The 72089-nt window shown below is 36.7% G+C and overlaps 2 protein-coding genes, 1 long non-coding RNA gene and 1 other non-coding gene across 5 annotated transcripts; 1 reads left to right on the top strand and 3 right to left on the bottom strand.

Moving 5' to 3' along the window:
- Positions 1-17870: 17870 nt before the first annotated feature.
- On the bottom strand, positions 17871-17974 carry LOC122139710. The gene has a single exon (XR_006156486.1). It is a non-coding gene; the product is annotated as a U6 spliceosomal RNA (small nuclear RNA).
- An 18886-nt stretch (positions 17975-36860) lies between these two features.
- Positions 36861-44394, bottom strand: LOC122139612. Its single transcript, XR_006156420.1, has 3 exons — positions 44258-44394; positions 38787-38861; positions 36861-38678 (listed from the first exon to the last, which is right to left on the bottom strand). It is a non-coding gene; the product is annotated as an uncharacterized LOC122139612 (long non-coding RNA).
- Positions 44256-51461, top strand: LOC109056715 (polycomb group RING finger protein 1-like). 2 transcript variants are annotated; one of them, XM_019073915.2, is made up of 9 exons: positions 44256-44387; positions 47320-47425; positions 47577-47729; positions 47817-47888; positions 47972-48077; positions 49921-49963; positions 50095-50181; positions 50758-50838; positions 51263-51461. In XM_019073915.2, the coding sequence occupies exons 1-9, from the start codon at positions 44277-44279 to the stop codon at positions 51311-51313; spliced, it is 810 nt and encodes a 269-aa protein (XP_018929460.2). In that variant the 5' UTR covers positions 44256-44276; the 3' UTR covers positions 51314-51461. The 2 variants fall into 2 exon arrangements, with proteins under 2 accessions (XP_018929460.2, XP_042593930.1); XM_042737996.1 differs by lacking the exon at positions 44256-44387 and adding an exon at positions 44403-44535.
- A 2902-nt stretch (positions 51462-54363) lies between these two features.
- Positions 54364-57738, bottom strand: lbx2 (ladybird homeobox 2). The gene is made up of 2 exons (XM_042737998.1): positions 56971-57738; positions 54364-55488 (listed from the first exon to the last, which is right to left on the bottom strand). Exons 1-2 carry the CDS (start codon positions 57296-57298, stop codon positions 55043-55045), a joined length of 774 nt encoding a protein of 257 aa, XP_042593932.1. The 5' UTR covers positions 57299-57738; the 3' UTR covers positions 54364-55042.
- Between the last annotated feature and the right edge of the window lie 14351 nt (positions 57739-72089).

Here is a 72089-nt window from a genome sequence, read left to right as displayed (position 1 = left end):
AAGCAGGATTAGCCATGAATGATCACTAACACAACAACCAACATCAGGAGGCTGACAGAGGTACTGCACTGAGAGAAAACACACACACACACACACACACACACACACACACAAATAGAGCCACACAAAAGTGTACATGCACACAAACACACACTCTGATTGACAGATCACTACAGGAGGGAAATTCCCACACCCTGCGCAATTTGTAGAAAGGCCAGCATGAGCGTGTGCTCACACACACATACACACACATGAACGCATTGAAACAGAATTCACTGAGAATGAATTGTGCCTGCTGATAGTATTTATTTGCATGCAGGATTTGTATTGTTTAAGAACTCAATTGAGTAAAGGAATTATTCAAATGAGGCAATATTGCATACTCGCTTTGATTATTTTAGTTTTTTTTTATTATTATTGTTATAAAGCACTTTGGTAACCTTACATTACCGGTTAAAAGAATTTAAAAAAACAAATGCTCTCAGGTTGCATTTATTTGATTAAAAATACAGTAAAAACAGTAATATTGTCAAATATTATTGCATTATAAAATAACTTTTTTTTTCTATTTCAATATGTTTTACAATGTAATTTTTTTCCTGTGATGTAAAGCTGAATTCTCAGCATCATTACTTCAGTCTTTTGATCCTTCAGAAATCATTCTAATATGCTGACATTTGTAATTTTACATTTCTATTTCAGATAACTATTGTTCAGTGAAGCGTCTATTCATTCAGAAAAAAATATCACAATTTCCACAAAACTATTAAAAAGCTAAAACACTGAAAATAATTATAATAGCAATAAATGTTTCCTGAGCAGCAAATCAGCATTTTAGAATGATTTTTGAAGGGTCATGTGACACTGAAGACTAAAGTAACGGTGTTTAAAATTCAGCTTTGTAACAAGTGAATAAATTACATTTTAAAATATATTTTATATAATATTTTAAATCGTAATAGTATTTCACAGTATTTTTCACTGTACTGTATTTTGATAAAAAAAAAAAAAAAATGCAATCAATGCCAAAAAGACATCTTTTAAAAACATAAAAACTAGTAGTTATGTTTTTTTTTAATGGTGCTGTATAAATACATTTGACGTTGTTATTTCACATAATGAATTACTCATAATAAACTGAAAATGCATACAAAATCTCAGCTGGACAGAAAGGCAAGATCACATGAAGCAATTAATGATTACTTTTGTGAATAAACCTAATTTGAATAGCAAGGAAGCACGTTTGTGCTGAAATAAATAAGAATGATTCTGAATATTATAGTTATAAGAGTATAATATAAGAATGCACAATACTTGCACATTTACACTGTAAAGAATGATTTTTAAAACTTGTACATTTTATAAATAAGACTCCAAGTACATTTTACAAGAAAATACTAAAATTTCAGTCTTTGTACTTCAAAATGTAAAGTTTATTTCAATGTGTTTCTTGCAGTGTCTTTGTAATTATTTATCATGTAATTTCTGAGTGAAAACTGCTTCAAAGTAAATCCTGCACCGAATTGTTTTCAGTGTAGGATCTTTTGCTGGATTAAGGTGGTTAGTGAATGACTAAGGTGGTTAGTAATCATTTAGTGAACTGGCCCAATCATGCATCACCATATGGAGACTTGCTATCTCTTTTTGTCTTTTTGTGTCTGTAAGAAACCGAGCTTGACTTTGCTTTCAAGTCTTGATTTGAATGGAATCCTATGAGGTGAAGCATTCGCTTGCATTACAGTGAATCTCTTTTGGGTCTCCATTTGTCTTTCTACCCCCTTCGTCTTTTTACTTTTTCTCTCATCCGTCACTACGGATGGACAGCTTGCTAATGAAGGAACTGAATGGAGTGCGGAGGCATTATCCTGAACTTCTCATCCATTCAGAACGGCTTCTAGTTTAATGGCTTAGGCCACACAATGGCAGATGTAAATAAAGATCAAATGAAAGAGGCCATGACACACTCGAATAGCCAGGGAGAGATGCTATCTGCACAGGCTGATATTCAAAACCTCTTGGGAAGGCGATAAAGGACCTTTCCTTGTTGAAGAGTGTCTACCTTTTTGTTTTAAATGCTGGATTGGGTTACAGAAAAGACTGAACAGGTTATAGAGTTGACTGAGTGTGTGAGCGGGGAGGTTGAGAGAGAGACAGTTTGAGAGTGAAAACAGACTCTAAATTGTAGTAGGAACTCAAGCAGACAGACAGAAACATGGCAGACCACCCTTATAGTGGCTGTGGTCCGTACATTGAAGAAAAAAAAAAAAGTCTAGGATTTAATTTGAAACTATTTTCACTCAGAAATCGTTACTAAATTTCACAAATAATTACAAAGAAACAGCAAGTAACACAATGAATTAAATTTCAAATTTTGACATAGAAAGACTGAAATAGAATTTTATTGTAAAATATACTTCATTAATCTTTAACTTTTAACATTTAATTTTGAAAAAAATCATGAAGTACAGAAAACGTTTCCAAAGTTCCAAAAAATGGTTTGTTCAATGAACTTCTCCAAACAATGAATTTAAGTTGAAATTCTATTTGTTTAAAAAAAGTCTATTGAAACAAATAATAGTGTTGAACAAAATTAACTTAAGTTTAATTTTAAGTGTATGTCTATGTCAGCATACTAGATATGAAAAAAAAGTATGCAATGTATGACATCGGCAAGCGAAAAAAGACAGGGATGCAGCAAAAGCACAGTTATTTAGAGGTGAGGGGAAAATCGATAAAAGAAGTTAGCAGCATATATAAAAGTAGTAGTCATTTTAAAAACACATCTTTTTAGATACATGCTATAGGTACGCAGCTTTGCCAAAATATTTAAAAATGCTATGATGCAAAATTCATGTAAACACAGAGGATGGTAAACAGACAGGACAAAATATCTAATATTTCAAAATAAAAGTTACGTTAATGTGTACCTGTTGAATTCCTCTTGTGTTTCTTTGTGCCCCACTTCTTTTAAAGGGATAGTTCACCCCAAAATGAAAATTCTGTCATTAATTACTCATCCCCATGTCGTTCCAAACCCGTAAGATTTTCATTTATCTTCAGAACACAGATTAAGATATTTTGATATTATGCGAGAGCTTTCTGACCCTCCATAGACAGCAAAGCAACTGACAAGTTCAAGGCCCAGAAAGGTAGTAACGACATCAGTGGCTCATCTGTAATTTTATGAAGCTATGAGATGCATGGCAAAGAATGTCATGGGAGAGAAGAAACTGTTGAATAAAATTTTGTTTTCTTTGCACACAAAAAGTATTATCATAGCTTCATAACATAGTTGAACCACTGATGTCACATGGACTATTTTAACAAAGTCCTTACTAAATTTCTGGACCTTGAATGTGTCAGTTGCTTTGCTGTCTATGCAGGGTCAGAAAGCTCTCAGATTTCATCAGAAATATCTTACTTTGTGTTCTGAAGATGAATGAAGGTCTTACGGGTCTGGAACGACCTACAGGAAATAATGACAGAATTTTCATTTTTGGTGAACTATTCCTTTAAGCTAGTTATGCACTAAATAGCTAGTGTTTACGTAAGTTAGTGTTTGTTGTTCTAAACTGAACCCTAATGTATTAAAAGAACAACAAGCTATTAAAAGAATTACAAATATGGCGGCTAACCCTTACCCTAACCCTATCCCTAACCCTAGTTCACTAGTTGTCTTTTTCACTGTATGTTTAATTTTTTCCTGTCCATCCGGTGAGATTTTAAGAGATTTTGGTTCAAAGGACTTTGCAACAATGTAGGCTGAGATTTTACGTCACTTCCAGCCTTAGATGTATCTCTTTTAGCCACAACCCTATGAGACCGACGGTTAAGTTGTAAATAATATCTAACCTGACAAAAAATATTTATTTAATGTTATCTGTGTTATATTTCATCAATGTGAACTTTATGAGAAACACGATAGCAAAACAGATGCAGATTTACTGTTAAATGCATCATTTGCAAAAGCATGAGCAACAAAAATGATTCATGTAGCCTCAACACAAAAGGATAGAATTGAATGTCAAATTGAGCTGGACTTCAGCAGGTCCCGTGGAGACAGATAGCATTCAGGCTCTTTGTGCTGCTGAGGGCTTTATCTGTCCATCAGGGAACTTCAATCACATAGAAGCTTCACCTGAGCGCCGATAAAGCAGCCTTGAGCAGATATACACTAATCTCTGTCCTGTAAAAAACTCACATTGTGTGCCATCACTCAAACGCTCGACGTGAAGGTAGAGTAGCATTCTTGTGTTTTATAGTCTGGGGAAGTACCTACAGGTGTTGCTGTGCAAATATCATCCTACCACATGTTCTGAAATTATTAGAGCAGAGGTTTGCATGACAGCGCTTGGCCCTGGACCGGGAACAGTCAATTTCAGGATGAATCAGCTAAAACAATAACAAACAATGAAATTCCGATCGTTATCACTCATACTGCAGCGTTTCACAACGCCTGTCAGGATTATCGAGGTATCTTGCGTCTTAGTCGTGAAGTGAAATCTCTGATGGTATTTAGGAAGTCCCTCATCAGGAGGACTGAATAGAGTTCTAAGACATGCTTCCTAAAACAAGCTGAAAGTGGCATTTGTGTTTTGCAAAAAAAAAAATAATAATTGTATCTGCACATCCGATGTACATTTTAAAAATCCTACATACATATAATTCAGAAATAGTTTTTAGAAAGAACAAATGGATGTTCTCTTTAATTGACAGGATTACAAAAAACAAAACAAAAAACAAACAAAAAACGATATAGCCTATATTAACAATTTATTGTTATGTTTTTAATTTTTTGTCCTAACTTTTGCTACTCCTTTCTCAAATGTAATAATAATAGTAATAACAATAATAATTATTATTATACACATTAATATAAATGTGAACACAAAAAGTTGCAATAATTGATAAATATATATCACAGAACTAAAACAAAGATTTACACTTTCCCTACACAGGCACTTTGATGTTGCTATTTACAGAAAAAGTAGGCAAACAACCAAAATGTGACATCTTGTCAGTCAAGACTGAGAAAGGGCTTTTGGGTGGCATGCTAATAACTTCTGCATAAGAAGAAAAAAAAATCATGCAAGCTGTTCTTTTGATTTCTGATGAGCAGTGCGTACTAAACGCCTGCCCTCTTCCCGATGTTTGATAGGGACTTTCCACTCTCAGACACTCATTAATCAAAGCAAAACTCATCAAAAAGATGAATGTCATATTTAAGTGATTCATTCCAGTAAAAAAAAAAAAAAAAAAAAAAAAAAAAAAAATGCGCCCTGCCCTGAAACACTGATTTCACTATTTAGCAATTCAAAGCCAATTTGTAGGTGTTGCTTTGTCATGTAGCCGCACTGCAGTGATTGATGACAAACCTGTTTTCTTTAGCCTATTAAAGGCTGCAGGTTTTCCTGCTCATAAGTTAAACAATAGCAAAGATGTTCAAGACAGGAGTGGTAGAACTGACAAGAAAAACATCTGGGAATATATTTAATATCAATAGGAGATCAGAGGTATAACAGAATTATTAATGAGTTGAATAACAAAAGAAGCAGAAGGAGTCATCTGTGTTTGATGGCTCTTTTCTTGGCACGGAAAACAGCGTTAAATCGCAACCACGAACTCGGGATATTGATGCCTTTTCATTATGATGCACATTCCAAAACATTCACGCGCCTGTTGCAGACTCACTGAAGCTCGGATGACTCAGGAATGATCTCCTCATTGTTGAGAAATCTGCTGGATAAAGCTGGAAAAGTCGAAGGGTGGAAATCCATTTTCTGCCATTTCTTGGCTCGGGGCGTCAGTCTAACCATAACAATATAAAAGAGTATCACTTCACGGTGTCAGAGAAGTGTTGCAGATATGTCCTTCCTTCACTTAAGGAGTCTGTGGTTTGGGGCCAGATTCAATTTATGCCTTTGTCTCCTATCCCGGGTTAAGCTGTGTCATTTGTAACCAAGACATAACATGAAACTTGAGGCCTTTTGTTCCAAAGTGCTATTCGGTCCTCTCTCCTTCCCACTGAGTTCACAATTTAATAAAGTCTGGAATATATTCATGCACACTCCATAAACAAAAATGTACCATTTCTCAGCTGCGGTCTGAGGGCCATATCGTTCTGAACAATCTGTCTCTCTGTCTCAGACTGACCCTGTCCTTCGGTGAAAAAAGACAGTTTCATCTGCTTTTATTGTAAAGGAGACAAAATAAGTGAAAATTTGCTGGGTTCGCATATCATAGCGAGTCAAAATAAGGAAATATTACATGACAAAGAAAGAGTGAATCACCTTTCTGTGAGCTTCAAGCAGATTACTTTTGACCCAGTTACTGTGGGTTGGAGTACACACGCACACACACACACACACACACACACACACAAACAAAGAGTGAATCACCTACACATATATATATATATATATATATATATATATATCAGATATGACCAGTTCCGCATTAAGCCTTTCCAGGGCCCAGGGCTAAAGCAGCTTTGGGGGGCCCCCTAACCCATCTCAACCCCCCACCCCACGGCTTCCCTTACATGCCAAAAATGCAATCAAATACTGTATAAAGACGCACAATATACTCGTGAAATAATAATAATAATAATCTTACAAATCAGCAACAGCCCAGCAAATAAAATTAAATATCACTCACCACTAAAAGGGATTCTTCCTGCTCTTCTTATAATGTGCTAGAAGTTAGACATAAAATTTAGGGTATAATTTTGTTTCTCTATTTAACAACATTAACTTATAATAGTGAAAGACATCTTCCCTCAGGCATAAAATAAAAACCAGTAAAAAGAATAACATCAGTAAACTCAAAAGATAATTTAACACACGAAGATTACAAAGCCAATAAGAAAATAAGATTTCAATTCAGTTTTAAACTCATAGATAGAATTTGAATCTTTTACAGATAAAGGAAGGATAGTTATTCCCTAGCCTCTTTCCAACTATTGCAAATAGTAAAAGGTAGATAGTATGTTTTCTAGCTGGATGTTGTGCTTATGGTCAATAATCACATCTTTGCATTCAACCAAACTGATATGCAGAAATCAAAACATGAGTCCCACTTGCTGTGAAGTGGGAGCGACCAGTCGGCAGAGGATTCCACTTGGTCTTAAAGCCTTCCTTGAGCAGCTACATTCGCAACAATGCTTTGGAAAAATAATAGTTTATTTGTTATTTGTATGGTAGGTGGTCATACAGCGTATGCCTGTAAATACGGGAAAAACTGTTGCCTTAAATACGGGACGATTCAGTGTTATACCGAACGGTTGGCAATCCTATTTAATATGCAAAAGAGAATTGACTCGGGGCCCCCTAGTGTTCGGGCCCTGGGCTGCAGCCCATGTTGCCCATTAGGATAATGTGACCCTGGGTATGACAGGTAGTTCCAAGTCAGTTTAATCACAGTTCTATCTTCTTTTACCAGAACGCAGAAGTCTCGCCCAACTGGAATGATGGTTAAAATTTCAGGTCTACTGAGACCAGAACATGGGTTAAAGCTACAAGGGATACATATGGCACTACTGGGCATGCGCACATCAATACAGCATTTTTTTTCATTATTGTAAGGGGTAGGTTTAGGGTTGGGGTAGGTGTAGACATTAATAAAACACAATCTAATAGGTAGAAAATTAATTTCATTGTTTGTTTCCGGTTGGAGCTGTATCCCTTCTAGCCACAACCCAGAACACAAGAGAAAAAGGTAGATATAGACCAATTTGGCGTAGATGTCACCGTTACGTCACTTCCAGCTGTGCGCACATTGTGGTGGCAGAAAAGCACTGGTAACAAATGGAGGGAATCAGGTAAAATCCATGGAATAAGAGAAAAAATGTATTGTTGTGCCTTCGGATGTCAGAATCGGAATGCAAACCATTTATATAGCAGACTGTCATCAAAGATGCCATTTGAAACTAAACACAGACGTTTATTAGGAAAATTTTTAAAAAAATTTAAACGGACAAACTATACTTTTAATAAATGAATTTGATTTAAACAATAGGTCTACGTAATATTCACATATGCAGTTCATAGGAGACATATTGTATTAGCAGTTACAGTTACAGCATAAACTAATGTGAGATCACTCACACAGAGAGAGAAACGAGAGAGATCAGAGTTCACGCTGCATGCACACAGAAACTTTCAGGAGCACAGAAAACACTGCTCCATATTTATTTTAAATTGTTTTATATTTATTGAATTTAAGCTAGTGGATACTGGCTACAGATACTGGATCGTTATATTATATTCCTCAGTAATGAGGAGGTAAAATTGCTGTTCAAGTAAATAAACTCACAACATTATTGTTTGTAGAGAGAGACGCAAGATGTGCATGGCTAGCTGTGCATTAAATGATTTGAATGCACTATGTGGAGCCCTCCATGTCGTGCATTAAAATCGTTTAATGCACAGCTAACTGTGCATTGTCCTTTACATACACACACACATTCAGTCTAATACTAATGCAGAATATTACCAACATTACAGGAGAAATAGTGGTGATTGTATTTGCATATGTCGCTGGTATGATGCTCATGTGTTTTGCTATGCAGTTACTACATTGTTTTGAGTGGTTTTTATGGCAGTGCATGAGGTTTCTAGGGTGTTTTGGGTGGTTTCTCACCAGAAGTAAAAAGCTAAATGTCTACTGTAAACAAGCTACACTTCAGTTGCATGACTTCATGGTCATCACTGTGGCGCTTCTAACTCTAACTCTTTTAGTCTTCATTTATAAATTTTTTCCTTAATTTTGAGTTACGGTAGTTTGCAAGAGCTTGATTATAAATACAATGAGGTTGTGAAAGTGTTTACCTGTTCGGTTTGATGATTTTTAATGTCCCCAAAAACCTCTGAAGTCCCATTTAAACACTTATCAGCAACACTTGTTAGCAACCCCCTTTCAGACTCAAGACAAAAGCATTAAAAATGACAAGGGTGTGTTACTGTATTTATGTTGTGGAATAAAATGTAAAATATGTTGAGCTTGTGTTCACCACAGAACTTATTTCAGGCATTTAACCAAAAATCCATAAAAGAAAAATAAATAATAAAAATCATTGACTTCGGGACGATGGAACCAGAAGTGCTAAAATGCTAATTTCCAGGTTTTGGCCTACAAAAATATGTCATCCCTGCAGCACTCTATTGCAACAATTAAATATGTTGTCTATCTAGCATCTGTGGTTTGTGGGAGGAAATGGACATTGAAGTAAAATCCACTTCCCTTTTTTTCAAGCACACGAGAGCTTATAAAATGTGGACCACTGCCAGACCCAACTTATAGAAGTAGTGATGTAATGTTTATACAATATAGGGTTATTTCACTTCACTGTCAGGCTGGAACCTCACCTGTGATTATTCAATCCCTGAGGAATCTCCGCAGATTGAGCAGAGGGGCAGACAGTGATGGCTCTGTGACAGAAGAAGCTTTGCTGGGTATGCGGCCCAAACAAACAGGTTCGCACAAAGCCAAACTATGGCTGCACTGGCATCCGTTCAAGAATAGGGAAATTTCAGCACACAGATGGGTGGTGGAATGAAAGCATTTGGTTTGTGCTAGATGTGTGGTCATCTTACATGCCGCAGAGGTGTTTCCTCAGGAGAGAGACCCTGTGAGAAAATCTCTCTCCGTTAAGAGAGACCAGCTGCTCAAACATCCCAGATACACGTGCAGAACCTGTGCAGAGTGTAATACTGAATGAGTGTTAAAAACAAAAATGCCTGTTTCATCAAATTAGTTAATTCTTCTCATAAGTTGCACATTTTGATCAGTAGCATTTAAAGACATATGTAAGTAGAACTACATGAAATGACATACAACTCCTGTTTTACTTCGAAAATAATACATATTTAAGACAAAATTGTATAATAAATGAGAATCAATGTGTGGTGAGACAGTGTTCAAATTAGTTTATGTTTATTCTTTTCACACATTTTACACTTTGGTCAGCAGCATTTGAAAACACATAAAACTACAACTACATGAAATGGCATTCACAACATCTTTTACTTGTATAATGTTTCAGTCAAACAGGGTAATAAATGAACAATCACGGTGCAGTTGAATCCTGATGGATGAAGTTAAATGGTGGGATTTAGCTTTATCCATTGGGACTCAACTGGACCATGAAAAAGTGATCTTTGAGAAAAGGGCCTGAAAAATTAGAGTGGTCACATTGTCTAAAAAAGAAAAGCTGTACAAAGGCAGAGCAAGTTGAAGAGAGAGTTGAATATTTAGGGGGGAAAAATCCAGATATGCATAAAACTGATCTAAATGTGAAAAAAATTCTCAGTGCATCTTTAAGAACAAGTCTTTGTAATTGTAACTAAAAAAAAACAAATGGAGTATATAAAAAAGGGTGCATGATGAAAAATTATATTGTATTTATTAGGATAATGCATGTCATTTTACTGTAATTTTTTCTAAGTAAAAAAAAAAAATATATATATATATATAATTTAGAGTAAATATTTATAAAGTGCATCTTATTATTATTATATAGTGCATCTTTAAGAACATTGCAAAGACTTTTTTAATTGTAACTAACAAACAAAATCTAGTAAAATAAAGTAGTGTGCATGATGAAAAAATATTGTATTTATCAGGATAATGCATATAATTTAACTGTATTTTTGTGATGTAATTAAGAGTAAAATTTACATGATGACTATTAGTATATTTTAAAGCACAAAGCAGATTTTAGTTTTTAGTAAATTTAGGTTTATTTAACATTTATATCAGGAAATAAAATTATGAACTGTAAAATGCATAGGCCTAATACATACCAAAATAAAATCCTCTACTGCCAAAATATGGTCATTTTTAACTGTATGCTGTCAATCTTAACTGCACTTTATAATTAATCCCGCGACAGATATAAAAGACAGTGCTTAGACTAAATAACTAATAATAGCAATCGTGACAGCAACGCTGTAGTGATTTGTTTACATATCTGTGATGCACTAATACGTATTTGCTTACAAAGGTTTCCCAGAGAAAGAGACAGACAGGGAGGGAAAGAGGCAGACAGATAGACAGGTCAGAGGTTAAACATTGCTTAGTCACATTTCCTCCCAGCCCATTTTGGCTTGACTATGGCAAGTCAAAGGCTCGGGCTTTCAGTAATGTCACGCTTCAAGACAGAGTTCAGCCTGGCTCTCTACTCACTCAAGTACACTTTTGTTTAAAGCATCCAGCCCTTTAATCTGCAATGGGGAGAATATTTCAGGCAGCGATTTCAGAAGGAATCATTTGCCGTCAGGTAAACTCCAAAATACCCAAATGTTTTGACAGATTCCAAGGTTACTGAAGTATTTTGATGGAAGCTGGAACAAAATATTTTGATAAGGAGGCCTGAAAGATGAAATTTATGGCACATTGTAGAGGACCCGTCTTGATCTCAGGCAATATGTGAGCACGTGTAAAAAGATAAGGCTTAGAGCTGGTAATGTACCACTGGCTTTTAACAGCCCAACAAATGGTTTCGACCACAGCATGTTGAGTGCAGCCGAAAATGAGTGTCCATAAGTGTCTTGGGGAGCCGTAAACAAAACCACACATTCAACAGGACTAATCTCCTCCTATACAACATGAGCTTACACCTGATCTCCTTCTGGAACCATCTGGGTGAGATTGAAGGGATTTCTTCGAACATCGCTGCATCATTCAGTATGTTTACATACATGTTTATAATACGAAGCTGTTCTGATGACAGGCTGCTGAAAGTTTGGGTGTTCATGAATTCCACACTATCTGCCTGTAATTATAATCAAACCCAAGTAAATCGCAGCAACATTAGACGATTGCTCCAGTCTTAGGCGCATTATTTACAGGATGTTTAAGTACTTACTCAGCTCGTATTGCTCTGTGTTTGAGCCATACCTGTCAGGCCCATTTCGGTTGCTTCACTATAGATTTCATCCTCGCTGGTCATTGTTCTTGCACAAGCTGAAAAAATACAAATCTGTCAGAAAGTCAGAGGTTATATGCTACTGAGTATTTGTCAGTTATTCCAGATTTGCAGTGAGTTCCAGTGAGTTTGCAATTCATTTACTGTGCAAGTGTAGCAAATAAAAAGCACAACTTTATGTTATTAATCTAAGTTATAAATGTAATCGATTGACAGCCCTAATATTTATGCTTCCTAATTGCTATGAGTTAGAAAGCCAGTCATTACATGCAGAGTGAATTATCAACTGAACCAAAACGTATCTGTTGTTTTTAGTTTTGTCTTGTTTTCAAATAAAAATATTTAAACATTCTTAAAACAAGATTCATTTACTTCTGCCAAATGAAAAAGTCTTACATTTTAAAAAAATATATTTTCTTACACAGTATTTTTGTCTTATTTTGCAGTAAAATATAAACAAATTCTTAAATCATGATATGTTTATTTGAGAAGCAAAATGACACAAAGCATTAATTCTTATTTATTATTATTATTTAGTTAGTTAGTTTAATTTACTTACTTATTTTGAGTTTTCCTGCCAATGGGATAAGAACAATGATCTTGTTTTCAGTTTGAATTACATTTACTTTTCTAACCCCAATGGCTGACTTTTTTTCTTGTTTTAGCCATAAATGTACATATTTATTCTTTCTTTCAGAAAACAAGGCTTATCTCAAGTCCTTCTCAAGCTACACAAGACTGCTACAAGGAATCTAGCAGGTTACCAGGATTTATAAATCTTTCAATTAATCTTTAAATTTTCAATGAATCCAACCATCCTCTATTAACATGTAAATATAAGTCATGTAAACATTTAAAGCAAATGACTCTCAGACCAATGAATGACTTTAATTTCATTAGTCTGTGTGAAATTTATTCCAGCAGTTGATTTCCTTGATGTATGACTAACTCCCTGCCTTACACCATCGCCCAAAACTGACCTTACGAAATACTCATATCCAAACAGATCACATTGCTGTTGCATACATAACGTCTGAACTTTGAAGAATTCAGTAAGCTGCCCACTTGAATCCACCTCACTGTTTCCATAAGAGCATATAATAAGTAATAATAAGAACAAAATAATGGAAACAGACATGCTCTCTAATGTAGATTAGTTTGTTTCTTCATCAGAACAGATTTGGAGAAATTCTGCATTACATCGCTTGCTGAACAATGGGTCCTCTGCAGTGAATGGGTGCCGTCAAAATGAGAGTCCAAACAGCTGATAAAAGATAAAAACACCACAGTAATCCACAAGACTCCAGCCCATCAATGAACATCTTCTGAAGTGAAAAGTTTTTGTAAGAAATAAATTTATCATTAAGGCACTTTCAGCCAAAATACAAGACCATAATTTATTATAACACTTCCTCCAGTGAAAAAGTCCATCCTTTGTTGTGGTTTAGAGTGGTGCTTGATGTGTGCATATTTCTCCCCTAATTCAGACTAGACAACTATTACTAGACTTTATGATGGACTGGAGACATGTGGATTACTTGTGGATTATTGTCATGTTTTTATCAGATGTTTGGACTCTCATTCTGACGGCACCCATTCACTGCAGAGGTTCCACTGGTGAACAAGTGATGTATTGCTAAATTCCACCAAATCTGTTCTGATGAACAAACTAATGGCTTGAAGGTTAGTAATTTTTTACATAATTTATTGTACCAAATCAATCAACTATGAGACTCTGTGACCTTTAATATGTGGCCTTAAAAAGTAGCTGCCTATGTAGGTTGCTTATTGGGTTTTTGGAACAGAGCAATAAAGTGTCACAGAGTTCAACAGGTTTTTGTTTAGTGGTGAGCATAGATTGCACACTGAGCTTAGAAGTTATACTCATCCTGAGAAAAACCTCTTAAATGGTGTACCAGTGTATTTTAGAGAGCTTTACCTTCTGAGTGATGAGAAGATCTTCACCCTTCAAAGTGTGCAGCAAGTTTTGCGTGTCTAGTGTAAACACTGTCTGATTCTAATCTAAGATTACAAGAGAAATGTCTCTCTAAAAGCAACATAAAATTTCCAGTAAAAAATAGTTTCCAGCCCATATCAAAGGTTCCCAGGATGCACACAATTCATCCTTAATTTGCCATTTAAACAACTGTTTTGTAAGTCAGTAGTATTTTAACATTAATGCTGTCAAATATACATACATAATAAATATATTAAATACCTTCTACTTTTTAATGCTAATAATTATTTGTCATTTACTTGACACGATTTGACAAATGTAGAATATAATGTTCATTGTGCAAGTGAAACTAAGAAGCACTGAATAGAAAGAATGGTTACACAAATTTAGCTGTAATTAATAAATTAGTTAATCGATTGACATCCCTGATTTTTATGCATATTAATTGCCATTATAAATGAACCACTTAAAACCCAGATACTTTCTGACACCCCAAATAGCAACATAACAGCAATCCGAGGATGGCTGCAGTTATTAGTTTTATTCTTGAAAGCACAGAACAGCACAATAGTTTAAAGAGGGAGAAAAAGCCAGAAAGAAAGATGTCAAAAGAATCCACTAGCATACATTTAATTGTGTCTCTTTGATCTGCACTAAACACTCCTGCCTATAAAGGAGGAAAGGCATTTCTCATAGTCTTTAGTGGTGACTAAGTAGTTAGGTAGCTGCCCTTTGGAGCGTACTGTACAATGGGATGAGCAATGCTCTGAAGTGATCGGGTTTACATAACCATTCCTGGAGTGTCCCTCCAAAGGTGGATACTTGATCTAATAGGTCATGGATTTGCTGGCCATGGGCAGAGTTTGCTTTTAAGCTGTAGTTATTTTAGAGAGCTGTGCCTGCTGAAAAGACCAGCTCACGTAACAGACAAAAACAAAACAAAACAAAACAAAACAAGCAATGTACCAAACTGGGAGTTTTCATAGTGATGCCATAATAAAAACATTTTGGTTCATTAAATTAGAAAAAACTAAAGAACCTATTTACACTAGAAGAACCTTTTGTGCCAGGAAAGTTAAAGGTTCTTCATGGAACCATAAATGCCAATAAAGAACCTTTTTTTTTTTTTTAAGTGTAATGTAGAAAAAATGTTCACTCAGAAATTGCTAGTAAATTTCACAAATAATTAAGAAACAAAGAAATGGTACAAAGAAATGGCATGTAACATTGAATTAAACAAGAAAGACTTTTCTTATAAAACATACTCCAACAATCTTTGATTGATTAACAACTTCAATCCGACTAGCAATTTACTAGCATTTTTTCTACACCAAGTTTCTTCAGTGTAGAAAAACTGAAGCTGTTATTGTTCAGTATTACAGAATTTTCTTCACTGATTTATATTGAATTCTGAGGAACAGATATACACAAGGAACACACCCATTTGTTTTGCTTTACGCCACTCTGCAACTCCCTTTAGTACAATCTGTGTGTGTGTGTGTGTGTGTGTGTGTGTGTGTGTGTGTGTGTGTGTGTGTGTGTGTGTGTGTGTGTGTGTGTTTGCATCTGTGAGTGTGCACAATGTCACTGTCAGTGTAGGAACCCCTCTGAAACACCTCAAATCCATCGCTCCTGCAGTCTCATCGCTGGGAGTAAACCAGCTGATAGAATTATGATGTCACAATAAGATAAACCAGCCATCATAGTGTGATGATGTCATATCTTACACACAGATAGCAGTTAGGAGGGGTTCCTCATGACTAACCGAGTGTCCAGTGATGTGATCGTTCTGTCACTACTCCAGGGATTTCATGCAGAAAACATATTCACAATATCTGCATGCTATTAATATATGCAGATTGTTATGTAATAGAATACAAATTAGTCATATTAAGACTTAAAAACATCTCTTATCTTTGAAATAAACTTATGTAACAAGCTCCAAATGTACATCTCTTCTGGCATAATATCCATGTTTTGACGGAATAACAAAGTGTATGTGTGTGTATGTATATATTAATTTAGGCTTAAAACAAGAACAAATGCATAATTTATTATATCGAGTCTCGGGCCGGCAATACCACGACTGAGGTGCCCTTGAACAAGGCACAGAACCCCCAACTGCTCCCTGGGCGCCGCAGCATAAATGGCTGCCCACTGCTCCAGGTGTGTGTTCACGGTGTGTGTGCACTTTGGATGGGTTAAAAGCAGAGCACGAATTCTGAGTATGGGTCACCATACTTGGCTGTATGTCACTATACTTTATATTATATTATATTATATTATATTATATTATATTATATTATATTATATTATATTTAGTGCTGGGGAATGATTAATCGAATTCCAAAATAAAAGTTTTTGTGTACATAATATATGTGTGTGTACTGTTTATATTTATTATGTACATATAAATACACTCATGCATGTATATATTTAAGAAAATATGTTGTTTATATATTAAAAAATATTTTTATATAATAGAAATTATATTAATATATATATATATATACACATGTAAATATTTTCAAAATATATACTGTATGTGTGTCTTTATATATACATAATAAATATACACAGTACACAAACGCATATATCACATAAACAAAAAAGCAATTAATCGTTGCCCAGCACTAATTATTCTATTCTATTCTATTCTATTCTATTCTATTCTATTATTTTATTTTCTTTTATAAAAGATTTTTTTAATTATTAATATTTTGTTTATTGTGGGCTTTTGTTGAATATCATGCTCATCTTGGAAACATCATATTATGGAAGTAAAATGCACTGTGATTCTGTTTTAAAATATGGGGATGCGCATCTGAATATGACACAGAGATAGAAACCAAATGATCGACTAAATGTTTGGCAAGGAAAGAAATCCGTTACAATTTAATCAAACTGCATTGTCAAAATTCATGTTAATGCAATACTCATGTCCCCGCAGGATCCCATCCCATTTCTGTGTGAGAGTGTTACTTTCAGCAGTACAATCTCCAGCTCTCTAATCTTGACACTTCAGGGCCTTTCGATTGCTTAAGTTGAAAAGGCTAAGGAGTTGTCATACTGCTACCGCAGGCCTGGTGCTAATATCAGTAGCTATCTGCTGTCCGGCCCTCCCTGTCCACTGGTCCAGCCCTGCTCGCAGCTCATAACACTTCACTACTGTCTTCTGATTGATGGCTGGGAAATAGTGGTAATGTAGCCGGGTAGGAATGCCATTACTGCAAGATTCACACACCCCTACGAGATTCCAGTGCACCGGTGAGATGGAGCGTCAGAGCTCCAGAGTGAGAAAACGTCTGGAATTTACATTAATTCATGTTTAGAAGTACAGGGAGGGAAGGATTGCTCTGAGGAAGGCAGACACACTATCAACTGAGAACTCATTCTAAACACCTTCACAAATTAAGTAGCCTCTTTCTTCATCTGTTTTATTCTGTTTCACTCTTCAATTTGTGTAAGTTATGAAATCCAGCCACAGGGCGCATTAGTCATGGATCCGGCAGGTGGGGGAGGGGAAGGGATGGTAACATCTGAAGCATGATGCAACAAAACTACATCCGTCTCATTTCTAATGAATCTGTCTACATACATATAAACATTAATATAAAAATATAACACATTTACATATGTGTAAATGTTTGAGTTATATTTTACAAGGATACTGCAAAATATATGATAGAATTATAGAACTAGCATCACTGTTATTGAATTTAAAACTGTGAAATTATTAAAATAAGAAAAACATACCCACCCATAAAAATCATTATAATGATAGAACTGAACTGAAAACAGAGACACAGACATTAATCACTGATGTCAATCGCAATTTCACATCAGTATTTGCTTTGAAAATCACTTTTTGAAGAATTTACGAGATTATTAAACAATTTTGATCAAAACCTAATTATTCATATCCCTTTATGATTAACTGAATTAATGTTTTTAATATAAAAAAAAAACATTTATTATAATCACTGTATATTAACCCATATTTTCACGGATTTGCATGCCATCCTTTTCACAGATGCCATGCTAATCTTCTTTGTATCAATCCAATTTATTATTTGTACCACCTAAGCATATATTTTTTCAATCATATATACAACTCTTAGCATGCATTGGCTTCAAATGAAGCACTGGTGTGTCACTTCTTATTGCTTTCTTACTCTTGTCTATCGATCTAACCCAGCTCACCTCTCTCTCTCTCTCTCCCTCACTCTCCTGTTGCTCTCAGAGATCCATTTACAAGAACAGGGTAAACACTCCCTATTCCTCAATAAGCTTTTAAGGTCTTTCCCTCTCATAAACTTGATGAAACTTCACGGGCCAGTAGTCAACATTAGAGCAGGAAGGTTAAGTGGTGACCACACTGTCGTCACCTGTGGGGACGCATCATAGCCTGGGACCATTATGGATGATACTGTTTACTCGGCTACTAAATAAGCCCTGTTCCTTCATATATTAAGAATCTGAAATGCAGTTGAATACCATTTAAAGGGAAAGAGAATTCCTTACAATATCATTAACAGTAATCGAATCTGAAGCTGTGAACTGGGAACCAATCACATTTTACTGTAGCCAAGCTTGTGTTGCTATCCCACAACAGGAATGGAATTCGGTTGTAACTGAGCTTTGTTTGCACGGACACCCGTACGGTATCTTCAGTGTCTCTTAAAAGCCCCCATCAAACTTCCAGAACAGTGATTCATCAGATAGAATTCAGTGATTCATTTTGCGGCTCACTTAAATCTCACATAGACCATTACTGTCAACGAGGTGAGATGTTTTGGCATTTGTTATTAGTTATGAGTGCTGAGTTTATTCCTAATGGCGAGTAACTGCGATGAATCAGTTTGAGAGCGGCTCCGTTGGGATAAACTTTAATGACGACGATGGGTTTGGTGTTACTCAAGTGATCTTGACTACTGCTGTGGTCCTCACACTGCTGGCCTACATCAAAGTAGCAACTGCTAAATCTCTTTAGGGGAATTCACTAAGAAACAAAATGCATGCACTGCCTGCATCGATTATGTGCCTTTAAAATGCAGAATATGCACTAGTCAACACTGAATATATCTGTTACAATGCTTTTGATCATTATTTGATCTATAATTAAAGGGATACTCCACCCCAAAATGAAAATTTTGTCAATAATCACTTACCCTCATGTCATCCAAACCTGTAAAAGCTTAGTCCGTCTTTGGAACACAACTGAAAATATTTTGGATGAAAACCGGGAGGCTTGTGACTGTTCCACAGACTGCCAAGTAAATTACACTGTAATCATCAGAATAGTCCATCCTTGTGGCGCAGCTGACAGAGAAGAGCGTATGCTGCCTGCGTTCAGCTCATATTCTCCAAAATGGCGCTACGCTGATGTGGAGAGACACAGAGGAGACAATTTGTTGAATAAAGTTATTTTTGTTTTATTCGTGTACAAAAAGTATTGTCGTCGCTTCATAATGTTACGGTTGAACCACTGATGGCAGATGGACTATTCTGATGATGCTTTTCTGGACCTTGACAGTGTAATTTACTTGGCAGTCTTTGGGACAGTCCAAGCCTCCTGGTTTTCATCCAAAATATCTTAAATTGTGTTCTGAAGATGAACAAAGCTTTTATGGGTTTGGAGCAACATGGGGGTAAGTGATTAATGACAACATTTTAATTTTGGGGTAGAGTATCCCTTTAAGTTGCAGTGTAGAAAGGAGGCATGTTTGTGCTTGATGACAATGACTTTGTCAAGCTGCAGTGCTTTTTTTTTTAAAGACATTAATTCTTTAATTTGGCAAGGATGCATTAAATTGATTAAAATTGACAAATACATTTATGTTAAAAAAGGTTTCAATTTAAAATAAACCTTTTTTCTTTGACCTTTATTTTCATCATAAAATAAAAATACAATTTAAAAATCACAAAATTATCTTCTGCAAAAACATGAAACAGCACAACTGTTTTCAACATTGATAATAAATCAGAAATGTTTCTTGAGCAGCAAATCAGCACTGAGAATGATTTCTGAAGGATCATGTGACACCGAAGACTGGATTAATGATGCTAAAAATTCAGCATTGGATCACATGGATAAATTACATTTTAAATTCTATTACAATAGAAAACAGTTATTTTAAATTTGAATAATGTTTCACCATATTACTGTTTTTCTAATGAAATAAATGCAGCCTTGGTGAGCATATAAGACTTCTTTCAAAAACACAAAATAATATTAGCGATTGTTTATGTACAGTATAAATGCTTTTGCATGTAACAATGTTATTTTAGGCTGTACACTGAAGTCAGTCTGTTCACAACGAAACGAATAACAATGGTGCAAAAATTCCCAGAATATTAATTGCACTAGTACCCATTAATTGTCTGGGAATTGTTGACCTGGGCTCGAGTTTGGGGATATTTCTCCATGGAAATGGTTCTGTCATAGCATGTACAGCTGAAATCGTAGAGTGTTTGTCCTCTCCCCTCCCTGCTCAATCTGACTCTGATTAACGCCGCAGCCCATGGCGGGGTGGGAACTGACCTTCGCAGTGATGTCATCAAGACCGGAGTGCTCCAGGTTGACCATCACGTATGAGGCGGAGTGCTGAGTCATTCGTTGCATGCCCGGAGTGGTGAGTTTTCCTTCAGGAATAGCGCAGATCACGGGTGTTTGTCTCCCAGTGCTGGCTGAGGTCATGACGGGATTGAGTGGAACGTGTGCTGTATCTTTGGCTGGGCAAGAGGCGTACAGAGTCCACCCTCATACTGTTCCACTCACTGCTGGGCCTCCATTTCACCATGTGTTCGGGCGAACACACATACACACCTCTCCCCTGGAGAAATCTATTTCACCATATATCCTTAGGAATGGCTGGGCTGAACGATCACCACACACACACACACAATGCTTCTCCTTGACAGAGTCTTACTTTTCATGCACTGGGACCTGTCTCGTACAATACACGGCCCACCCAGGAGTGCAGCCTACCCGTGTTTGTGTGTGTGTGTAAGTGGGCAGGTGGGTGTGTATTTGCACATCTCATCTGTTTCTATAGGCGATTTGTTTTAAAATGAACTTATGCTTTGGGACGCAGTGTTGCATTCCATGTATGTACACATAGCGAACACAGCTGCTCCCGCTCACCTCGTATCACTGCAAATATCTGGCTCTCCCTTCACATTCTATTAGCGCTCACACAAATATCTGCCCCGGGTCTATTCTTCATACGTCTAAATTTCCAGCAGGCATCTCCGAGCTCAAGTCTGCCAGTTCGCCGCGCAAGTGTGTCAGATGCAGGCACTGACACGCGGAGGACAATCAATCTGCTTGCCAGTCAGTTGGTCTGACAGCCCACACGAAAAGCCCTGACAAATGGTTCATGGCAATCTAAAGCCAAATCAAGCTGTCATTGGGCTCCCAGACCAAACGAATGAGACATATCAGAGGACTTGCTCGGAACTCTTCGCTGTTTATTTAGGCCATTCATACCTGTCATAGACTAATGTACCCGATTCTTTGTGTGTCTTTGAATCTGTGCCAGCCTGAGTGAAAACTGAGTGAATGCAGACTGAGTTAGTGTAAAACAAGAATGCAAAAAGAAAGGATGGTTTGATGAAACACGCATTCTGAAACTACATTTCAACATTGGTATTTTGCAAAATTAAAGGCTGATAAGGTAGATTAAATAAAGTAAAGAATTGCTGTAAGATCTACTTTGAAACAAGAAATGTCTAGTAAATTTCACAAATAATTCCAAAGAAATGGCAAGTAATACTGAAATAGTATTTTCTTGTACTTTTTTAAATTCCAACTTAAAAAAAGAAAAGTCTTGGGGAAAAAAAAGAAAGAAAATTACTTGAAAAGTATTTTTTTTTTTTTAGAGTGAATTTAAGTCATAATTTAGACTAATGACCTGGTCCTTTTGCAAAGGGCTTGAACCAGCAACCTTCTGGTTACCAGCCCTGGGATTAGCCATGACACTACACAATCCCTCATATGTCTTTGCCAACATGAGTCAAAACCCAAACATGGCTGAAAAACATTTGATAGAGTTCACTAACATTAATTAATGTCAATAGGGAGAGACTGTTTTTCAGTTTGAAAAATAGAATTATTTGTTGAAATGTATTACGCAATACACAAGTAACTGCATTAGACAGACCTTACTCAGAGTAGACGTCAAAGGGATACTGAATTTTCAAAAAATGTAACTGTCATCAATTAAAGGGTAAGTTCACCCAAAAATGAAAATTCTGTCATTAATTACTCATCCTTGTGTCGTTGCAAACCTGTAAGACCTTTGTTTGTTTAAAACCACCACTGGCTCTGCACCCCTTTACCTAAATTATTTACTTCAGACTTATGTGCCCTCTAGAAGCTTGCATTCTGCAAGTGAACATTGCTTGATTGTGCCATCCCAAAGAAGCACAAAGTCACTTTTACGGACTTTTAAATTAAATGTTCCCTCCTGGTGGAATGACATGCCCAACTCAATCCGAGCAGCTGAGTCCTTAGCCATCTTCAAGAATCGGCTTAAAACACATCTCTTCCAACTTTATTTTACCCTCTAACTTTTTCACTCACTATTCTAATTCTATTTAAAAAAAAAAAAAAAAATCTAACTACCTTTCTAATCTTTTTGTATTCTATTTTTTTTTCTTTTCATGTATTATACAATTATAAAAAAAGACCTCTAACACTAGCTTGCTCTATTCTTTTCTATTCTATTCTGTTTTCTTTTTATTTATTATATTATTTAAAAGCCCTTGCTACGTATACCGCGTTTAGGCTAACTGAGACTTGTTACAGCACTTATATATCATTGCTCTTTTGTTGTTTTTGATTGCTTCCATTGTCCTCATTTGTAATTCGCTTTGTATAAAAGCGTCTGCTAAATGACTAAATGTAATGTAAATGTAAATGTTTATCTTCAGAACTCTAAGATATTTTTGATAAAATCCGAGAGTTTTCCGACCCTGCATAGACAGCAACGCAACTACCACGTTCAAGGCCCAGAAAGATAGTAAGGACATCATTAAAATAGTCCATGTGACATCAGTGGTTCAACCGTAATGCTACAAGAATACTTTTTGTGCGCAAAGAAAACAACTTTATTCAACAATTTCTTCTCAAAGTATTCTTGCAGCTTCATAAAATTATAGCAGAACCACTGATGTCATATTTTAATTATGACCTTATTACCTTTCTTGTATACATTTTTATCAATTCACGCATTTTCTAGGTTTTGAAACCATGACCTTGGCGGTGCTGGTGCCATGCTCATACATCATGAGGGTGAGTAAATGATTACATAATTTTTTATTTTTGGCTAACTATCCTTTTATTTGTCAGGAAATGGAAACAAGGATGTGTGTGGGACAGAAGTACAGTCTGTTCAACATGTACATTTTCAAAATGAAAAGATCAATGGTTTGTTTATACATAAAAATATGTTGAACAGACTGCGATTACATCCCTCACCATCTTGTTTTCAATATGCCACTGACTATCTAATCTGCTATATGAGACATCACTGTTATGTAAAGGCATAATGCGGACTCCCATTACCTGCATAACATCATCCCTTAGCACACTGAAAGTGAGTCTATCACCATAGCATCCATTGTCTAGCACGGATGTTACAGTAATTACACTCCTAATGAAGCGGTTTCCCTGACGACGCCCCACCTCTCGGCAGACAGCTGTAACCAGACTTCTCTGGCAGGAAGAGGCACAGATGCTTTCTGGTTTCAGGAAGGTAAAGACTATGTTTAATGTTAGTCTGGGAGGAGGACACTGCCTCTGGGATAAAGCAGCTGTTTGCTCCTGTAAAAAAGAAAGAACAAAAAAAGAAGCATTGCGAGAAATATGCTGAAGAATGCAGAGGCTCATCTGACCATACGAGACTCGTTGTTGGTAATTATAGTCCCAGAGATAATGGCATTATCAACAGCAGAAACATCTGCACCGCTCACACAAAACTGCACAGACATGTTTACAGTATGTGGCTGGAATCAACACATGTTTAAAGCGGTGCTTTGCCATCTAATGAATAACTGATTCTTTGTGGTATTCGAGCCTGGTTCTGAATTGTGTGTTACGTGTCGTTCAGTTTAATGGGCAGTGCATAAGAACTCTGTGGGAGTAAAACATGTCCAAGTCCAACGAATGAGTTTTTCCTAACCAATGAGCCTACAAAATGTTTTCATAACATTTTGAAATATTTTAGGAACAAACCACCCGGTACAGGTTAGTTCACTCATCTGAGTGTTTGGTGGTTGTCATTACAAACGTCTATGGAATGAGGATTCTACGACATCTTGCAATGAACATTCTTTTCTAAATAAACATACCATTGGGGAATTCAATAATGAATTGTGTCCAGTGATAGCATTGTTTATTTGCACTCACCGTCTGCTATGTTTTAGCACCTTGATTTATGCAAATCAGGTAACGGCATGAATGCGCTCCAAAAAAAATTTACTGCTGTGCTGAATGAAATATGCACAATGCAATTCCACTTCTTGTGAATGCGGCAGACTTATGTAAACTGGCTTGAGATTGTACAGCGTCACTCCAAAACAACAGTCCAGACACAACAGGATATATAGATATTTTAGACTACACCAGCTAGATATAGATATATATATATATATATATATATATATATATATATATATATATATATATATAGAGAGAGAGAGAGAGAGAGAGAGAGAGAGAGAGAGAGAGAGTTTGTCAATAATAAGCAATATTTTATAATAAGTATTTTTTTAATATAGTTGGTTTTGGTGTGCTAAAAATAATGCTATTTTTCAAAATGAGGAAAAACTTTTATACTGCTGGAAGAAATCACAGCTGTTAATAATGACTTAAGTGTCCATCAAGATAAAGAGTCTGTCATGAGATAAGATGTGATCCAAGAAGTGATCGGAAACTATTTCAAAGCCGTTTTTAAAAGTTTTTAACCATTCTGGCAAGCCTATGGTCTCAAATACACGGGAGAGAGAGAAATGGACTGACTGATAGACACACCGGGCCTTTTTCATGAAACGTGAGCAGAACGAATTTCTGTGTAAACCGTACGCAAAATCATTGAATTATGCAATAATCGATTTACGAGTGATTTGCACAGAAATTCATTTGGCTCATGTTTCTTGAATAAGGCCCATAGATTTAAAATGCATTTTTTGAGTCTTTTCACACATCAGTCAAATATGTTATCTTTCGGATTAAATATTTCTGCTCTTTTTTTTTATATGACAGATAATGTACGTCACACCGAAAAGAAAGAAAGAAGTAAAGAAAGCAATGAAGGAGAGTCAAAACAAGTTGACTGACAAGTCCTTAAGCAGGAATTTATCCTGAAAGGAGGGCAATTAGGTGTACTAACAACACCGCATCCGTTATCTATTACCTTTATCAGTGGTTCCTCACAGACTGAGACTGAACTCCACCACTGAGGAAAGCTATTTTAACAAGACCCTTGAAGGAGGAAAAAGATGATCATAAAATTAGAAGTGTGCATGGTGTCATGTTAAACTAATCTGTGGAATTTACGAGCTTCTTTCAAGTGCTGACCAGAGAGCAAAGTCTTGTGGGATTTGAAAGCTGCATGGTTTCTCCCAGGGTCTCGGAAAGGTGAGTTAATATCAGATTCAGCAAATAACCTGTGGTCACTCTGTTTAACCCCTTTTATTTTAAACATTCACAACTCATTATGAATGAACTGAGTTTTGTAAACATGTCAGAGACTTCAGAAGAAAGCCAGGATTACAGCACCGGTCAATTTACATCTGTCTCCACTTGTTATATTCATGTTTTACAGTTTTCTTTAGTTTTAGAGTTTCAACCAAAGTGAGGTCACCAGCATATTACCTTTTCAGACAAAGAAAAACCTGTTGCTAATAGTAACAGATGTGAAATATGAGCCCTCTTATTCCGGGTAATGTTTTTTTTTTTTTTTTTTTTTTTTTGCAAGTCTTTTTTGGATGGCAGTGGCAGGTCAGTGTGTGAGTTTGAAAAACCGCAACAAAAGCTGTTCACTGTAGCTATAGTGAGTCTTTATCCTCTTACTAAATAAACCCACTTGGGGAGATCTATGTGACTATGTCCCCATTTCTTTGGGATGCTCAGGCCTGAGCAAGCTGTGCTTCACATCTGTGCTGCAAAAATGCCAAAACTTGTGTCAGACTCGATTTAAGCTCACATGAACTAAACCAACCACCTAGTGCTAGTGCACCTGTAGCATGGAGTTTGAACTGTGAAATTCTTCTATTCCCTATGCATTCTCTCAAGCCCTTTGCTAAAAAAAAAAGAAATACACTCAGTATGAATCATAAAAAAAAAGACATACACTCACCCCTAACAAAAGAAGGTCAGGATTTCACTTCTGTGTGAGCATCTGGGGGTATTGCAGCAAGTAAGTATTGCACTCCACGTTAACCTGAAAAACCAATGTGAGAGTGTGAGAAAAGAGTAAATAGGAAAATGTGGAATTTACAACTGCTGCATGTGTCCATTTTTCATAAATCTGTGTCGATTCGTGAGGTCTGACAGAGATGTGCACGCGAGGAATATCTGCATCTGTGTGTATCCATCTGTGTGTGTGTGCATGGGGGTAATCTAACAGATTTATGGGCATATCTCCAAAATCAGTCCTCAGCTATGTCATCAGCCATGAAGAGGGTGCATTATCTGAACTGATGTACTGTGATACCTACAACATCCTGATGGGCAACTTTGGTCATTTAGTGTAAGAGAACACACGCATTTTCACAAAAAAAAAAAAAAAAAAAAAAAAAAAAAAACTACCTTTGAGAGAGGGGTGGGGTTGAAGCATGTAAGTAAAAGAAAGATATGTTGCGTACTCTGCTGTTTCCTCTGTCGTTGGAAAGTGTCCAATTTGCAGTGATAACATCATTGTTTGATATGGGCAATAAATGTGTGATGTTCCAAGTTACTGACCTTTAGTAAGCAGGTAAATTAAGCTTGAATAATACACTAGCTGCTCCCACTGCCACACTGTACACACACACACACACACACACACACACTTGCATTAGTGGTTTACGGGGACTCTCCATAGGCATAATGGTTTTTATACTGTACAAACTACACTGAACAAAATTATAAACGCAACACTTTTGTCTTTGCCTCCATTTTTCATGAGCTGAACTCAAATATCTAAGACTTTTTCTATGTACACAAAAGGTCTATTTCTCTCAGATATCGTTCACAAATCTGTCTACATCTGTGTTAGTAAGCACTTCTCCTTTGCCAAGATAATCCATTCACCTCACAGGTGTGGCATATCAATACACTAATTAGACAGCATGATTATTGCACAGGTGTGCCTTAGGCTGGCCACAATAAAAGGCCACTCTAAAATGTGCAGTTTTATCACACAGCACAATACCACAGATGTTGCAAGTTTTGAGGGAGCATGCAATTGGCATGCTGACTGCAGGAATGTCCACCAGAGCTGTTGCCCGTGAATTGAATGTTCATTTCTCTACCATAAGCCATCTCCAAAGGCATTTCAGAGAATTTGCCATTTCATCCAACCGGCCTTACAACCACAAACCATGTGTAACCACACCAGCCTAGAACCTCCACATCCAGCATCTTCACCTCCAAGATCGTCTGAGACCAGCCACCTGTACAGCTGCTGCAACAATCAGTTTGCACAACCAAAGAATTTTTGCACAAACTGTCTGAAACCGTCTCAGGGAAGCTCATCTGCATGCTCGTCGTCCTCATCAGGGTCTTGACCTGACTGCAGTTTGTCGTCGTAACTGACTTGAGTGGGCAAATGCTCACATTTGATGGCATCTGGCACTTCGGAGAAGTGTTCTCTTCACGGATGAATCCCGGTTTTCAATGTACAGGGCAGATGGCAGACAGCGTGTATGGCGTTGTGTGGGTGAGCAGTTTGCTGATGTCAGCGTTGTGGATTGAGTGGCCCATGGTGGTGGTGGGGTTATGGTATGGGTAGGCATATGTTATCGACAACGAACAAAGGTGCATTTTATTGATGGCATTTTGAATGCACAGAGATACCGTGACGAGATTCTGAGGCGCATTGTTGTGCCATTCATCCATGACCATCACCTCATGCTGCAGCATGATAATGCACAGCCCCATATTGCAAGGATCTGTACACAATTCCTGGAAGCTGAATACATGGCCAGCATACTCACCGGACATGTCACCATTGAGCATGTTTGGGATGCTCTGGATCGGCGTATACGACAGCGTGGTTCAGTTCCTGCCAATATCCAGCAACTTCGCACAGCCATTAAAAAGGAATGGACCAACATTCCACAGGCCCCAATCAACAACCTGATCAACTCTATGCAAAGGAGATGTGTTTCGAACCCCCCCCCGGACCCCCCAATACAGTTTATTAAACACATTTTAGAGTGGCCTTTTATTGTGGCCAGCCTAAGGCACACCTGTGCAATAATCATGCTGTCTAATCAGCATCTTGATATGCCACACCTGTGAGGTGGATGGATTATCTCGGCAAAGGAGAAGTGCTCACTAACACAGATTTAGACAGATTTGTGAACCATATTTGAGAGAAACAGCCCTTTTGTGTACATAGAAAAAGTCTTAAATCTTTGAGTTCAGCTCATGAAAAATGGGGGCAAAAACAAAAGTGTTGTTTATAATTTTGTTCAGTGTATATTTTCTATCACCCTACACCTAAACCTACTCCTTACAGAAAACTACTGTCAATTTTACAATTTCATAAAACACCATTTTGTATGTTTTTTAAACCTTTTGTTTTACGGGGACACATGAAGTGTCTTCATAAACCATATATATCTTGTTTAAAGTGAAAGTGAAATGATGTCACACACACACACACACACATTGACTTATTAGGTATTGAAATGGCAAACTGACATATAGGTTTTAAAATTATAATTACTGCAAACTAATCCAAAACATAAGCTCCCACTCAAAGAAACTGCTTGCATTTTTTAGAATACATTACATATTACATTTAGCATACTTTATGAAATATAATTACCTTTGAGGATGATATATTTGGTTTTGATGGATTTGAAGTCAAGTACACTAATACACAAATACAAACACAGCTGCAAGCCTGCAGTCCTCATTGTGTATTACTATTTTCCTTAGACTCTTAATTATAAAAATAAAGGTTCCACTGTTCCATTTTTGGTACCCCAAAGAATGATTAATTTGACATTTTTCTTCCTTGGATCTATTAAAATATTAAAATTCTAAATTCTAAAGAAACCTTTTTTTCCCATTACAAAGAAACCTGGAAATGTTCCCTGAATGCAAAAGGTTCTTCATAGAACAATCAATGCCAATAAAGAACCTTTCTTTTTAAGAGTGTTTAGGAGTGTTTACACTCTCAAATTCTAATCCTTCACTGCATTCAACAGTGCCACACTCAGTAAAAGTAATGGTCTTAGAGTCGAAAATCTATTGAGTGTTTTCACTCTTAAGTCACTCTGTTCTTTGAGCAGCCTACGATGGATGAACAGAGAACCAATAAGACAAGCTGGATGGCATCTGCTCTGCACTACCCCCTTCTGGTCTAGAAAAATAGTAACATTTCCCTTTCTGTTCACAGCCTGACAACCTTACCTTGAGGTCTTAAGAACACTCAGTTAATCATATTCTTGCTTTTTTTGTTCTTTCTATTTGCCCTAACTACACCTAGAAACTCTAGATTAAAATCAACTTAAATTTACTTATTTTGTGAAAAAAAATCAAGGTCAGTTTGAGTTGTGTAACACGGAGACAATACATAATAATGAAAAAAAATGCATAAATAAAATGGGATTATAAAACAATAGCATAGGCTATTAGATCACAGACGTTTAGTATCATCCTGGTGGGCTTAACGATTTCAAGGAACCCACTATGAGATCATTTCACATCTTAGAGGCGATTAACACTTACAGTAGAGGTAAAATATTGACACATAGATCAGGTGTTATCAAAGCTGAAGAACGTCCAACTCTATTGGCAAGCATAGCAGTTCTATCCCAGACGGTTTGGCTGCCCCCACCGGAGTAATTCAAAATTTAATTGCTGCTCAGACAATGATGTGTCCAGGAGGGTCTTCCCCCAGCTTCTCTCTAAAGACAATATCGCAACCCAAAGCAGACAAGAAGCTAAAATGGAAGCAACCATGCTGTTCTGAACTCCCCTCTCTTTTAAAACAATTCAAGAAAGTTTCAGCACTTTATGAATACAGAGTCCAGGGGTCAGAGGTCTAACAAAGCTTGGAACGTTATCGAACCCACATTTCTTTAGCACTCCGTTTACTTCATCTTTTAACTTAATGGGTTTACCTCGATAAACTCCACCCCTGCAATCTTGTGTTCCTCAGCAAGCGTTTGAACTGCTGGGTATATCTTGACCTGACTGAGCTCTTCACACATACCTGTAACTGATTGAACCAAACACACCAGCCAAATGGGAAATCAATGTCCTTTCAAACTCAGCTCAGAGACTGCAGTTCCCCCACTGTTATCAAAATCCTGTCTCACTCACGGACGCCATAAAGCACACTTAATCACTGACCATGAGGCATTTCTTATCCGATAAATACTATCCATTTGTTTATATAGAGTTGTGTGTTTTTTTTATACCAACTTCAGCTTTTACAGCATGCAAATGAGCTGGCCTTAGTCTGGGAAAAACAATACTACGAATCTTAGTGATAAATCTTTGAGTCATTCATTACAACAGGAACCTTTGCTTATTTTTTCTTTTTCCATCTTGAGATGACGTCCGAAATTGTTGGATGACTTATTTCCAACGCCCTATTCGTGGAAAAAAAGAACTTGTCAACACACGTCAAAGTTGCGTAAACACTTGAGAAAATATAGATATTAAAATAAAGTCAGGAGACCTGCAGACAAGTGAGATAAAGTGTGTTTTTTTAAGATGTGTCAAGTTTAGCAGCCACAACCTCACACCCGATTCAAAGCCGTCCTCCGTCTGACAGAGGGAAGCCAGCAGCGCATCTACTTTGCAATCAAAGCAAATGGTGACGCTCAAAGAAGTGTCCCAGCCCTGATGGGAGATAGCAGCCCTGGCTAACTATGTGGCCTTTGTTGTTTTGCCCTGCTGTAATTTTTCTGCTTGGTTGATGAGCAAATCAGAGTTAATTGTTGCAAGAAAAGACGAGGTCATCAGCCAGGGTAATTTAAAGGAAAATGAGGTTCCGCTAAAGATGACCTCACCACTGCGGTCAGAATCCCCTTTCCCGCCTCCTCAGGCAGGGATGAGGGTTCTTCTCTGGCCAAATCCTGCACATGTGGCTATATGGGAGGTAGACACTGAGATTAAAATAGGGGTCAATGACCAGGATAGACTGTTCAAAGTGCTTCATCAGTTCTATCCTGTTCAACTGACTGGCCAAGTTACATTCATCGATAGCTCAAGGGGCTCATAGATCATTCAACGGCCGTCTGTGTATATCTAGCTGTGTCGTTCATCACACGACTAAGAAATCTACTGGATTTCTAATGTGACCTTTAAACTCTTGATCATTAAATCATTTAGCCCCACATGGGGCTCCCCCGTTTCCCATGTGGTCCAGCGCTCTGCTGATTGCTGCCTGGATTAGAGCGATGCGAGGAAAGGGTTCCGTGTGCCGTTCGCCTCGCCGATGTCCTTTAATCTCTCTGTAACTTTGATCCACCCCCTGATCAGGACCTGCAGGAAAATTAAAGACCTTCCACCCACTCACAAATCTTCAGTTGGCTCATGAGTTTGCCAGCACACCGGTGCACATTGTGAAGGAGTGACTCTTCGGTCACTACAGCACAGAGCGGCTCAGAGTTACCAGATAAAGGCCTAAACCACCTGTGCACAAGCCTCTCTTCAGTTCATCGTCGAGAAAGAACAAATGAACTCCCTTGACCCTGCCGTGAATACAAACAATGCTGGGATTTGGAGGTGGTGAGGACAGTGGGCGTTTAGTGGGGGGATTGGCAGTGTTTGGGGTGAGGGAGGGACACGCCGTTGCACAATTTCATCCACTTTTTTAAGAATACGTTTCGACACACAAAAGTAAACTGTCCGAGTCCACAGCTAATCTCATCCTCACTCCCCCGGTGTAGAAACACACATACGCAAACACACTACTAACTCCTGGAACAAGCAGACAAACACACTAATGCAAACACAGACATCAAGCTAAGCAGAATGATCGTGTGAACGTCCATGCAAACACAAAAAAAATGGGGGTGATCTACAAACAGGGTGATCCACAAATCAAGCAGCACTCAGGTTTAACAAAAGTAAACAACTGCACAGCAAAGCAGTAATTAATGGCACCCTTCCCTTTTCTACAGTAAAGACATGTCAAACAGTGGGGACCTGGCAAGGTAGATTACTGAAGATTTGCAACACTTGAGGATTACTCAAGAATGCCTGACTTTGATCTCTCTGCACTTAGCCTTTGATTCAGAGTAATTATTTAAAGGAGTGAGGTTTTTCCCCACCAACACAATGATGAATGGCTCTAATGATTTCTTAATTTTCAGGCACTGAGACAACCTTATCTGTGTTTGTGTGTGTGCACCTCAGCATGTGATTTTTGAGTGCTTTGTCTGCCATATATCCTACTGAGGTGAAGATATCTATGGACATGACTAAATTATTTATGCCTTCATTTTAAAATTCAATTTCACGGAGCAGACATAATTCCTCAGGTTGATCTGCATCTCCCTGTCTCAAGTATTCTCACCTGCACCTTCCCTGTGCTGCACTTGAGGAGAAAAAGAGAGCATATAAGTTATGCTTAATTACAGAATGGATTCATGCACAGCACAGCTATGCTATTATCTTCTGGTTAAAAATACTTCTGCCTGCTCTGCACATGTTCTTTTGCATTAGACTGATGCTGTACTTTACTACAAGTATTAAGCGGGGCATATCAACCATTACATCTGGTGGGAATAATCCCTCTTACTTTTAAAATTATAACTTTGTCCCTACTTATTTTGGGCAATAATAATAATAAACGTGTCTCTTTGAACTCTTTAGTATTTTGCTTAGTGCTAAAGAAAACTAGCAAACCATGTAAAATAACAGGTTTAAGAGAAAACAAAAGTCTGGTTGTATTTGCAATTGGTGAGATATTAATCCTAATATGATGCGCACAAAATTCAGAATTGAACAATTGTCTCCTCTTCAATTTATGAATTGGAAATGGAATTTAATTGGCCACAACCCACAGGGAGCTCAAATGGAATGACAGGAAGTGGAAAACCCTTTCATATAAGGCTCTTTATCAAGCCAACATTCAAAGTTTGTCTTTACCTTCCTTGACTAATATATATATATATATATATATATTTCAATTCACTTTATTTCTACTTCCTTGAATTCAAATTCGAATTGCAATTCAGCATCTACTAACTGAAATTCAACTAAATTTTGAACAGTGCACAGCCCGGTCCCAAACACACACACTTTTCAGATTGTTATGCCCCTGCTATAAAGAAGTACTATAAGCAAATCAAAAAGGTCTTCACATCTTCTTTGATCTAAATGATGAGGGCCAGCATCCTGTTTGGAAGTGAAATACTCTGAAATACAATCCAAAAATGAATGAATTTTCAATGTCTGTCTGTCTCCCTCTTACTCTTTCCAGCATAGTCGACAACAGCACAGTAACATTGCATGCTACCAACAAAAAGATGCAACCCAAAGATGAAAGAATGCCTGCATGTTGGTTGAAAGAAGACCAGACAGAAGAATACAGTCTCCAAAACAATCCTCTCCTTAATGTAGAGCGGGTATAAGGGTTTGCCAACCTTTTTTGTAACTCTATCAAAGCTTTCCTCAAGAGCCAAAACTCTGAATGAATATAACTGAATCTTCAAAGACGACCACTATCTGCCTCTGCCAGCTTGCTACATGTTTTGTGGGCGTCTCACGGGCGGTCAAGCTTCCTGATTAGCGTTTATCGAGTGCTGGCGTCTCTCGCATCATTGTGGGCTGTTCAGTGAGCCCTTCTGACTGCTTAGGCATAAGCTAGTGAGGCTAGATTTGCACATGGACTCTGCCTCATGCCAACTTATGGGTTTCGCACCCGCATGATCTCAAGGCATCAGCCATGGCAGATAACAATGGGGGAACATCCAGCCATTCAGTAATTACAGCGGAAACTGGCGTCATGTTACGATCTTAAGGAAAACCTTAACCTGATTCATCAAAGGCTTCAAAACATGCAGTTTCTCATTTTCACTTGGTATCTACACAAGGATACCAGCTAGGACATGGAAGGGACGTGACGCAACTCTTTTAAAAGAACTGTTTGCATGAAGCAAACTCCACCCATAGGAATTTATGTTGGTAATGCATAACCAGATATTCATCTACCTAGAAATGCAGACCCACATCAAAATCATGGTTTAGACAACTTTACAACTAAAATAACAAACATTTTCACTGAGTGCCTTTACAATTATCCAAGCTTTTCATCTTCTTAGGTTTCCATTGTAAGTGCATGTGTATTTTACAAACAAAAGCATGAGTCAACATTGTTTTCTAGAAATCGACAGAAGTTTGGATTGATCCAATAAAAGACTAACAACATCTTTTAGAGTCTTCCACAATGCTGTTTTGTTGTCTGTACTTCGCAAAACAATGCAGGTCAAACCCACTGACCCATGAGGATGTTACGGCACGGCATCTCTGAGGTGTTTACATTTAGTTGATTCCTTTCAGAAGAACCCTTCTGAACTGGCTGCTGTATCAGTCTTAACACCTGTGAAAGGTACTTCTCTGTTCAAATTTACTTTATGTTGGACCCAGTCCAGAATGACCCAGTTCTGAAGGAATGTGAAGCCGTGCCAGGCTAGCACGGCTGCTGCTCCTCTGAACAAACAGGAGTTTCGGGCGTGAATGCCATGCCAGTTCATCTGAGACCAAAAAGCTCAGTCTTTTGCCGACAAAGGCCCCAGACCTGTCATTGATTTAACTGAATAACTTATTGGGAATAAGAGTTTTTAATCATTCAGAATTACTGAGTTTAGTTTTAATAAAATTAATGAAAACATCATCTTGCCGGTATCTCTGCACGCAGAGGTTAGTTTGGGTTCTACCATTGGAGGTGTCATTCAAAGACTGAACCAGTCAGAGATGGGTCAAAAATGGATCCTTGTGGTGAACTCTTCTTCTTTTTACCTGAGGAAAGTTAAGAATAAGCATCAAAAACATTCAGTTAGACTAGACTAGTTCAACTTTGATGCCTGTTCAGCTAAACCAGTTGAGTTTGGTCTGCTTGCAATCAACCAGTGAATGACAGTATTGTGACATTTTAAAAGAAAACCTAAAAAGCCTTCAACCCCCTCACTCTGGGCATGGTTCCAACCTGCCTTGACAGGTCCCCTGTCTTTACAGCAGTCAGTTTCACACCTGATAGGACCACCTGAGTACGTTCCCTAGAGGCTGAAATCAGAGAGGGCCATCATGTGTACCCTATCCCAATCAACTCTGCTTTGAGACGTTACCATGAAAACAGAATGCATACATAGCCACTAGTGAAGTCCTATGGGGCTACATGGGGCACTGAAAACTCATTTTAATGAATCTTTTCATATGTGACAGTCTTTGACAAGGTGCAATTAAATAATTTTCTTTAATGCACTAATTACTATATATTCTAAAAATAAATAAATATGTAAATTATATATGTATTGTATGTTATTTTATACACATACAGTAAATAAATATTAACAAATTCTGGTTAATTCCTTACTTAAATACTTATCGTGAATTTCTCAATCTTGATTTGAGATTCACATCAATATCTCATACACTACAAAAAAGTTCATACACTCTAAAAAATGCTGGGTTAAAAACAATCCAACTTGGGTTATTTGGCAACCCAGCACTGGGTAAATATTGGACAGAACACATGCCGGGTTATTTTGACCCAGGGTTAAACGTTTTTACCCACCATGCTGGGTTGTTTAATTTAAGTCATCTATTGTTTAACAATTATTATATTGCTGTCTTAAAATGGGCTGGAAATTAAAAATCACACACAAAATTACTATAGGCAACAGTAATAATCAAAAGATGAAGATTTTTTTTTTAAGAATAAAAACCATTGGAAAAATATAAGAGAAATTTTGTTTATTTTGGTGAATACAGCATAGTTTACAATATTACATACATTTAAACCGTTGTTTAATCGTTTAACAAGAATTTTAAAAATAAAAAAGGCACATTTAAAAGTAGCATTTTAATTTAAATGTATAGAACTGTTCTCTGTTATTGCTTTTTACCGAAATAGTGCTAATTCTCGTGCCGGTGACACCGAAATCTGAGCCGTTGAAGGGCTGCTGTTCACGGGGGAACTGCGATTCCACTACAACATCAAATCTGCGATAAGTGCCGCTGGCAACGCTACAACGCCACTGCTTTGGGGCATGTAAAATTTAGGGAATAGTATGCCTCTGAAAACAATATTTACATTACAACCTGTTTACATTTCATTTTCTTATTTTCACAGCGACTGTTTGTTGCCTCGTGTTTTTCGCTCGATATTTGCATAAACGAGGAATGCTTACATTTTTTGATGCTCTCGGCCACTCTCAATGCTTTCTCTGCACTGCTTTCAATCCCATAATGCACCACACAAGCATTTAAGCTAAACTTCCATAGGAATGAATGGAAAACGCTCACACCGTTACTGCGAACTTCAGACCGCATTTCACTCGTAGCTGAGATGGCGTGACTGAAAAAACCTCACTGAGATTAGAGAACATATTTTAACATCAAATTAAATTACACTCAGTTTTACAACAAAAAAAATCCATTTATGTTATGCAAGGCAAAGGCGTTTCCAGAGCGAAACGACTGCTGCTGACGCAGCTTGACACTCGTCCTTATGTTGCTGTACACCACATTAAAACATTACTGCGAACTTCAGACCGCATTTCACTCGTATTTCCTGGAAAGAGTGCAACAAATCGGCAGCGGCGCTGAGGACCGCTCTCTCCTGTGGACTTAAAAAGCAATAGACTGTAAAAAAAGATGGACAACACATCTCCACTTCCTTCCACTTCCACTGAGAGTGAGGAGTCACGTGCCGATTTGGGTTGATTTGGGAGGGGTCTGAGTCGGTCGGCCATGACGGTAGGAGACGCTATCGGTTGCCAGGGGCAACGCCTTCATAACTTCACAGAGGCGCGACTAAACATTCCAGAGCTCTTTAATTTTTGCGCATTTATTATTTCAGCGGGACAGAGCCTGAGAGGGTAACGCTACTCATGGTATGACAAAAGGGCTCAGGGGGTACACAAGATAAAAAAAGGTTGGGAACCACTGGTGTAGAGAACAAAGAGACAGAGACAAACGCACTACAGAGACCATATTCCACCAACAATATTCCACCAACAAGGTAGCATAATGTCATGAGCAGAATCTCAACTACTTTTTAGTTAACGTTAATGGTTGGCCATTGAGCATTTTCGAAGAGATAACAGTTTGTTAGATAGTTAGCTAGGCAGCAACTTCAGATGCACTTCAGGGTTTGCAACAACATTAGGTAACCTACACTTCGTAGCTTTAAGAGACAACAACATAAAGACATTTTTTAGAGAACGTACCCAAGTGAAAATGCAGAGAACACACCCTCATCGACTTGGGGGTGAGATCGAAAGTAAGGTCCTTTCTTCTTATTGCAGCCAACCAAGAAATCCGGCGTCTCCTCGCCAGGTCAGAGACTTGCTCTCCCTGACGCTGTGTCCATTTCGGTAACCTAAAAAACTGTATTCCTATGTTTTCCATATGTATCGTGTGAGGCACTGGAGCAGTTTTTAACGCAGCACTGACTTCCAGGCATGGTAAAACAGTGCAGAATTGCAAGAACCTCCTCTACTACCGAGTTAACAACACACGTAAACAATCATGTTTTGCCGCCGGAATCCTGCCAACATGGCGGAGAGGGTGAGGATCCCGCGAGATACCGTGATATCGAGGGGAGGGGTTCTGTACCATGACAACAACTCCTCACTCTCAATAGCCAAAGCATCTCAGTATGGCCGCTGCCATCTTGAGTAAAAGACGTCATTTGGAGCCAGAGTCTGTATCAAACTCCCACAGACCCAATCAACTATAATGACATGCCCCGTTTTTATAGCAAAAAAATCAAAACTATCTTTTGGAAAATTGTACTGGAAGTGTAATTTTTTTTTTTTATTGATTCAAGTCCCATTCGTTTACACTGAGAGGGCAGGGTTTATGACCTGTACTGCAGCCAGCCACCAGTGGACAATCAAAGAGCCCGCAGCTTCGCTTTTCAGGACGTGTGAGGCACACCCGTAAAAAGACTGTGCTCTCGGCAGCTGCGTTGTTGAGAAGTTTCACCCAACGATTAGGTAGAAAAAAAAATAACCAGCACCAGGGTAAAAATATAAAACAATAACTCAATAAAATGACCCAACAAGCAGAACCCAGCATTTGGGTTAAAAAAAAAAAAAAAAAACAAACCCATAAATATTAAAAACAACACAAAATGACCCACCAGGCCAATTTAGAGTGTATTTTATGACATTTTCATGATAGCTCTGGTGTTTTTTTTTTTTTTTTTTACATTTACCATTAAATACACCAGTTCAAATATACAGAAATGTATACAATATGCAAAGAGTTTCAAGACCTTACCTGCCTTCTTAGTTTGGCTTTCATTGTTTTTCTTTGCATCTAGAACTGCACCTGAATTAGTTCTGTGTAGTACTGCATTGTTATCATGTGTTCCAAAAATATACCTATAATAATAAACAGAACATATATTTTTTGTAAACCACACTGATAAAAAAAAAAAAAAAAAAAAGTGTCTGCTTAAAACATGCATTTTTAATGTTAACATAGCTTACCTTTTAGAGCTAGTTGGCCCACACTCACTGATCACACTGGGTTGAACGGCTTTAGACTGTACCAGACAGGATATGCTGACACACCCAAATTACAGGAATATTGCCAGTCATTAGAGAATAGACATACAGACAGGGGCAGTTTGTCTAGGTGAACTGCAGTTACAAAATAATTGAGAATAATCAGCTGCCCATATGGCTTCAAATCTTGGCTCTAGCGCCCCCTGGTGGGATAAACTGTCTGCTAATTATATTTAAAACAATCAAAATCCAAATATTTATGGATTGTCTTGTTTTGAGTACAGATTACCATAGGAGAGTGTTTAAATATTTAAATAAACAACTGAAAGATTAGATATGGAACATAACAGGAAGAATGGTGAAATGTGTGTTGTCAAGACTGTTCATCATTGTGCAGTGCACTCTATGTCAGTTCAGTTATCCAGGTCACAGAAATACAACTCAGTTGCTCATTCCCTATTCAGCAGCCAGCATGTCAATTAACTCATCAGGGTATAGGAGCTGATGGAGTTAGGTGGGTCTGACTACACATTTAAAGAGCCTGTTAATACACTCATTTAGTCAAATGATGTCTAATATTGAAACAACGTAAAAAAAAAAAAAAAAAAAAAAAAATTATTGTGGTTTTTTTTTTTTTTTTTTTTTTAATCTACTACATAAAACAATAAAGAGCTATTGTAATTTTAAGGACTTAATATATCAGCCAGTATTGTACTTGTCAACTATGCATTGCAAGTCATGCAATGTCCTCAGAAGTATAACATGCCTAAACAAAGCAATAGTAAATCAATAGTTCCCAAAGCCTCTCAATGTATACAGGTAACTGTAACTTGTTATGCAACCTGAAGCATTAATGTATAATTCAAATGACGTGCAGTCAGTTACACACACGTTGTATAATGTTACAACTCTTTAAATAAGACTTGACGGATCAGAATTTAGTTTTAACAGTCTGTTTTGAAAATCAGAATTATAACAATAAAATGGTCCTAAACTACCCCCTCTTCTTCCCGTAAGAGTCTTTGTGTTTTGAGCTGTCATCAGCGCCCTGGCTTCTGATCAGGGCTTTGAGAAGGTTATCTTCATTAGCTTGCCACTTGGCAGCTAATTGCTGGAGCAGGCGAAAACAAAAAGCTCGGTGTCCGTCCCTACATGCTCTGATTGCTCTGGGACAGGGGGAGGCAAAAGTCTGTGTGCCCCAAACAGAGGGCCTCACTCTGGCATGACTTGGCAGGCGAGCCTCCTATCTGGTATTGATGTTTGTTTGGTTGTTTTTGTAGCTTTGGGTGAACAGGTCTAGGCCAGGGGCACTGAAATCAGCATGGCAGTCTTTTCTTTTTCTTTTCTCTTTTTACTCGCTTTTTTTGCCAACAGGAGACATACTAAATCCCTTAATTCAGGAAGAAATAGCATCTCAGATAAGTGTTGTGGAATCCCTTTGGAACACCAGACGATACATTTCTAGTTTTACAAGTTTTCTGCAGTTCTCGTCAAATAATTTAAATATAGAACACACTCTACTGGATACATATCTTCAGTCATCCTGTGTAAGCTTTTACACATCTTAGCGGTGAGGAAAATAAAGCAGCTTTATAATGAATCAATGAGACGGATTGTTTCCACTTATCAAGATCTGGCTTCAGTTCAGGGTGAAGGCAGTCGGCAATTGCAATTGCTTTAGTAAAACATGTTCTGGTTCTTCTCCCTCACATGAATGAATCTCAACAAGAAACATATTGTATGGCTTTGTGATTTCAGTGACATGTTTTTATTAAAACTTCTGTAACATCCCTCTCCTGTCTCCCTCTGAACTGAACTCGATCCAATGGAAATGACTCCAGCAATTGGACATTAGTTTACCTTATCTTCTTCACTTTGATGGCCTTTGCCTGGCAGGTGAAACAATCAGATCGTTATTTTATTTTAGATATAGGGAGAAAAGCTGGAAGGATTTGATAGGTGTATTGACAAAATGCAACAAGAGAAGGACTTAGTGTCCATAAACTGTCTGAGATACGGTGAAGAAATAAATGCCACGGTGCGCCAAAGGGTTCGGCACCTCTGTCTTTTCTCTTTGATGTGTTCAGCTATCGTCAGAGCTCTGTCCGCCCCAAAGGCGTGATTTGTATGTGGAGGAAGGTGCTGTCACTCAGATGTGCGATGACCCCATCAGATGTCGGTGTTAAATCAGAACCCAACTTCACGGTTCAGACTTGCAGTGTTATAAGTTCATATTTCTACAATTACTGCTCAGTTAAACACTGCTTCATTCAGGTTTACAATCACAGTCAAGATGAGACGTTGTTTCTTTAGTGTTAAAGTACACATCGAGTCCAAACAGGTGAAAACAGGATTAATTCTAATAGGTTTTGACAGATAAGAAAAAACAGACCACCTATGAAACCTATAAGCCATTGCACATGCTATACTATTTTATAAGAAAAATGAATAAGCAAGAAGTTGTTAAATTAATATTTCTGTGTGCAGTCCAACTATTTACGAAACTAGTTTCTTGTAGCCTACTTGCATCGCCAATTTAAACTACAAAGTCATGATGATCAAACATTATAATATCAGTGTGGTACTACCGAAGTGTGATGCTGCAACACATAAAACTGTGTTTTGAGATAAACTTAAATTGGAAGCAGTAATGATGAATTTGCATTTGTTAAATTCCAGATGTCATGAAAAAGAGCAGAAACCAGACTTTGGGCTGAAGAACAAGTGTGGGATGTTCACTTGTTTCTGAAGCATTACAGGAATCGCTGATATCTACATTAAAGTAGGTAGGGACATCTAGTGGTTACACTGCAACATTGCACTTTTGACTGCATAACCAGTTAAAAGTGTAGAAGGAGCGTTCTTGGTTAAATACGTTCTTTGACGTTCTGTTAATTAAAACAGGAAATAATTTCAATCTGTCTTACAGATTTTAGAGCAAATAGACAACTACACGTAAACAGCTCAAGTATATAAGGCAAACATACTTTGTTAACTAAAGAAAAAGACGATTTGAGGGATACGGCACATTCAAGAGGTCCTATCACAACGCTCTTTTTCAGTGTTCTTGTCACCAAATATTGTTTTGGAAAGATACAATTCTAATGTGGTATCAGCCGAATAATCAACAATCCATATGCAACCCTTTGAGCTGTCTGTAAATTTATCCCTTACTGCCGTTTTCATTTTCGAAACCTTAATTGTGTCATTGAGGTAGTCTTCCACTGTAATTGTGCTTCTAATTGCTTGTGGCATTCTTATGAAATCATTATTCATTTAATAAGTCAAAAAAAAAAAAAAAAAGTTAGGCTAATAAAAAATAATATTGCAACAGACCTACTGTTTTTGAGATTATTAGGGTAACGTTAGTAGGTTTTCATCTTAGTCTGAGAGAAAACAAAAAGCCAAATATCTGTCACACTTGAAGGTCTCAGAATCAAGACAAAAAAAAAAAAAAAAAAAGTTAGGCTAATAAAAAATAATATTAAAAGTGGTTGATCAATATGGGTTTGTCACTTACAGATGCTTAAATTTATACATTTTGGCCCTTCAAAGTCTTGAACATTTGGTTATATTGTATTCGTTTTAATTTGAGTCTGAACTCTGTAGGTATTGTGCTCCTGTCAGGTGTTTTCATACAGAAATTGCTGATATCGCTAAAAGTGAAACTCATACGATGTTGTTTTTAATTTGAGTCTGAACTCTGTAGGTAGAATCTTGACAGGGCCCCCAACACAGCTGAGAGTTTTTTCCATATTAATTTACATAAAATCATGCGCTTTTATGGTATTTTGACTACCATTCTCATATATTTAAGTCAATCAGACAATTGAACTCCATCCCATGTCCACACCCGTAATTTGTCCTCTGTAATACTGCACTACTTCAGTACTGTATAATGTATATACTGTGCATAGCTGTACATGTGTCATATAGTGTATTCACATATATTTATATTTGTATGAATGTACTGTACATATTTGTACTGTACACTGGCAATGAAAATAAAGTTAATCTAATCTAACCTAATATTTTTAACATGACAGTTGAAATGTAACAGAAACACTGAGCACTCTTAATACAATGAAATGTATTTATATTTATACCGCAACATTTAAACTTATGGTAATTATCTTTAACACTAGAATGAACAAGGCATCATTTTGACCGTTTTGAAATTTGCATAGTCAATAACTTTGTCTAAATAAATCACAAAGCCTTGCTGCTCCCTGAATTTTCCTAAAACTACATGAATTTTCATTAAAACTAGTTTAAAATATTTATTGTGTGAATAAAAACAGAAATATAAATCATTTCTACCTATAACGTCCACAGGCGGTCATTTTGCGCTGTTTAAATTGACTTTTGCCGACGGTCTGGATCAGATAATGTGAAAGTATTATGTGAAGATGGTTGGCAGAGATGAATTATGGTGTATTTGACAATATAGGGGACATTGTAGTAATACAGCTCCACATCATCTTCAAGAGATGCACTGAAACCTCACAAACAGCTGATAGTAGTTTGTACAGTAGCTGGCAGAGGATTTTTATCAGAGTTCATGAAGTTAGACTGCTTGCAAGACAGGTGCAAAAGCGTGGACCGCAGCAGGGTGCTGAAAGTGGGCGCCGCCTCATACAAAGATGCCGACACCGGCTGCATGTGAGGCAAAGCCGTGCACCCGCTGCACCCTGCTCTATCGAAACGTGCTAACTTTATCGAAAAATGCTACCGTAGAGACCTAGGGCCTCATGTACAAAGCGTGCGTATGCACAGAAAAGTGCCGTAGGCTACGATCATTGTCACGGGCGGTCCACTAAAATTTAGGCCTACTTACAAACTCACCTTTTCTTGTGAAAATATTGGGTAACATACTGTCGACCCCTTTGCCTCTTTCACTTCTCTTATTTTTTTCTCTTTCCGTTTTTGACTTCCAGATTTTGAGGCATTTTCACATCCTCTGTCAAGTTGAATCTGCCGGCGTTATAAGTGAAGTCAAGCTGTTTGTGTTGCCTTGGTTACTGGATACAATTTGGGCGGACTGAACCATTTTATGATAATCGAGAGGGGGAGAGGGGCCCACGGACGTTTGTGTTTCCTAAACAAATCATTTTTTTTTGACACCAGGAAACAGCAAATAGAATAATTTAAAGTTAATAATTTTTACTATCAAATATTTTTTTTAGCACCACAATTTTATTGAGGGCTTCTCTGGGCCCCCTCTTAGTCATGGGCCCCGAGAATCGTCATCGTTTACCCCCCCTTTACAGCGCCCCATCTTATACGCATAAGATGTAATATAAAAAAGCCTAATGTTAGCCTAGAAACTCTGACACAGTCCTTTGGAGAGATGTTTGCACACACCCAACGATAATATCAGTGTGAGATGGAAACGTGAGAGAGTGTGTGGAAACAGCAGCAGATGATCCCCGCCTCTCAGCGACCGAACTCACCCACTCTCCCGTTACCCGGATGAAGTATGCAGAATTCCCAAAGATGGCGGATCAAGGTCCGATGGCGATAGCTATGCGGCTAAGAAATCAGCTGCAGAACGTCTACCAGCTCGACCCTTTACGGAACGAGGTGAGTGATAGGGTCCAACATCGCTTCGGCGGCCCGTCTTTCGCCGCGCGCTTCCCGCGCTTACTATAAACGCGCGCGAGAGGGGCGATCTGTGTGGCGCGAAAGCCGAGAGATGGAGCGCGAGACCTTGCTGAGTGTCTGCGCAAGCGTGAGTGTTGCGAAGAATCAGTCCACTGTGTCTAGCGGTTGTGTTTTTGTTCTCCGTGGCGAGGTTTTTCTTGTCATTTCTGTCCCAGCCGAGTCTCTTGCGTTGTAGTTTTTCCACAACTCCAACATTCAGCACACTAGTACAATGTGCGGTCTTGCAGGAATAAAACGGCGCTCGTTCACGTCGCGTGCGTCGCTGTGATATCCCACATGTTTATTAATGCATGTTGGCCCTGACGAGTGAACAGGTGCATCCGTATGATCTGCCGCGTGCATTACGGGCAGCGCGTGTCCGTGTTGAACATGCGAGACAGAAAATGCAGAGCCTTTTGAACTTCAGAATTCAGTCATGGGACGTAATGTGACTCCTATGACCAATTGCTTGTCTTGCCGTATTCTTCGACCTCGAGTCCTTGTTGAATGCAGTGATTGATATTAAACCAGTACTGGCGTATTTACTCTGGTATATTTAGCCAATGGCAGGCTTGTTTACAAATGACACCTGACTCGCTGAAAAGTGAAGCGCGATTATGCCGCACCACAATAAGAAGTGCATGTATGTAAATAGTTGTACGCAACAAATTTGGGGTGTTTATGTATGTAAATAGTTGTACGCAACAAATTTCTTTTATCCATGCACTTATATATATATATATAATATATAATATATATATATATGTTATTTCTCATGTCTAAATAGGCACTTAATGTTAAAATAATAAAACCATTTTTCTCAGTAAATATATTTCTAAAGGTGCTGTTGACATGAAATTTTCACCAGATGTTGGTAACAACCAAATTAATCCATACATTTAAAAAAATAAAAAATAAATAAACTAGTTGCATTCATTGCTCAGGTGTGATTTTGGCCCATTCTTCCACACAGTCTTCAAATCTTGATGGTTCTGTGGGCCTCTTCTATTCTATTTTCTATTGGATTCAAGTCAGGTGATTGGCTGGCCATTCTACCAGCTTTGTTTTCTTTCTCTGAAACCAATTAGGAGTTTCCTTGGCTGTGTTTGGGATCATTGTCTTGCTGAAATGTCCACTCTTGTTTCATCTTCATCATCCTGGTAGATGGCAGCAGATTTTTATCAAGAATGTTTCAGTACATTTTTCCATTCATCCTTCCTTCAGTTATATTAATTTTGCCAGTGCTACACCATAATGTTTTTGGTGTGATGTGCAGTGAGTGCCATTTGACCTCCAAACATGGTGTGTATAATGGCATCCAAAAGGTTTCATTTTGGTCTCATCTGACGAGACTATAGGCCTATTCTCCCAGTATTTCACAGGCTTGTCTAAATGTTGTGCAGCAAACTTTAAATGAGCTTTAACAGTCTTGCATGGTGAGCGTGTATACACGGCATGGCGGTTGAGTGCATTGCTTATTGTTTTCTTTGAAACAATTGTACCTGCTAATTCTAGATCTTTCTGAAGCTCTACACAAGTGGTCCTCCTTGGCTCTTAAACAACTCTTCTAATAATCATTTTCACTTCTCTGTCAGAAAGCTTGTGAGGAGCACCTGGTCGTGAAATGGTGAAATAATGTTCTTTCCACATCCAGATTATGGCCCCAGCATTTCTCACTGGAACATTCAGACGTATGGAAATCCTTCTGTAACCAATGCCTTCAGTATGTTTTGCAACAGTAAGGTTGCGAAGGTCTTGAGAGAGCTCTTTGCTTTTACCCATCATGAAATGTTTCTTGTGTGTCATCTTGGTACTAAGACACCTTTTAAAAGGCCATCATTTGAGACTGAACCAGCTAATATTAATTTCCACTGACAATGGGCTGGATTGCTTTCTAATTACTGACAGATTTCAGCTGGTGTCTTGGCTTTCCATGCCTTTTTGCACCTCCTTTTCTTCATGTGTTCAATACTTTTTCAATGTCATTCCACTTTAAGTGTGACGTGACATACAGCCAAGTATGGTGACCCATACTCGGAATTCGTGCTCTGCGTTTAACCCATCCAAAGTGCATACACACAGCAGTGAACACACGAAACAAAAATGTTGTGAAAGAAGTGGTGGAGTGGGCAGCTATTTATGCTGCGGCGCCCAGGGAGCAGTTGGGGGTTCAGCCTTGCTCAAGGGCACATCAGTCGTGGTATTGAAGGTGGAGAGAGCGCTGTACATTCACTCCCCCCACCTACAATTCCTGCCGGCCCGAGACTCGAACTCACAACCCTTGGGTTGCAAGTCCAACACTCTGACCGTTAGGCCACGACTTCCCCCACAATTACACAGCACTTCATTTCTGAACTTATGTTTTCTTTGTATGTATGATTACTTGGGTTGTTACCGACATCTGGTGAAAATTTCATGTCAACAGCACCTTTAGAAATATATTTACTAAGAAAAATGGTGACATGTTCAATACTTATTTTACCTTCTGTATAAAATGTTCATGTGTGTGTGTTTGACCCTGGACCACTGATGTGTGGTTTGTTAGGATAGGACAGTATTTGGCTGAGATACAACTATTTGAAAATCTGGAATCTGAGGGTGCAAAAAAAAAATCAAAATATTGAGAAAATCGCCTTTTAATTTGTCCAAATGAAGTTCTTAGCTATGCATATTACTAAGCGAGAATTAAATTTTGATATATTTTCAAGAGTTCTTCTCACCAAAATAAGTCTTTTGGAATGACAAACTTTTAATGTTTTTTCAGTTATGAATGATAGTTTTACCAAACTGACTGTCTTGGGATAACAATATTGCACTGTAGATATGCATGCAGAATGTCATAGTGATCTCAAACTACCTGTTTATTTTACAGGAAGAAGTTAAAATAAAGATAAAGGACCTAAATGAACACATTGTGTGCTACCTCTGTGCAGGATATTTTATCGATGCAACCACCATCACAGAATGCCTCCATACATGTAAGTATTTTTCTCCAAATAACACACTCTCAAATGAACATTTATAGCAGCCTACTTCTCAGTTATCATTTGTGATATATGCAGAAGAAATTCATAAGCTGTGTTGTTAAACTGAATACTTGCTCATTTTCATTCCACACTCTCTCTGCAGTCTGCAAGAGTTGCATTGTGAAGTATCTCCAGACCAGCAAGTATTGTCCGATGTGTAACATTAAAATCCACGAAACGCAGCCATTGCTGAATCTAAAGCTGGACAGAGTTATGCAAGACATTGTCTACAAACTAGTCCCAGGTCTACAAGAGAGTGAGTACAGTAAATAGGATCATTTGAACCTGAGTATCACTTTGTCTCCTGGTCAGTCATGGTTAAATATCCATCTGATCTTCTCAGGTGAAGACAAACGAATTAAAGAATTCTATCAGTCACGAGGTCTTGAACGCATCCTACAGCCGTCTGGAGAAGGTCAGTGACAGCATGTCGATAGATGCTGCTGTTGATTTGATTTTATTAAGATTGTTATTAAGTATGTTTTTGTTTTCTTGTAGATTCTGTTCCAGATAATATGGGATTACCCTACACAAGCTTTGACCACTCCAAAGCACATTTCTACAGATACGACGAACAGGTCTCTCTGTGTTTGGAGAGGCAAAGGTAGGAAGACAGCAGTAAAGGTTATGGTGTTTTTCCCCCCACAAGTTTTCTTTTTATACTTGGAGATTTTTTTAAAGAAATTAATACTTTTATTCATCAAAAAAAAAACATAAAAATAAAATTACAGTAAAGACATTTATAAAATTACTAAAGATTTTAATTTAACCCTTGTACGTTCTTCTGTCATTTCTGACCGAATAATTTTACATTTTGAATTTTAAAGACCGTAGCTTCACCAGAATGGTATCAAACTTGTTGACTTTTATGGCACTTGGTATGTGAACACACAAACAAAAATTGAGGGCATGATTCGAAAAAGCTAAGTGGTCTTAAAAAAAAAAAGTCACACTCATGACTAATGAAATACAGAAATTTTTATGTGTACAATCTACAAATCCCCCACAATGTAGAAAAAAATTGCACAGCAATGAAGGGGTGTAACTCTTAAACATCTAGGACACACACACCTATGAACTGGTGTGACTGTAACCCTGCACCTGTGTAAAATAAAATCAATTATTCAACTAAAATGCAGTAAAAAAAAAAGTGGACAGCAAGGAAGGTGTTACACTCTAAAACATAAAGAGTGTAAAACTGATACATCCACTCACACACACTTACTTACACACACTCACAGACACACACATACAGAATTAAACATACTCAAATGAATTGGTATGGTATAACCATATAGCCAAAATGAGTCAGAAGACTGAAATAAGAGGTTAAAATCAGATCAGACCCAGTCTGTTCAGACCCAGTTTTTGTTACATTTTTATAGAATGTGAATGTTTTGTGTAACAATCTGCTGTCTGTGTTTAGGTTTGAATGTAGTAATAATAATGCAAAAACCTTTCAAATCAACATTTAAAACAACAAAAAATATAAACCTTGACAAAAAGGAGTCTTTGAGAATGCCTTAATATACATTTAAATCCACAACCTAATAAAAGTAAACAATTATGTATAAAAACAACTAGGGAATTCACAGGCCTCTCTATAGAGTCCTACACAGCAATCTTTTGGTTACAATGAAATTACAGGTTTTTCTTTTTTTGCTCTCAGCAGGAGATGCTATTCTGCCTTCAAAAATTTTATTTTAAAGGCCTGGTCTTTATTTTAATCTGAAATACTGTATTAATTGAAAAATAATAATAAAAAAAATTGATTTTTTTTCTTAATTTTTTTTTTTTTTTTTTTTTAACTATTTTCAATGGGAAAAAAATACATAAATATTAATTAGTACCATGAAATTCTCTCAAAATACAAAATAATTTTTTTTTGAACACAAATATAAGATTGATTTTACTGAAGAAAAAAAAAGTTACATTAGTTACATTTCAGGTGTCCGGTCACTTTTGACCGCAAAGACCATGAGTGTGACAAAATAAATAAATAAATGTTATTTTGAACTTTCTATTTATCAATTAATTTTTTATAAAATGATCGTGGTTTCAGTTATAATGTTATAAAGAGAAGCTGTTTTCAGCATTGATAATAATAAGAAATGTTTCTTGAGCAGCACATCAGCATATTAGAATGATTTCTGAAGAATCATGTGACACTGAACACTGGAGCAGTGATGCCGAAAATTCAGCTTTGCATCACAGGAATAAATTGCATTTTAAAATATACTTGAATAGAAAACAGTTCATTTAAACTGTAATAATTTCTCACAATATTACTGTTTTACTGTATTACTTATCAAATTAATGCAGCCTTGGTGAGCATAAGAGACTTATTTTAAAACATAAAAAAACATACGTACTTAAAGCTTTTGAATGGCTAGCATAGGTGCATCAAAAGAATCCTATTACAATTCTAATTCATCTCGTTTTTACAGCTCATCATTTTCTGGGAAGGACAAAAATAAATTAACTCTACAGGTAAGACAACAGCCGAAGAAGGAATATGAATATACATTGATTCACTCTCAAGAGAACCTTAACATTGGTTGCTTTTTTTATATTAAAAGCAATGATACACTTGTTTATTTTTTATTGTTATGTCCCTGCAGCAGAAATTTGTGCGTTGTTCTGTCAGGGCTGAGGTACGACATCTGAGGAAAGTGTTATGTCATCGACTTAATGTGGAAAAACATCAGGTGTGACTTTTTTTCTTTGTCTTGCTTTATAGAGCCATTGCTGTCACATTTACATAACATAACTGTGAAAGTTTTACATCACATTCAATTCAGTCATCCATATTCTATCTATCTACAGTATCTATCTATACACACACACAGACACACATTTTTGAATTTAACTTTCTAACTATATGCAATTGCAACCTGGTATAAAATTCATTCAGTATACAAAATAGTACTAATGAATGTGCTTTTCTGTTGAAAATGAAGTAGGAAACAAAGAATTCACCTATTTTCTTCCACTGAGCTTACAGCTGATTAGTCTGTTTTTAGTGAACGTAACTAAGACACTGCATTAGACAAAAAGACTACTTTTGATTATGTAAATGCATGTACATCCCAATTGGGACAATTTGTGGTTCAGTTCTATAAATAGAAAGAATCAAAGTTCAAATAGGACGACCAGCTAAAAATAGTTTTTTTAATTGTGAAATTTAGTTGGAGAGATAGATTTTTAACTAAACCTCTCATTGTTTCCATCTTCCTGCCCTGTTGTCTTCTCTCTTCATTGTGTGCTTCTTTGTTGCGCTGCAGGTCCAGATGTTATTCAATAATGAGTCTCTCCCAGATCACATGACCATGAAGCGTCTCTGGCTGTCTCACTGGTTTGGAAAGGTATTGTAGTCTCAAGCGTCTCCAGCTAATTTCATACCGCATTCTTTCACACTATCAGCCCGTTTGCCTTTCCCTGTAGGTGGGATCTTCATTTCTTACTGTGCTCTGTTTTACTCACTGAAAGAATCTTCTGAGGGGAATCACAGGCAGAGATTTATTAGTACTAGGTGAAGCCATATGCTTGATGTCGCCTTGTGGTCTGAAATATGCAATGGAAGTGCTATTCTCCATATTGTTTCATGGTGTGTGTGGGGTGACAAAGTGTTGTGAGAATTTAGCACAAGTAATTCCATGCTTCATATGTTTTTAAGTGCGACAGATTAAGTTCTGCCCGCATTCTCTGTTTAGTATCAGTCAACACTACTGATACTTTGTTTAACCTTTCATTCATGTTCTAATGTGTTCCTCTTTGTCTCCCTTTTAGGCACAACCACTGGTACTCCATTATGCTATAAAAGACAAACGGACAAGATAGGATTATGTGAAAATATCAATTGGTGTAAATATTTTGTATTTCACATATTCTATTTTAATAGCTTTCTGTGCATATATACTTATTTTTTCGTTTTGTATTTTTGAAAATAAATTTTAAGTGGTAAAAAATATTGGGTTCATTTTGTATTCTGTTTGTGTGTGTCCTTTTCGCTTTTTTTTACTTAAATTATTTCAGTGCAAGATATTAAAAATTATATGATTTTTATATGAACACAAATTATTGTTAAAGTCGAAATGAAGACTTTGTAATTTTTATTTAGATCGCCAGTGTTTTTAGAAATGAACCACTAGGGTGCAGTGTTGGTCTTTAAGAGAGCCTTACTAACACCGATCTCCTTCGGTCACCTCACGATGACTCTATTAGGATCATCTCAGAATATGTAGCGGTCTGAAGATGCAATGAAGACCTCAGGCAGAACGTCTAGTAGAATCGCAGTGGCCTACTAGTATAAAAACTTGCTTTTATATAACTCGTATCATCTTGACGGGAAAGTACCAATTCTGCTGTAACTGTTGTGATTGAAAACGCTTTAAATGTCTCGAGAAAAGAAAATATACTGTCAGACATTAAAAAAAAAAAAAAAATCAATAGCTGTTATGTTGATCAATATAATTTTGGGCAAATGCTATAGGCTATGTTTAGGCTACGTAAATTTCTTCTCATATTTTATTATTTTTCAGGTAAATTTTACTTTTGTCTCCACCAGGTAGTCCCTGTAGGCTACAATGTCGTTTTTCTTTCTTGCCATCTTTCTTAAAAAAATAAATAACAACAACAACAAAAAACTTCTTTCCACATGTATTTGTTCTTTAGCCCAAATAGCTAAGACCAAATGTATTTTACCACAAACAAACAAACAAATAAATAAAAAAATCCTTCAGATTTACAGCTGAATTAGGCTTATCGTTAAACATGTAGGGCTACAATAATGTTACTTTGTGCCATGTTGTTAACACATTGTAGTGTTATCGCAATATGAATAGCAGGTTATTTTTCCTCTTGTAATTAAATCAGATTACAATCATGTTATGCATTAAAACACACGACTCTGCTCCGCTCCGCTCTGCTTTCATCGAATAGCCTATTCTTTAAGAAAATGAAATATGATGTACATTTTTGCAATTAGGACTAGGCCTAATTTATTTTAAATTAAACACTCATGCTACATTTTATATACATAAATTCATATAAATATAACCGTTGAAGAAAACGAAATAAAATGTAACACGTAATTTGTATAATCCTTAGTCTAATGTAATTTAGACCTTTTTTCGCGATTGCAAAAAGGCTACAATAACCTACTTAAAAGTCGAAAACTGATTAAAATAGGATTCAAGCGCATGGCTAAATGTCTGATTTTATTCGTTTTTTTTTTCTTTATAATAGCAACCTTAAATAAATGTTTAACGAATGTAGCCTAAAAGATGATGATGATGATAGTGTTAAATGACATTCAATAATAATGAAGTGGGCTACGTTTCTGAAAGCATTAATTGATTTATTATTATTATTATTATTATTATTATTATTTCTGTCATTCGTTTTTCATATTGAATTTTCCATTAGGCTATTAAGACTTTAAATGAAAACAGTAGGCTAATTATTTTAATATGGACTTGTTAGTATGCTAGTATCTGTTACAAAGCACAAACTGCGTTTCCATACGTCTGCCCGTGTCCAAATCCACTAACAACTAGACTCCTTTTACCGCCTTTTACATGAATGAAAAGTTTATCTCTGTAGGCTACATTTTTGCAGAAATTTTATTTAGGCTAACATGGCAAAACTTGCTCTCTAAAGCGAAACACTGATCTATGGTCCAAGGGACCTTTCAGAGCTTTGAACGCGCTGGGGTGTTTGCTCGAATATTTTCACACTGTGAAATCACGGCTTTCAGTCGTCATAGTCCAACCGCATTCATATTCATATACCATCAAATTCCAGTCATCTCGATCTCAGTAGGAACCCGAAGCATTTGAGCTATTGTGCAGACTTCAATCGCAGCAGAAAACACAACAGCACGAGAATGTGCCGCTGCCTCGACAGCTCTGAGAACTGGCGAGTCTTTCCACAAAGCGCTCATAAAAATCTACTTGACTTTTCAACCTCAACTATTCCAAGCGATTAGGCCAATTGTACTTCCATCTTCTCGCTGCCCCAAAAAACTGCTGTCTTGATCTGCTCACAACTGACACAAATGGGCCGAAAGAAATTCGGCAGACCAGGATGCAACAATCCTCCCCATTTCCACCGGCTTCCTATTGAGATTTATTCATTAGGAACCGCATGCAAATCATCTGCTATTCACGGGCGTTTTTAACACACGGGCACAGATGTGGGGTAGCCTATTATTTGGGCTCGACCGACTGAAACTGTCATTGCGCACTCAAAGGCGGGTTAACCTAATCAATCATGTTGACTAGTTTGTGTTAGAGAAGATTCATAAACCATATGGCGCGAGGAGGAAAGCAAGCTTTATGTTGTCCTCGTGACAATGTGAGAGGGGGAACCTTGTTCAATTGTCCTAATTAAGCTTCAGGCACTTAACACACACACAGACAATCTTCTTAACACACACAATGGAGCGATGTGTAAAAGTGCTCTGCCTCTCTCAGCTGTTTAACTTCACGAGAGTGTGCCATAAAATCATTTGCATAAAATAAAACATTTTATGCATGGCAGCTTATCCTTATCACACTGTAAAAATCAAGCCACTAAAATAGTAGGCCTAAACTTACATTTAATCGCTGCCTTAAAATTTTAGGTGGACCTAAACGTTTTCAACCACTTTGCAATTTAATTACCTATGAGAGAGAGAGGAAAAAAAAAGTTTTACAAAAAGAGATAATTATTTGTGTTGGGGAAAAAATGTTGTGGCATAATTATGTATATAAAAAATAAAGTGATTGTGTCGATATATTACAAAGAAAATTTAATTTCCTATATCCACAGGGTTTATTGGGAAATTATTATTTTATAATTCAGCTCAGCAAACAATGCATGATTAAACTCAAGGTAAGGAAACACTGTGAAATTACACATACCCTTTATTTACATAAATGAGGATTAAATAGAATGTTACAATAAATTTAACTAGTTAGATGCATCATAACTTTTTATATATATATATACACACACAACCTTGCCCTTGCATTGTTTTGGACATACATTTTATTTTATTTTATTTTTTTGTAATAATTTGTTTAATAACGCCAGTAGGAAATGTGCAAGGAACTAGGATATATAATGTAAAACTTTGGGAAATGATTCTTGACAATTACAATGTAGAAACAAGATTGAATAAATTCGCTTTCTGATGACTTCTGAAATTATTTATAAATATATAATTCTATTCAGGTGAGAATTTAATTGAAAATCACTTTTGGCATAGAGTTTCTACAGCGGTCATAAATGTGTTGAACGGTGTAAACAATTGCACACGTTTCCTTCAAAAATCGAGAAATAAAGCTTAAAATGTACATACACATGTTGCAGTCTTGATACTGTACCATTTATCTCTAAGCATTTCTCAGATCTTATGAAAATGTATTCCTTAAACCATGTCTTCGATCTGGACATCAGAACGTAGAGGTCCTTTCAATAAATTAAAAATAAGGGAGACAAAACTTTCCTTGCATTACAAGTTCTTCTGCAGAGTCTGTGCAAAAGTTGTGAAAAATGCCCTTCTCTGAAAACAAGGGCCTGCTTTTAATCGTCCACCTCAATTTCCTCGTCCTCCTCTGAGAACTCGTCTGTGGTTTGGCCTCTGGACGAGGACGGGGACTGTGGAAAGGCTCTTGGGGAAAGGCTGGGAGAAATGGGCCCCGAGCCACCGTGAGGGTCTTCCATGTCCTCCATGGACACCAGTTTCTCCAATGCCTGTGGCGGGATTTTCTTGAGAGACTCCACATCCGCCTTCATCTCCTCCAGGTCTCTCTTGAGCTTGGCCCGTCGGTTCTGGAACCAGGTGATGACCTGCGCGTTGGTCAGACCCAGCTGCTGTGCGATCTGGTCTCTGTCGGCCGGTGACAGGTATTTCTGGTACAAAAAGCGCTTTTCCAGCTCGTAGATCTGGTGGTTGGTGAAGGCTGTGCGGGACTTCCGTCGTTTTTTGGAGGCCTGTCTTTGGCCGAAGGCGTTGAGATGTTCACGACCTTTAAATGGAAAGAAAGGAGAGTTGATTTCCAGGAACACATGACAGGAATAACGCAGGCGGCAAGTGTGGGTCACAATTCAGAATAACTTTCATCAGTAAGTCATTCCCAGACACTGTAAGGCTAATGCTCATTCAGTAAACTGAAATATGTGCAAATTTCCCATTATTTAAATGCACATCGACTTGATTTGTGAAGCATTCTTCTTGAAGGTTATTTGGAAGCTCTTGGCCCCTATATTTGGCTGTACATGGTTCTTGAGTGGATATTTGGTTCTCTGGAGATGAAAAAGTCTTTAATGTTACATTATAGGTTCTTTAGATCATTGTTTTGGATTCTAGGATCTTTCAAGCAACATAACAGACTGTAAATGTTTATTTTGTTTTGTAGAACTTAAAAATGTTCTCCTTTGGAATCAGGCTGCAAAATCCTGTTTGGTTCAAATTAGAACCTTTATTTTTAAGAGTCACTGTTGTGTTTGATAGGCCGCAGTTGTTCATTCCAGCTGCATAACAGCTGTTCTTGAAAAAAAAAAGTGGAGAAACTTTCCAAAACATCTGAACTATTGATTGCCAAGTAAATACGAAATATTTGATGTGTTAATCAAGCAGCCTATCACGCCACAGAACTGGCCTCAATCTTATTACAGACGACCTTAACCGTTAGCGTGACCCACCAAGACAGTTCTGCAATGTCAACACGAACGTCATCATCGAGGACTGTTTTCAGTAAATGTGTCAAGTGAACATGAATGATTTCCATCTCTTTAACAATCTTGTAAAGGCTGTGCGTTCTAGCATGCTAACCTGTATTTCTGAAAACAAAGGTTTCGAACATTTTTGAGATCTGGATAGAATTGGTTATGTAAAAACCATTATTTACAGCCATTTTAAAGTATCATGAACCAGTATACTGTTATTTTATCCTCCAAATAACAATTTGGCAACGCAAAAGCCCTATATAATGAAAAGTATTATTGATAATAAGATCGAGTTTCTTTTGCTCGACAATCGAAGAACCTTTAAATTTTTTTTTTTTTTTTTTTTTTTTTTTTTTTGAGGGGTAGGTGACATTCCTGAAATACTGACGGTCACACTCGAGGAATCACTATTGACATTTAGTTAAAAAAAAAAAAAAGAGATAAAAATACCAGCAGTAATTTAATATCTGAAAATGTGTATAACAAAAATAGGCGGGAATGAAACTGGTAAACATTAAACCTAAAAAAAATATTTTGATTAAAAAACATATTTATAAGCCTATTATGTGTATTTACTTTATATTATTGTTTTATATATGCATACAGAAAATTGCATTCGACATCAGTTGTAAAATCCATATATAATCGCTCCCGCTACAATAACACACTTCCAAAAGTACCACTAACTTCAATTTACGCGTTTAAAACTCGAAGACTAATTCGTAAACACAATCCGAATGCAAAACAACAACCCCCTGAAAAAAAAAGACAAAACATTTTACCTTCTGCAGCTTGTATAACGCTGACTTCCAGCCCCTTAAATGTTTTGCTCGCCAGCTCCTCCAGAGCGCACAACGGCGAGGACGGAGCGCTGATCCCGTTCCGAGACGCGCTGGAGCCGGTCACTTTCTCCAGCACGCGCGGAGGGCACAGACTACCGACGGACTTCTTGACGGAGGGTTTATTTAAGATATCCTCAATGCTGAACGGGGTGAGAGGCTTGTTGGAGTTGGCCGGAGGTGGGAGTTGGTCCAAGGGACCCCGCCGCCTCTCTTCGCCGCTGGACTGCAAAACGGAGCCTGCCTTCATGTCTTTAGAGCTGGAGGTCATCTCAGTCCCAAGCAACTATTTCGAATAGAAGTCACCTAGTTCGCTCAATCTTGTTTATGCATACAAAAGCCTGGTCTATTCCTTTTTCTTCAAACAGAATCGTTGTTCTTCCTCACTCTGAAGTGGCTCTCCAAAAGCACCATGCTTCAGGTTTCACAGCCACCCGAACTTTAGTCCTCATATGCGGCTCCAGTCTTCTCTGTGCTGCTCCATGAAGATCTTCAGCATGTGTAGCCGTGTCTCAAGGAGGCTCAAAACAGCAAGCAACCGCTAACGAGTTCTTGTTGATTGCTTTTGTGAAGTTCAATTAGAGAAACACTACACTACTTGCTGACCCGCTGCTCCGTCTTAAAGGGCCAGACCATAATAATGAATTGGACCGAGAATAGGAGGAGTTTCCCCCTGAAGTTTAAAGAGAGGGGAGATGGCTCGGGATGTTTATGCATCTGTTGATGCATCCCACTCCCACTTAGGGCAAACCACGTGCTCCACGCGTATACCTCCCTGAAAAGGGAGAGTGCTCTCATTAACACCAATAGTAGCCTTCTCTATATGTCAACGTGTCTGCTGATCTCTTCAATTTCAGAATAACAACAACAATGCATACTGTAAACATAAATAAAACAATAAAATAAACATTCAGCAAGGCATTAATGAACATTTAGAATTCAAGAGATGTCCATAGTGGAACAATCTGAGAAAAAAAACAATTAGCCTGTAATCATATGATTATTGCTTTTTGATTTTGGAGCCAATGACTGCATGATTTTAGCTATCTGCTGTCACACGAGATCAGAATGCAAGGCGAGTCATTGTTTCAGTCCTATAAAAATATTTTTGACGGTTCCAAAACTGTATGGGCAAGGCGGCTCAGATGTGGATAACAATTATGTACTGTTAAAAATAAATATACGGCATTTTATATATAGCTTACAGTGTTGGTTTTGCAAATAGCAGCGACTTATTACAAGCAGTTGTTTTAAGCCTTTAAAATGCATTTATTTTGCTGGTGGGACATTTTTATTAAATCTTAATGAAGCAGAAATTTAGCAAAGGCATCCTATCCCAATAAAGCAGGATACTGACCAGTGTGATTTGTTTTAAAGGGTGATTTTTTTTTTTTTTTTTTTTTTTTTTTATATGAGTTCCTCATTTTAATATTCTAAATAGTATTAAAATTTATGAGAAGGTTTAAATTTAAACTGAGGACAAATAGAGGACCAACATAAAATATTCCCGTAACATCTCAGTCAGTGCAGCACAGTGGTATTCTATGAATTTGTGAAAATGCACGTGGGTAAAGAGCAGAGAGCAGCAGACTTACAGCAGTGCTGTTCTCACCGGCTCTGCGTCGGACTTTATTCCAAATGATGCTCGTGGGACACTGGAGAAGCGCAGTGAGCCTGCTATGAAGATGCAGGTAAGAAGAAATCGTGTTCTTGCTTTAGGAAAACATGAAATAGAAGAGATCGATGACTGGTGTAATGATACTTGACCTAAAAAAAAAGATCAACAAAGTAAAATATTTTTTTCCAGACATTCTTGCACCGCATTTCGTGATGTTCTACAGTGAAGTTATTATGCGATATTTTTTTTCCAGCTTGCTTTTTAACAAAATTAGCACAATGCAAATAGTTATTATATATAGAGAGAGAGAGATAGATCCGCTCACGAATATTTTTAAACAACATTCAGATGTATTCGCTTTTGATATTTTGCTGTTTGGTTTATTTCTAAAATAAAAAATAAAAAAATAATTTAGGCTAGTATTTCGTCACAGATATAGACCTATTTAGCTAAACAACCCAACATTACCAAACAAAAGTAATTTTCTCTTTAACCTCCCTGAGGCCTTTAGACTAGTGAATATTTAGGTGGTCTCCCCATAAATGTAAAACATTGGGCAATAAAACAAGAGGCGATGCTGACATTTGATAATATTTAACAGGGTTTCAATAATCGATTAGGGTGATAGATGTCTCTCTTACACGAGTCATTGGCGATATATGGGGAGTTCGCAGGAATATCGCATTGTCCGTGCCAAGAGCACCATATGGTGACATCCGTACAGGGACTGAAACGAGCCAAACAGCTCACGAGCACTAAAACAGCACGACATTCTATTAGTGCGGGTCCAGACCGCTCGACGTGGGCGACACGGAGCCAAACTATAATAGAATATTTTACGGCAACTGAGCAACAATGTACTGAACAAATGTATCTAACCAGACTACATGCTAATGAGTATACAGTAATGTTGCACCCTTGCAGTTTATCTTTGTTATATATATATATGTATATATGTGTGTGTGTGTGTGTGTGTGTGTGTGTGTGTGTGTGTGTGTGGGTGTGTGTGTGTGTGTGTGTGCAAAAATACATCAAAGCAATTGTAAATTTAATTTAAGTGACATTTTCGGTTTCTAGATATTATGAATTAAAATATCAATAAATTCAGTGGAAGAATATATATATATATATATATATATATATATATATATATATATATATATATATATATATATATATATATATATATATATATATAAATTTAGGCCTAATGTAAGTCTTCAAGGAAGTTGAATGAGGTTATTGTAAATATATATATATCATATCATATATAAAATCATATAATATATGCTTTAATAGTATAAATATAAGCAAAAGGCTGCGTGAGTTACATGCGCAATAATAATAATAATAATAATAATAATAATAATAATAATAATAATAATAACTATTATTATTAGTCCAGTCGGATTCAAGTGTCCTTAAAGAATTGGCCACCTCAGAATGTCAGGTCAGAGGAAAGCTGCTAAACCTATTAAATGATACATGGGTATTAATGTAATGTGGAAGGATAGGATTTCTGATCGGGAGAATGGTGCCCTTCAGCGCCAACAATAGCACATTCGCATTACCCCACGGAGGGCGGGTAGAGAAACCGAAGCTGAACATGGTGTTACATTTCTCTCAAATGCGCGAGCATTATTAGTTCTAAAGATAATCCCGTCATCTCTCTTCTCCAAACCGCTCTGAGAGGACACGGACGGTCTCAAGCGGAGCAGCGCTAATTCGAAAGGTTTTCTTTGGCCTAATTTAAACGTTAATTAGAAACAGAACACCTGACATCATCAATCATCACGGCTTTAACGGGAGCGGGGTTTTATTTTCGCCCAGCCCTGCGTCACTTCCCTCAGCAGAGACGCATATGGAGGTTGCAGCGTTCTGGAAACATTTATTCAGGATAATGCTACTGCGCACGAGATTACGTTATATATATATATATATTCTATATATATATATATATATATATATATATATATATATATATATATATATATATATATATATATTATATATATTTATATATATATATATGAAAAGTGCAACGACAGAATAAAATGGAATACAATTTAACGGAATTATATTATTGAATAAAACATGATTCCATAACAAAATAAAATGCAACAAGAAGAAAATTAAATAGTAGCCCACAGAATAAAGCGTTTTTTTTTCATGTTTAGTATTTTTTTTTTGTGTGTGCAAATAAATGTATGAATGATGCAATATTAAATGCAAATAATAAATATCATTTAAAACAGAATATACAAATTATTAATTATTGTATACACTATTAAATACAACACACATATTATATTAAAATATGCTAAATCAATTTAATTTTGTAGAAGATTAGCTTCTTTTAAGTTAAGTTTTTCTCCTTATTTTTCTCGATATGATCCATATAAAGAATTTCAGAAACACTGAATTGTCTGATTCCTTAACAGATTTACTCTTCGATATAAACGATTAGATTTCATTTTAACTAGCCATAAAAAAAAGAAAGCTCAGCAGTTGACTGAGATATTAAATAGGCACTTCTCATTTAATATCACAGTAACCTCTCAGATGTCTCCACGCGTTGCACTTTAAGATAGGCTCGTTTCTGCTAACATTGCTCGCCCCTTTCTCACCCAAACAGCTGTACGAACTACTGTATAAACATGATACGGGGACATACGTGGAGCCAGCCGGTGACATTTGACTGTGACGAACCTATCGGGTGTGTTGTGTAGGGAGGTGTTACTCTGGCTCTGTGCCGTTTATTTCCCAAATACCCTCTTGGCATAGTTTGAGCCCACATGCCCTGATAACAAATCTATATAAATATGAAAATATAATATTTTTTATTAAAAGATATAAAGGAATTGACTCTAAAATTCAAAATTATAATGTCAAAAAAAAAGAAAAGAAAAGACAAAAACCTGATATATGTTCTGATCGGTTTAAATTAAGAAGTAAGAATGAGGTCAATGGATCGTGTCTATGAAGCGGTGAATCCAAGCAGTGTGATTGACACGTTCTTTCATTATAGCTATTGAGCTGTAAACCAATCATGTCGACGTTTGGTTGCTCTCAACAAAACAACGCCACAAAAACGGCCTGTACAAACACACATCAGCTATTAGGCCTCCAATATGATCCTTGTGATCAAAGCATAACAGTTCGTAGCATATATTTTGTGCATAATATTAACAACACGCACTCTCAAATAAAATGATATGTTCAGATATTATTGCCGTTTAATACTCGGAAAAGTGTACTAAAGCTGTGACTGGGACAGTACCTTTTCAAAAGTGCACTTTTGTTCCTTATTTACGCTATACCTAGACTTGTACCGTTTTTTTTTTTTACTGAGTGTATATTATATAATATATATATATATATATATATATATATATATATATATATATATATATATATAGGCCGATAAAATACATTCTAATTCAAAACGACATCGCGTTACACTGGAAATCGGTTTTTGATTTTTTAATTTATGATTTATTTTGGTTTATTAAATGTATTATCCATTTCGGATTATTTCATTTAAAAGAGGGTTAACATTTGTTGCAGAAGCGCAGGACTATTGGTGGACGTAATGAGCTAATCGATGTAGTCATGAGTGTTAATTATGTTTAATAATGTCATATGGATGAGTGTTTCGTCCAGTTTGACAAGCTCAAATCAATTAAGGAGCAATAAAATCGGAAATCCATTATGGTGAGGCGCGTGCACATTTGATGGTCACAGGTTAATTGCGCGCGGAGGTTGATGGCTGACGGCGCAGGGAAGGTGTCCAAACAACTCTCATTATTACCGAGCCACGTACCTCTCTCTAAAAACAATATAATCAAAGCGTCAGAGTCGCCTGCTGTTTTACATCCCATGTTGCTTTTGATGGTGTCATGTTCAGCGGTATTTAGTACCTGTTGATGTTTTCTCTTTCTGTGGATGACAAATGCCCCGGCTCCCCAAAGCGCACGCACCCTCCCTAACAACCACAAACCTCGGACAAACGGACGCGCGGATCAAAGGCTCGGACCTCACCAGAGCAGTGTTGCACCCCGCCAGCGCGCCACTGGGGTCGGGTCCAGATCATAAAAAGGGCCGTGAGGGCACGACTCCTGGAGGGGATTATGGAGCTTTTCGCTGTGAGTTCCGAAAAAGAGCAGCGAAGGTGTGAACAGGAGGAAATGGATTGGTCCTCGCTGATAAACGCAGTTATTTGGATAGATCGTCAAGGCGTGGGAATTCGATGGAGGTCACTGCTCTTTACCAAACAAAGGTGCAATAAATCATTTTACTAACTTACGTTTTTGTAAGCACAAATACATACTAACATCAAAAGAGTATAGATGCTACAGTGTTTATAACAGAATATCAACGAATATACATCCAGACAATAAAATCGCTTCTAGCTCTTCGGTTTGTCCAATTATAAGAGTTATTTTTGCATGTCACATCAATTTTAACATAGAGACATTCTCATTCCTTCTCCACTGAACCCCTCCACCCTCTCTCTCCTCACCTGAATGAACGGTTGACACCCCAACACACTTCACTGATGGACACGCGCAATTACGCACATCTGCGTCTGAGCGGCCAATGAGCGGAAGCCAAAACAGAGCTGATACGTGTTCCAGTCCATGGCACTGCCACTGTGCCACGCTGCCAGGGCCATCCATGTGTGAAGAGTCATTTGGGCTCGTAGAATTTCGTTTTCAGAAACACCGAATGCATGGAATGGATAAAACATGCAAGGAATGGATAAAACATTTGAAAACACTTTTGCGCGTCGATATAATTAATCACAATAACACTAACAATGTGTAATTGCAAGCTGTTCTACAACATGATTACATATTAAGCACAAGTTGTTCATTATTACTAATCATGTTGTAGAGAGAATGTACGCGTATTTCAGTATGTACTATTTTAAATGAGTAAAATTGGCCAATATTTTGTTTATTTGCACATGAACAAAATACGAGGGAACGACATGAATTCATTTATTCAAACTTAAACTTCATAAACAGTCATTATTATTATTATTATATATCATATAGAAAATATAGTGATAATAGTCAACTGTATAAGTGTTATGTAATAACCTACCATTGTTTGTAAGTTTTATTTTTATTTTTTTAAAGATAAAAATGTTGTTTACAAATGTGAAAATTTCGACGACATTCGACGTGGCCGGTTTTTTTTTTTTCATTTGATCTGAAGCAAGCATACGTAATCGCTGTTTTTCTCGTTCTTTCTCTGTTTCTCTCTCTCTCTCTCATGCACACTTACCTGTCTGGTGTGGACCTGTGAAGGATTTTGGCTTTTGAGCGCAGCGTCACGTGAGATGATGCAAAACCACGGAACAATGATCAAAGAGATGCGCGCTGATGATCCAACACTGATGACACCACAATCGCACACACACATATTAATGGATAAAGATGCTTTGGCCTTTTGGATTAGGCCTCTGTACAGAGAAACAAATCAGTATTTATACTGAGGTATAATAACACTTAATAGTATAGTTAATTTTTATATATTTAATCATTAATTTTAAATGGTGGACACATTATGCAAAATAATAATGTGGATCATTGACAAATTAGGATTTTCTTAACGACAAAAAGGAAACATCTTTAAAAAGAAATCTAGAATGTTTGGTATAAGTTCTAAGAAATGCTAATTTGTATGAAAGTTGGTTGCATAATAATAATAATAATAATAAAAAAGTATAGGGTACAATTTTCTGGGAAAAAATATTGAATAAATCCATTAAAAAAGTAGCCTATTAATCTAATTTCCTTGCTCCTTGAATACACGTGGGTGTAAACAACTTAAAAATTAGTTGATAAAAATAACACATCATATTTGACAAAGAAAGGTTTAACAAAACGTGCCTTTTAATAAAATTCTTAAAACATTTTATAGTTTAAAAAATATAATCGGTTTGAGTTTTTTTTTTTCTTGTCACATGGGAACCAAACTGTTTCATGCATGTAAGGTTTTCTCATATCGACATTGATTTAGTGAACAAAAAGGAGAAAGAAAATGAATCATCTTAAATTAATATTTTATTTTTATCATTTTAGTTTAGCATTTTAATACATTTAATAATTCACCAACTAGACATTTTTGACAAAAAATATAAAAATCACTGAAAACATGGGTAACACTTTATGTACTTATTATTGTAATAACATAATTACATGCAAGTAACCCTAAGCCAAACCCTAACCCTAACCCTAACCATACATGTAATTAATAAATATTACTCAGTACGTAAATGGAATAACTACACAGTGTAACAAGGACATCTTTAAATAAAGTTTAATCAAAACATGTTAAAAAGAGGTGTCATTTTCTGCATGAAATGCATTTTAAATATATTTTTTAAGTAACTTAATAGATAACATATTTATGAATATGTATTTGAGATGAAGAGATCTATTCATGACACTATGTCGTGCTGAGTGTTCTCTGGAATGGAAATAACTGATCATCAGCTGATTATGGCGCGTGTAATCGAGCAACATCAGCCACGATTTATGTAGTTCCCTGAGAAGCAGCATGCGCTTTTTAAAGAGGGATTTAATTTGGAGTGCACTCCGGGTGCATATCAGCGTTTATGAAGATAAATGCTATCACTAGCACACTGTTCCGTGGGAACTACAGCAGAATCAATCACCGCAGTTCTGGCCGCGACCACTTGGGCGCCTAATGGAGAAGATGGGGGAGGTGGAGTGAATTATCTCATCAGAAATCCCACGAGGACCAGAGGTCAAGGTTTAAAGTTGGATTTGTCAAATGCACAACATGCACAACATACAGCTCAGCTTGTTGACAATGAATTGTGTCATCGTGGAAGCTTGCTTTATTATAAATAAACATACGTTCTATATTATGTAAAATAAGTACTGTAGTGAATAAATACACTTAAAGGCGATCTTAAAAACGTGCTTCATATGGTTATTTCTAAATATTATCAAGAACATTTCAATGAAATTGATGTAATTGTGCTATGTTTATTGTAACCATATTGTTTTCCAAGTTATCAATTGGCAGACAACCAGTTAAGTGAATCAAAAGGTGATTGACAGTATAAGAAGAGTCAATGGTTTCATCCTCATTTTTATCTGGATGTACTGAATTATTCAAATATTCATTAAAATGCTGTTCAAACAAAAATGACTTTAATACACCTCTGATGATGATGATGTAATTTAGATTTATGTCTAGAGAAAATGTCCAGAAAATGTGGTGTGGAGCAATATTAAGTTTTTTTTTTTTCTTTTCTTAAATGATTTTATGATTATTTTATTAATTTATTTATTTAATAAATTAATTATTAATAATTATTTTTATTAAAATAACAAATATTTATAATTATTTATTAAATAAATAAGCAACAAAGCTATACTTCTTTTAAATATCACAAATATTTGAAAAACCATAAAATGTCATTAAAAATAATTAATGAATGAATAAATAAATAAATAAATAAATAAATAAATAAATGTGTATGTGTGTAATATATACATGTATAATATGTATACACTCAAGTGTATTCAAGGTATAAAGCAAAGTATGGTAACACTTTAGTTTAGGGACCAATTCTCACTATTAACTAATTGCTCATTAACATGCACATTATTATTATTATTATTATTATTATTATTATTATTATTATTATTATTATTATTAATCCTACTCCATACCTAAACATAATAATTACCTTACTAACAGGCTAAGCAACAAATTAGGAGTTTATTGAGGCCATAGTTAATAGTGAAAATTGGTCCCCAAACTAAAGTGTGACCAAAAGGGTTAATTAACTCTTAATAAATAAAGTATTAATATTATAATAAAAAAGTAAAAAGTACAGTTGTAAATGTATGAAACCAATATCACTACAGAAAATTGCATTTCAAAGAACTTGACACTTGTTTTAAAGATTTTAAAAACATTATTTCTTTATTTCTTTATCGTCCTAGACATCCTTGTTTGTCATTACACTGAAAAAAAAAAATTGATTCATTGAATTAAGATAATTTGTTCCAATCAATTGATTTTAGCTACATTTAAATAAACACATTTAGTTGACTAATTTTCAACATTTTTTATGAAATGTAGCTTAAATACATTGTTTGCAACCACTTACCTTAAAAATATTTAGTCTAATTTTTTCAGTGTACCTTATACACAATTATAACATGGACAATATAATGTAAAATGTTACCTAAAATAATGCGTCATAATGGGCCATACATGAAATACACTGCAGAGCAGAAACATACAGTGAAGATGAGTGTTTTCTAAAGTGCATGTGGAGATGGGAGTGTAATGAATGTGCATCCGTGTTACATTTTACGAGAAGAGTGTCTGTGTGTTCACAAATAAATACTGTATATACAGTAACGTGTGTGGTGAAGCACCTCTCCAGAGAGGTGTAGTTTCTCGTAGCCGGAGCGCATAAGGGTTTGATTAAGCTGTGATCAGCTCCTGCCCTCTGCAGCTCCACTCCACTCCGAAAGCGCAATGAGGAAATAGCTCGTCTGGTCGCTGACAGAGCCCCGGTTTTTCTGTAAAGATAAATGACCCAAAATATTAAAGTTTAACACTTTGACAAAACCCACCTGATCTGGAGGATTAATGCAATGAAAAATCCATCTGCGCACGACTCCGTGGAGAGTAATGGCCTCGCGCTGGGAAGGTCAAACAATATTTAGGATAAGTACATATCCAGTATATAGAGCTGAACTTTCCCAAGGCTCACACACTTAAATGACACCTACACACATGCTCATATGGAGGAACAGTTGTCAGAGGACAGTGGGTACATTATTCTTCGTCAGCGTGCGTTGCCAGTTGTGCTTTAAATGTAATGCACACCTATTATTAATGCATCCAAATGAATAAGTTAGTGTTCATTTAACCTTCACGTTCTGTTGAAAATGACTGAATGGGTTCTCAGAGACCTCAGTGCATATGCAGCAAAAACCCTCTTTTGAAATTAACCTCTTATTTTACCTTTAAATTAAATGGTTTTCTGCATTAGTCAAAACCTGGTAGGCAGATAATATTAAAGCTTTAACAAACAGAAATGTGACTGTTATCCAATATTCCAATATTGTTTGGTGTCAATCCGAGCCCATTTCTCATCCAATTTGGAAAAGTCTGACACTTAAAACCTGATGTTTTTGAGCCATTAAAATGGTTTTTAGTCTCTTAGACTCTTGAAGGTTGACTAGCTAAATAACAAAACAGCACACAGCCAGTCCAGACCTGATTACGCACAAGGAATTGAGAAGACTGGGGCTGCATATATCCCAGATGGATCCCATAAATACAGTCCAATTGGAAATGGCAGATAAACGGCGCTGTCAGAGAGGACAAAAAGATAATTTTTCAAAACATCCCAGAGAAACAGCTCCAACCAAACCTTCATTACCCCTCTGGTTTTGGACGAAACAGGAACTATTCACTCCCTGGAAGTAAGTCATCTTATGGAGGAAAAAGTGCTTGTCCCCCGTGGAACATTCCTCACGGAACACAGGAGGGGACTACACAAAAAAAAAAAAAAAAAATTCAAGAAAGAAAAGAAAGTGTGTCAGCCAGGAAGATTTCAGATTAGCAAAACTCCAATTTTCTAATTCTATCTATCTATCTATCTATCTATCTATCTATCTATCTATCTATCTATCTATCTATCTATCTATCTATCTATCTATCATCTATCTATCTATCTATCTATCTATCTATCTATCTATCTATCTATCTATCTATCTATCTATCTATCTATCTATCTAAAGTGATATGACAGTCTCTATTTTCATTCAAAACATTTATCAAAGCACCTTTGTGAGTGATCATGTGACAATAATAAACATTTATATAACAATTGTTTATATTTTTCTCTTGATTAATTTATCCAAGATGTAAAAAAAGGGGGAAGGGAAACTGAGACAGAGATGTGTGATCGGAAAAAATGCAGAGTAAAAAAAAAACTGGGAAAGGTCTCGGCCCTCAGTCCTGCCATAACTTACAGTGTCCTTGTCGCCCATAAATATCAGAAATAGGCTCATACTCAAGCCCATTCACAAGCAGCACTGTTTGTGTGTGTGTGTGTGTGTATGTGTGTATCCCAGGGGCCCGGGGTCAATGTACACACACACACACACACACACACACACACACACACACACACACACACACACACACACACACACACACACACACACACACACAGAATTAGCCTTCAGCTGTATACCGTCTGCTCTCAGGTAATAGAAAGGGAGGTTATGTACAATGAGAAACACAAATTCGGCCAATCGTTCTGCTGACGGCAGCTGTTAACTTACTGCTGATATTTATTGCTGCACGTTTTGAAGCATGTGTGTTTTGGTGTGCTCGCTTCATCCTTTTAAGCATTCTGGATTTGTTTTTGGTGGAGAAATAGATAAATAATTGGAGATGACAGTGCTTAAGGAGGAACTAAACCTCTACTGTAAATTTGTCAGAAAACAAGGCTTTCAACTCAAGGCTACGGGCTCCTCGGGTGGATAAGCAGAGGAGAACCGCTGATCTATTTAAAATCATAGTCTAGAGCAGTCGATTCCTTTGTGAACAATGCTTTTCACGTGGTATTATATTAATTAAACAGAATTTATACTGAAAACATAAGTGGTGTTTGTTCTGTCCAGAATGGCAGTATGATGCGTGAGCATTTTAGAGCATTGCTATTTGGTTTTGCTAGTTGACGAGGCCTAACTCTTTCAATTGTAGTCTATTTTTTGGCATGTTTTATCATCTCCCAAGTGATAATTTTTAATTATTTGAGGTGCTGCTGTAGCACAAACAAAAGGTCCCTTTACAATAGTTATCCATAAAACACCAGTAACTAATAATATTTTTGGTATAGGAATAATGTACATTCAGTTAGGTTTAAGATTTCTTTTTAATTTTATATATATATCTATATATATATATATATATATATATATATATATATATATATATATATATATATATATATGCATCAACTTGATCAAAAGTGACGGTAAACACATTTATTTTAAAATATTTATTTTTCATATAAATGCTGTTCTTTGTCTTCATACATTCCTGACAAAAAAATATTTCACTTTTCACAAAAATATTAAGCAGCAGAACTGTTTTCAAAATTGATAATATTAATAAATGTTTCTTGAGCACCAAATCAGCTAATTAGAATAATTTTGACACTGAAGACTGGAGTTATGTTGCTAAAAATTTAGCTTTGCATAACCGAAATAAATTACAATTTAAAATACATTCACATATAAATTAGTTATTTTAAATTGCAATAACATTTCACAATATTACTGTTTTTACTGTATTTTTGATCACATAAATGCAGACTTGGTGAGCATAAGAGACTTATTTCAATTTTTTTGAAAGATAGTGTATATCATTGCATTTGACTATTTTGATTCATGCACAGAAATCTGTGCACAGTGCATGGTCAGCTTTCTATAATTGTGATTAAAAAATAATTATCAGTAGTCTCAAACATTTTTTCAAATCTGCTGTGTTTGGTTTATTGCTTCAGACTGAAATTAGCAACAGCTGTTATGAAAGAAAAAAAAGATAAGGGTGACAAAAATAGCATCTGTTTTTAACAAAGCCTTAAATAACAAAGATGTGCATTAAATCAAAGCCTAACTAATAGAAAAGAAAAAAGGCCAGATCAGCTCAGCTTTTTAAGGCATCTGATGGCTCTTTTGTTTTACTCCTCTAAACAATGATGCTTCATGGTCTTTGCAGAGAAAACACCCAACCTACAGCCCGTTTGGCAACAATAGTATTCCTATCAACAGGAAAAAGTATTTTAACTCCACCTAAATCTCTGATACAGGGCTGTTGTGTTTGTTAATAAACTCTCTGCTCACCCAGCGAGAAGAGGCCTGGTCCGATCTGCCCATCTCCAGCGAGATTAAACGGTATGGAAACGAACGGGGACAAAACCCATCAGCGTGTCACGGAGGCAGCCGGTATTGTATCTATATGTATTGAACAGCAGAGCCGTCAGGACTGCTGGCACAGTCATTCATCACAAACAAAGCGGGTTCTGTCAGTAACACAATACTGAATACATCAGTAGCACTGCTCTCTGACAACCAGGACACCAGCAGCAGACCGGCGGAGGAACATTCACATGTTTTAGCCTCTCACTTCTTTTAGAGTCTCTCGTCTGCTTGTTCTTTTCTTCTGCCCTCCATCTCTATAAGTAGGACCTTAAGTAGGCCTATCTCCTCGAAAAAAAGGAAGAGATGTTTAATGATGCAATTTAGCACCACATTTAACAGTTTTAGGTTCTCATGCACTAGGCCCTTCTAATATAGATTCAAGTCAAAGAATCCAAATCTGATGCCACTAATAACCAGTTTTAAACTACAGATGCACATTTGAAACATTAATATAAATGTAAATGTTTTACGTAAAATTAGTAACATTTTTATGACCATTTGCATAAGAATTAAATTATCCAATTATCTGAATTCAATCCAAATTGTTCTAGAGCATTCACACTAGCAAACTGTGTAATCATTTTGCCAACATTAAAATAATCTGTGTATTGTACTTTAGAAATGTATTTTATGTGTTATTAATATGTAATTTATTTTATAATTATTTTTATTCTCACAAAGCCTGTCTAGTTTATGTCTGGGTCATATTTTACACCACAATAAAAAAAAAAAGAAATAAGAAATTGTATATATATATAAAATAAAATGACACCCGCTCCCACTGTAATGCATAAAAGTGAGATAAGATTTTATTTCTAATGTTATATGTTGTTTTATGAGTTTATGTTATTTTTATTTAGCGCCCCCCCCCATGTTTTTTTTTTTGTGTAGTGCTGTTTTTTGGCAATATTTTTGTTGTTCTTATGTGTTTTTTATATATATATATTTTATATAATAAAGTGGTTGTGTTTTTAGAGATATTTTAGTTGAGCTCGATCTGTTAAAGTGAACTTTCCACCTTAAATCTTCTTCTCTTGAGTTGCTGGTCTGTTGTACATGTCTCTCTGAGTGGCTGAGTCAGCAATTGTGGTTTAATTACAGATCTACTCTGGGTGGGACTAAGGGACCACCACAAACACACACACACACACACACACACACACACTACACAGACCACCACAAACACACACACACACACACACACACACACACACACACACACACACACACACTCAAAGTCTCTGCTTTCACTTGGGACAGAAACTCTACAGGGAGAAAAGCAATAACATGTTCAATAGACGGCAATAAACTTGAAGCGTGTCCTCTTCCCCTGCGCTGCAGCAACATTATCTGTTTATCCAGCACAAAACGGAGAGGAACTCATATTGTGCTTCATTACAGAGTGTTACAGTAATCAAATTCAGAGCTACAAACTG

This window comes from Cyprinus carpio, chromosome B14 (genome assembly GCF_018340385.1).
Source record: "Cyprinus carpio isolate SPL01 chromosome B14, ASM1834038v1, whole genome shotgun sequence".
Classification (NCBI taxonomy): domain Eukaryota; kingdom Metazoa; phylum Chordata; class Actinopteri; order Cypriniformes; family Cyprinidae; genus Cyprinus; species Cyprinus carpio.
The sequence above is the reverse complement of the archived record's forward strand: the minus strand, read 5'-3'. Positions and strand labels throughout refer to the sequence as shown.

Excerpts from the sequence above, each read along its gene's own strand:
- lbx2 (XM_042737998.1), bottom strand. The coding sequence starts at position 57,298 with ATGACCTCCAGCTCTAAAGACATGAAGGCAGGCTCCGTTTTGCAGTCC. Across the intron at positions 55,489-56,970 it reads CGTTATACAAGCTGCAGAAG|GTCGTGAACATCTCAACGCC; the intron begins GTAAAATGTTTT and ends TTCCATTTAAAG.
- LOC109056715 (XM_019073915.2), top strand. The coding sequence starts at position 44,277 with ATGAAGTATGCAGAATTCCCAAAGATGGCGGATCAAGGTCCGATGGCG. Across the intron at positions 48,078-49,920 it reads CTGTGTTTGGAGAGGCAAAG|CTCATCATTTTCTGGGAAGG; the intron begins GTAGGAAGACAG and ends TCGTTTTTACAG. Across the intron at positions 50,839-51,262 it reads TGTCTCACTGGTTTGGAAAG|GCACAACCACTGGTACTCCA; the intron begins GTATTGTAGTCT and ends TCTCCCTTTTAG.